Source organism: Heteronotia binoei, chromosome 8 (genome assembly GCF_032191835.1).
Source record: "Heteronotia binoei isolate CCM8104 ecotype False Entrance Well chromosome 8, APGP_CSIRO_Hbin_v1, whole genome shotgun sequence".
NCBI classification, from domain to species: domain Eukaryota; kingdom Metazoa; phylum Chordata; class Lepidosauria; order Squamata; family Gekkonidae; genus Heteronotia; species Heteronotia binoei.
The window spans coordinates 87740657-87812745 of NC_083230.1; the positions used below are offsets into that span (position 1 = coordinate 87740657).

Below are 72089 nucleotides of genomic sequence, written 5' to 3' on the forward strand. Positions count from 1 at the left end.
TTGTGAAAGTATCTAAATATCCACTAACTTAAGGGTTATGAGAAGTCCATACTCATATGAAGCAACATGGTTGGACACTGGTAACAGAAGAATCTCCTGTGCAATCCATTCCTTTTTTATTCCAGTTCTACTAGCAGACTTTCCAATATAATTTCAAGATTAGAGCATGTGCAGCTTACCACAGTGTTCAGTGCACTGATAAAACAGCACACCAAAAGGACCTTGACACAATCATACCAAAAGAAGAGACAGATTTAATGACCCAAATGAACTGAGAACTGCAGCACATGCCTTGTTCTGTACACAATTTGCAGTTAAAAGGAAATGGTGGAAGATTCCTACAGGAGCTCTTCCGCTACAGAAACAAGACCAGAAAATTTATTAGAGGCACATTATGGAAAATATATGTTGAGTCTGGTGTCTTCAGCCTGTCTTTGCTGTAATGGTCAAATGTGGGTTCTCCTAAATTCCCACATGTGCAAGACTCAGTTTGTGTCAGAACCATGGAGTGAATAGAAAAGGGGCTTCAGATTCTTCCTCATACCCAGGGCTTTTTTTGTAGCAGGAACTCCTTTGCATATTAGGCCACACACCCCTGATGTAAGCAATTCTCTAAGCGCTTACAGTAGGCCATGTAATAAGAGCCCTGTAAGCTCTTGAAAGATTGGTACATCGGTGAGGTGTAGCCCAATATGCAAAGGAGTTCCTGCTACAAAAAAGCCCTGCTCACACCATTTTCCCAACGTGACTCAGTCCAGAAAAAGAACTATTTGAGGAAACCCACTTGTTCCCTGAAGTACAAGTGAGTTTCCCCAACAGGCCAAATAGCACATCCTCAAGAACACTGGCAGCTTGGGGAGTGGGGATCATTGGATAAGGAGAAGCTGAAACCCCTTCTCCACACATGTCATGGTCTATATCTGACTGCTGCAAATGTGGGGATTAAAGAGAACCTATAGCAACTCATATCTAATTGTTACATCTGACACAGAATAGGAACCCTGGGGTTTGCAATATGTAATGTGTTACTTAGTCGAGGAAGAAATTTGAATTTCTGAAGATTCCTATTTCTGAAAGAATCATATCTAAGCCACATTTTCTTAGCTTAATGTGCTGCAACCTAGGAATGCATTTGAAGAGCACAACCTGAACAATGGATCAATTCTGATAGCTTTTCCTCAGCTTTCCTTCCAGAGTGACTTCTTTTCTTTTTTGTGGGATTTACTTCATCTGTTCATCAGTATTTAAAAGAAAAAAACCCCTAACAAAACAAAAAGCATTTTTCCGCCTCATAAATATTTTAATTGTTTAAAGAAATTTCATAACATCTTTTATCCAGTACCATTTTCTCCCTCTCTCTCTATTACAGTAATCTAGAAGCCATTACTTTGAATTATATAACTAAAACAACAAAAACTCTTGCTTCACGCTTCACAGAAATAAGGTTATTCAAAGGTTATATTCAGTTATATATTCCTTCCCTTAACTCCCCCCCCCCCTGCAAAACAAAACTGCTGTGAGAATAACCCAAGGAGAAAAAAAATTCAGCCTAGTTCACTTAAGCCATTTGGATCTCTGGAACAGCAGCACATTTCCTGTAGACTCCAGCAGCACGTGTGGTCCCGGCAACAGCTGCATCCTGACCGATAAAATCTCATCTCCTTAAGCCATCTTTGCAACAGTGGCATCCATCAGTTTTAGAGCTGTGTAAAGCCTCAGTTCATCCAAGTGACAGTGCAATGCAATATCCATTAGGTATATTATCCCCTAGAAGGTTATATTGTTCCAAGTGGAGCACACCACTCTATTACAGAACTGGTGGTGTCCTTCAAGGAAAGCAAGGCTTTGAAATTTGTGAATGATCATTTCTCATCTTGCCAAGCTGCAGCAGTCATCTTTCAAGGACAGTGAGTGGCTTGGTAGTCCTGTTTTAAGAGAGAATACAACCCCTCCCCCCATCATTGTTAGATTTGTACCCCCACCTTTCCCCAAGGAGCTCAAGGTCATATAGATGTTCTCTCTCCATTTATTTACAACTATCCAGTGAGGTTGATTTGTGTGTGAGAGTCACTTCCAATTTATGGGTAGTCTATGCACGAATGACCTCCAAAATGTCCTGTCATTGACTGCCTTGCTTAGGTCTTGCAGATGGAAGGCCATGGCTTCCCTGATTGAGTCAATCCCTCTCCTGTTGGATTTTCCTCTTTCCTACTGTCTTCAACTTTTCCAAGTCCTATTTGTTAGTTAGGTGTAGAATTAATAAGAGTCCCAAGGTCAACCAGAGAACTTCATGGCCAATTGGGGATCTCTGTCATCCACATACAGATTTTTAGCCACTGTGTCACATTTTCTCACTGATGATGATGTGTCTGCTTAGAAAACCACAGCATTGCCTCCAAGCATTTCATACTCCTCTATGTGAAATTGGCACAGATGTGGCTCCAGGCTTCCTTCAGGGGCAGAGAAGGGAGGGTGTATGGTGGGAGGCAGTCAAAGAGCAGATAAGGCTTAGAGGATGCTACAGGGTCCATGTGAACAGGTACCATGTTTGGTGGCCAGATAAACATAGAATGCCCTGAGCTTGATGTGTAATACCTCCCAGTGAAACGTGTATCAAATATGTTGCTGGGTATCAGGCAGGGATCCTGTAACAAGGGAAATGGGGGAAGAAGGAGGGGGGGAGGGAGGGAGAGAGAGAGAGAGAGAATGCAATGTGAGAAACTTCACTGCAGGCCTTTAGTTGGGCACAATTTATGAGCCACACAGGATGTGCCTTATCAATTTCTTCCAGTGTTTAGCAATAAAAACCAACAAAGATTCAGAGACTATTTCTAAATGGAGTCCCTAAAACATAGTGACAGGCAATCAGTAAGGGAGAAAAGAAAGCCTTTTCTCCTGGTGACTGCAAGGGAGACAGAACTCTTGTTTGCCAACCAAATCACACTTCCAGTTCCAGTTTTGTAACGTCAGGATTAAAACATGGTTAGGATTAGACTGGAGCAGAGAAAACAATTATATATTGATGAGTTTCATGAATATGAAAAACAGGTTCCTGCATAACCACAGACATACCAAACTCAAACTGTGGCTTCAGTATCTAGTATGCATCAATTCTGTAAGCTCTGCTTACTGATGAGGTGTCCACCCACTGCCTGACTGCTCAGGAAAAGTGGTCTAAAGACATAGCTAAAAAATTTTTTTTGGGGGGGTGGGGGGTGGGAATTAAGGGTCGGATGTTACTGCTTTTTAAAACAGTTGTTCTTTATTAATACTTCTGCAAAAGGGTTGTTTTCAAAGGCTATTTCTGTTTGTGTAGATGGCCATTGATACTCACGGTTATGTCTGACTTTGGGGCTGGAATAAAATCAACCTCAGTAACATGCTGAAGGCCACCAAAACTGCCAAACTTTTCATGTTTCCTCCACTTTGCCCGCTGGTTCTGGAACCAGATCTATGTGAAGGAAAAAAAGGAAAATGTAATATTAAATTGAGCAAAAGTTCTTTTGAGAGATGTTCACATCTACAAGAGGCTATATGAGAACAAAATGGATTAGAATTTGCTGTGGGAGAACTCATCTGAGCTTGACTTGGAATAGGACTCAGAAAAATTGAATTGTTTGCCAGAAAGTGGTACATTGCTATTGTCGAAGTTGAATGCTGAGTTCAGAATGCTTGGAAAGTTTCCCTGACATTGCCCATCTTCCCTGCCTTTGTTGTTCTCTTCAGCCACTCTTTTCTCTTTCCCAGGTTAGTGGTCACAGTGGTGTCTGACCAGCCAGTCATAACGCCAGCTGACGGGCTGGTGGGAAGAGAAACTATTAGTTCCACAGATACTGCTGTGGCACCAGAGAAGGCAAAGGAGGAAGGAGAAGGGAGGAAGGCAGTGATTGTTTTTTCCCTCTTTGGCAGCAATACAGTAAATTTGGGTGGAAGGGGGAGAGAGAAATCTTGACTTAGAGAAGAATTTGGAGATGTAATGCTCACCATATTTGAAGATGGATATTACAAAATGCTGAACACAGGGGATATATCTCATCTGATCATTTATTCGAGCAAAAATATGGATGCTGCTGAAAAGACAGGGACTGAAACCTATCAAAATGATTTTGTTTTCATACTGTCCCCATTAACTAGTGAATCATGCAATAAACTCTGGGCTAATGTGCTCTCAGACCCAGCATTAATTTGCTCTAGAGTCAGGATGAAAGCAGTTCCTTTTTCAGTGGGGAAAGCTGGCTGTTTTGTATTTAATAGATGATTCTTAAAAGAAAAACTAACCAGACTTTATGGCACAAGACAGTAAGAGCAAACCTGCTGTTTCAGGCCAATGGTCCTTCTTGTCCAGCATCCTATTCCCTACTAGGGAGACAGGAAGCCAGGGGGAGGGTTGAGGGGGCACATGATGTCAATTTACAATGTAAAACAGCAATAAAAACAACATAATAGGAGTAATATTAAAATATACAACAGCTCTAAAACATAAAACCTCTAAAGGCCAGAAGGACAATAAAACAAGCATTAACAAGTACAGAATTATATTAATCAGAAACAAATGATAAACAAGGAAAATTAACCAAATGCCTGGAGAAACATGCAAGTTGTCATCTGTTGCCTCAAAGTGGGCAAGCTTGGTCAATAGTGATAAGCTATGTGGAGGGTGTGCCAATATTGAGACACCATCACTAAAAATCCCATCCTGAGTGGGTACCAATCTCCAAACTGGTGGGGGGGCATAATGAAGATACACTGATCTGATGGACAAGTTCATGTGGTAGTCAGTGGTCCTTCAGACATCCTGGTTCTTGAACATTTCATATAAGCATGCTTCTATTCCTATACAGTGTACATTGTTTCGTAGTGTTTCTGCTACAGTATATACATGCATGAGTTTCATGCTTGATAGTGTATACCAGTGCATATTTCCCCCTGTACAAGTAATATACATGTATGGGGAAAACCTCACCTGTGAATTGGTTCTTGTTTGGTTTGTTTTGGTTTTAAAGTAAGGCAGAGAGATGTATCTTTTCATCTTATTTAAGTATATACTGTGCAATGACCATATAGACTCCTGGGAGAAGAAAGGTTGGGCTAACCTCTTCCAGACTTTAACACCTAACTTTTAATATAAAGAGCTTGGCAATTAAACATAGTCCTCTCATTCCCAGAAAATAAATTGAATTAAAATATATGACCGTAGCAATTGGGAAATCAATTTTTGGCATAATGAAGTTATTTTTCAATTCAACTGAGGTGGCAACAAAAATACAGTTTTTCTATGATATATTATGATTGTGTTGTACCTAGTTTGTCAAAGCAGTGGTGTACAGCTGCCATCATAATCTTTCCAGAGCACTCTAGAGATAATAAATAAAGGAAATATATCATACCTATAAGTACTATGTAATCAAGTGATCCTCAGGTTTCTAATTTTCTGAAAGCTTGTAGGTAATGGTAACTTAGCAACTTGTTGGTACAGGAATACATTAGCAGCAGAGAATCAAAGAATTTACCTGGATCCTGGCTTCTGGGAGGTTGATCTTTGCAGCCAGTTGGTTGCGGATGTGGACATCTGGATAGTGTGTAACTTGAAAGATTCTCTCGAGTTCTTGGAGTTGCTCTGTAGTGAATGTTGTCCTGATCCTGCGCTTCCCTTTCTTCACACCTGAACAAAACAGGGAAAAGTATATATTAGGAAAATATACTATTTAAGTAAGGGGCAAAAATTCTAAATGATCATCTGCATTGAGACAGGATCAAGAATATCTCAGGTATTTCTGACCTGTCACACTTGCCTCTCTTCCAGGGATTTAAGAGTGCCATAACAATCACAGAAGTCTGATTAAATACTTAAAATGAGAAACAGCAATCTGCAGAAGACTACTCAGTTAACAGCTGGCCAAGATTTGAATACAAGTTGTCAGGGCAGGGAAGCTGGAGAAGAGCAGGTGCAATTTTGGCAGGAAATTTAGTTGCAAACAGTTGAGCCATCAAGCTGGTCATGAAAATTTATGGTGGAATGACTTGTTAATTTTGAAGGTGTCATTGGACTCCTGTTTAATCAGGCTTGTTAGCAGATTAACAGAAAGTCTGAGATGTCGAACTCATTTGTTATGAGGGACGGATCTGACATAAATGAGACCTTGTTGGGGCTTGGCCATATGTGTCATAAAATGTAATGCCAGGAAGCGGAGAAATAAACTTAAGAGAGAATGGACAAACGCAACTGAAGATTATTTACTTAAAATAAAACATGCTTAATACATAAGCACACTTGCAATATTTTGTTTAACAGTTTCTGATAACTGACACCTGTTACTCCGAATTATTGCATCAAAATCTGAATGTCTGTAGTATATTGTTGAGTATACTGTTCAGGTGTGTATCTGTAAGTCACAAACCTACTTTTGAATTATTGACATTAATTACAGAAATCTCATGTTCAATGCTCTGTGCCCTAGGACCAAGGTGGGGAGGGGCCTCAGTCAATGGAAGAGCTTGGCTCTGTAGCTCTGCTGTTTGATTGAGAGCCTGGCACAGCTGAGCTATGGAGTCAAGCTCCTCTATTGGCTGAGGCTCCTCCTCCCTTGGAGAAGAGGGAGTGGGAAGAGGGAAAGAGCCAGAGGCTGGTTTGCTTGCTGCATAGCACTGAAGAAATACAAAAATGGTGACTGAAAAAAGAAGAGAGGGAGAAGGAAGCAGAGGACAGCCACTTACTGGCATGCCTGATTGGAGCCCTGTAGAGGTGAGATCAGGCCCATGGGCCACACATCTGACATCCCTGTTTGTGATCCATGATAGCTGTAATAGCACCCTCTGGCCACCAGCAGTGGTGGTGCTTTTGTGCAGCAGACAGCAGCTTCCTCCTCAGAATCACTGAAATAAAGTCCTGGGTCCCCAATAAAGAGTAAAGTGCTTGATGCCTGGTACTTTTCACCACCTGCACACTCCAAGTCTGAATCTTTAGCCACTATTGGCACAAACAACTGACAAATTCTTCTGCATAAGCATCACTGAAGTAAATGGGCATTGTCCAATGACATCTTCAAAATTAACAAAAGCTACTGGTCATCTAAAGCTTGAGATCTACTGAGCTCATATCTTCTGCTGTACTTCCAGTATACTGGTATTTCTTTTTAGAATAACAATATAGACAGGGACCATCCAGAATGAGCTCTACTGGCAGGGACTTTCCACATCAGATTACACATTCATGTCCATCCTTTGGCAGCTGCAGGACCGAACAATAATTGACCATATGAAACATTTACCTCAGATCGAGCACCATAGAAACACTTTTCATATTTTCTGTAGGATGGTTTCCCCCCCAATGAAAACAGTCAATATATTCAACTGTGAGTCCTTGACTGATGTACTAGCATGTGTGAATCAGCCTCCACCAGAAGCAGAGCTTCAAAAGTATCAGGCTGCATATAGGGTGGAGGTAAATAAGAAGACCTGTACAAACCATCTGCTTGGCACTGTTCAGAAAGGACTTTCAAAGTAGATCTGGTTAGGCAGGAATATGAGCATTAGTTATAATGAATGCTGTCATCAGAAGTTCATCTCAGAATCAAGGGTCAGATTGAATGAATGAATGAATGAAACTTGTGTACCAGGAAGTTCCATCTTGAACCCTTGAATCTTTGACTAAGACATAAAAGTAAACCTCATTAGATGTATCTCTGGCGGTCGCCTCAAGGAGCAAATCATACTGAATCATGCCAACACTGTTAGGCCAGCAATCAGAAATGAGCAACATTTCTTCACTTGTATGTTAAAGATAGGAGTCTTGGAAACTGTGATATTATAGAAACAGATTCTTTCACAATGGCCTTTAAAGATCAGAAGTGCTTAAGAGTTTCCATCATGGACAAGGATCTCAGAGTACTAGGCTGCTAACGTCATGAAGATTGTCCTCCTTGTCTATATTCTATTTATAACTGAAACGTATAAAAGATGTGCTGAGGTAAAATCATTTTCTTTTCTATGTAAGGGCAGAGTTGAACAGAAAAGTATACAGCCTTGTACCCCAAAGTAATGAATGAGTTTCCCTTGTTTTGTTTTTTTTTGTATATCACTATATGAAACCGTCAGTGGCTGGCTCCCAGATGGATAGGAAAATATGCTCAATGGGGTCAGCCACTGGGACAATATAGAGTTCAGCAAACCCAAATAATTTTGGAACACAACCCCTTCATGTGTTAGTGATGGTAAATATTTATGTGCACACATAACTCCCCCCCCCCAAGCAAAAACAGATTTGGAGCAGAATTTTGAGTTACCTTAGCAACTCAAAAAGTCATGTGAAAACGTGGTGTTGGAGGAAATTGGAGAGGTGAGTGGATGGGCACTGGCCAGGAGGAGGAAGGGTAGCTGAAGCAGGTGGTGGTGGGTGGCAAGCTAGCGATAACTTGACAAGGGGTGAGTGGGGGGAGGCAAGCCAGACTCATGAAGATCCAGAAGGAGGGGGTAGGTCTCCTCCATGATTCCTCATGTCCCCCAATTTTTTAGAAGTGTGTGTGTGTGTGTATATATACACACACACACACACACACACACATATACATTGAATGCTTTTTATTCTGTATTTTCACTGTTAGCTTTTAGATTAGTTTGTATCACGTATTCTTGTTCTTTATGTAATTCATATGGTATTTATGTATTCCATATATATTGCTTATGCATCTAACAGAATGTGTACTTCTGATTTATTGATGCATAAGTAATGGTGAAAAAAATTATACATCTTATGAGAAAAATTTGGTGGAAGCAAGTAAAACTGAGAGGGGGGGTGTTTTAAGCTATAACAGCAAGAATGAGAATCTATAGTCCTTCATACCAAATCAGACCAATGACTATGTGGACAAAGGGAACCCAATAGATGTTGTTTAACTTGACTTCCAGAAAGCTTTTGATAAAGTTCCTCATCAAAGGCTTCTATGTAAGCTCAAGAGCTATGGGGTAAAAGGACAAGTCCTCTTGTAGATCAAAAACTGGCTAATTAATAGAAAACAGAGATTGAGTATAAATGGGCAATTTTCTCAGTGGAGCATGGTAAGCAGTGGGGTGCCGCAGGGGTCAGTACTGGGTCTGATGCTTTTTAACTTGTTCATTAATGATTTAGAGTTGGAAGTAAGCAGTGAAGTGGCTAAATTTGCAGATGACACTAAATTGTTCAGGGTGGTGAGAAACAAAGAGAATTATGAGGCATTCCAAAGGGATCTGTTGAGGTGGGTGAGTGGTTGTCAACATGGCAAATGAGGTTCAGCGTGGCCAAGTGCAAGGTAATGCACATTGGGGCCAAAAATCCTAACTATAAATACAAGTTGATGGGGTGTGAACTGGAGGAGACTGACCAAGAGAGAGATCTTGGGGTCGTGGTAGAAAAGTTACTGAAAATGTTGAGGCAGTGTGCAACTGAATAAAAAAAAAGACTATGCTTGGAATTATTAGGAAGGGAATTAAAAACAAATGAGCCAGTATCATAATGCTTGTGTATAAATCGATGGTGCAGCCTCATTTAGAGTACTGTATACAATTCTGGTCACTGCACCTCAAAAAAGATACTATAGCATTGGAAAAAGTGCAGAAAAGGGCAAGTAGAATGATTAAAGGGTTGGAACACTTTCCCTATGAAGAAAGGTTAAACGCTTGGGGCTCTTTAGCTTGGAGAAACATCGACTGCGGGGTGATATGATAGAGGTTTACAAGATTATACATGGGATAGAGAAGGTAGAGAAAGAAATGCTTTCCTCCCTTTCTCACAATACAAGAACTCATGGACATTCAATGAAATTGCTGAGCAGTTGGGTTAGAATCGATAAATGGAAGTACTTCACCCAAAGGGTGATTAACACATGGAATTCACTGCCACAGGAGGTGGCGGCGGCTACAAGCATTGCCAGATTCAAGAGGGGATTGGATAATCGTATGGAGCTGAGGTCCATCAGTGGCTATTAGCCACAGCATATTGTTGGAACTCTCTGTCTGGGGCAAGTAATGCTCTGTATTCTTGGTGCTTGGGAGGGGCAACAGTGTGAGGACTTTTAGTGTCCTGGCCCCACTAATGGATCTCCTGATGGCACCTGTTTTGTTTTGGTCACTGTGTGACAGAGTGTTGGACTGGATGGGTCATTGGCCTGATCCAACATGGCTTCTCTTATATTCTTATGACCATTTAATTTAACAGTGTTCACATAGACTCCCAACATCTGTCCTGCCCCATTGGATTTGAGCCTGGGACTTAGAAGGTGCAAAGCACTTGTCCTACCACTAAACTACAACTTCTCCTACTGTTGATGGACAGAAAAAAGCCACAGCACAAATGTCACTTTCCCCCCTTTATAAGCAAACAGTTGTCTGCAGTAGGCATTGGTGGGGAAATCTAGTAGACTTGCCAAACAAAACAGGGATCCCAAGAAACGTATACAAGTGTTGCATGATCAAGAAGGCTTATAATGTGTGTTTCTCAAACCATTTTTGAAATGGAGTGGACTTCTAATAGTTTATAAGGGGACATGGGGGAGGTTGGAGACTCAGAGAAACACAAAGTTAAAAAAATTCTCACTATGTCCCTGGGTGTGCTTAAAGTAGTTCCTTGGATCCTGGCCATGTCCCACTTGGGGGGGGGGGGGGGTGAGGTGAAAATCAGAATGGGGCTATCTTCACCTAGTGCAATACAGGGGTGGGGGGATATCTAGTGAGGACTGAACACTGTAATTAGATCAGAGAGATTCAGCACCAGATCCCTGCTCAGGCATGAAGCTCTCTGGGTAATGCCTCCACTCTTGGTGTAACCTACCTTTAGAGTTTGATGTATGCACAAGCGAAGTAAGTAGAACTGTCAGATGGATGCCAGGAACCCACAGAAAAATAGGGGGTGAGGGAGAGACATAGGAAAAAGGATATCATTGAAGTATCAATGACATTTCCCGCTAAAACTCAGAAATTATAAAAGACTGGGATTTTGCTGATCTCTATAATAAAAACCATAGAGACCTACAGAATCCTAGACTGTCAGTTAATGTCACTTCCACGTTTTAGCTTGAAGTGACTCTAATGTGTCAATGACATCCTCCCACCATTCTCCCCTGGCATTTTTCTGAGCACTAGTGGAGAACATGGGCACTTTGGAGGGGGCCTACTGAAAATAGGCCAAATGGAACCTCTACAAATAAGCTCATATTTCAAGAGGTTTCGACATACTAAAAAATGGCAAACATTACTAAATTACTATTTGGGGGTAATGCTACAGGACATCTTAAACTTGACATAGTTCTTGGCTTCCCCATGTTTTAATCTGGCCCTGCCTCTCTCACCAATATGCTACTGAGTTCCTTGGAGGAAAGGTAGACTATAAATTGGATGAACAAACATGTGTTGATCTGCCCACTGTAAATGTGTTGTAACTCAGTGGGCTGCATACAAGCCATGGAGTTGAATCCAAAGCTGGTGTCTTTCTGCTTCCGGAAAAGGCACCTTTGAATCCAATACAACTTGTTTCAGTTAGGCATTGAGAAAAACTAATTGTCTTGAGGTGAGATTTGTTCATAGATTGGTCATTTGTATTACCTTGCAAAGCAATAAGAAAGTTAAGCACACACATGGCACACAGGTGTGGTAATACATGGTAGAATGTGAGGTAAATAAATTAAAAAAAAGAACATGAGGTAAAACTGCCTTCAAAGTGAACATGGGTGTTGTTTCTAAACTTATAAGCCTCATTATTCATTTTCAGATTCTATTTTCATCTGCAAAATGGAAACTATATAGAATATATGTAGACCAGACCTTCTGTTTTTATGACAATTAAGGAGATAAATAAACACTGTTACTTGCCTGGAGCCTTAATCGTGTAATTAAATGAAGCTGAATGCTTTGGTATTCTGAGTAATGCCAGGCAGTGAGTAGAAGAAAGTTCTTAATATATTCACGGCCAGATTAATATCAGTGAAGGCCACTGGCAACAATAATTTTAGGTGCCCTCCAGGGTGTAATGATCCCCTCCTTGCAGAACAGATAGCATGAGAAACCCACTTTTGTTTCCTAAGGCTATGCTACTGTAGCACCATTTAAATCTTTGAAGATGCATTTCTTGATGCTTCAGAACCATTAACATGCCTCAAAAACCTTCTTGAAAATGCATTACAGTACACTGAACAATACTGAAGTGCACTGTTTACCCATACCTTCAACTGTCAGCAGGTGGTGCTATTCCTTTAATTGAGTTGTGAGCAATCCTCTGATGAACAGGCTACTGGGAGGGCAAGCTTGATGTGGTCTCCTGTAATGGTGAAATTAACCTTTCAATCACTTGTCCATTTGTAAATTGGCCATGCTTTTCTTATCAGGGCATCTGGAGCTTGGGTGTCTAGGGCAGGGCTGGCAAATCTGCAGTTTGTGACCCCCAGCTTCTGAAACAGCTTTATCTACTCTTCACTGGCAGAAGGTGGTTAAAAAAGAATCTGCTCATAATTTTACCTGTCAGGAAGAGAAGCAATAATTTTCTATGTGTTTTACATATAAGCAATATCTTCATTATGTTGCATGCTAATTTGCTTTTTACTCTCTGCCTACCTCTATGGACTGTCAACTTCCATGTCAATATATCTGACGAAGTTTGAGCGCACACAAAAGCGCATACCTTGAATAAAACTTTGTTCTTCTTAAAGGTGCCACTGGACTAAAATGTAGTATCACTATCTGTTGTGCATTATGGAAAAGCTACCAGCTGGCCTCTCAAGGGCATCTTTCAGGAAACCTTTCCTCCTTGACCCCTTTCCTAACTGATGATTTCATTCCATCCCTGATGAAAAATTCATACCAGTTGTGCTAACACAGAGAACTTCAAGTGCCAGAACAGAGGGAGAGGCCAAGAAACCCATTCACATGCATCCCTTTTTGCTGTTATCAAGAACAGTATAATTCATAGAGGGGCGAGCCCTTTATTTTCTGTCATGTATTGATTTAGTGCCATTACCAACATGCCACTTTTGAGTTTGCTTGCTTCCTTGGTGTGCTAATGGAAAGGAAAGATATGAATCTAACAAAAATATGTTTTGATTTTTGGGGGATATTTTTTGTTGTGTATGTGTGTAAGTGTGTATGTGCGTGCGCACCCGGAAGTCATGGTGACCTCTGGTGACAGACCCCTACTGGAGGGCATTCAGAGAAGTGGCTGAATAAAGCCTGCCCCGCCCTCCTGTATTCCAAGTGGAACCAATTTCACACTCACCTTACACAATTCTCACGTTCGTCTTCTCAGTGCGGCTTTCTTCCGATTTCCTGCTATCTGCCCCTGGGCTGCAGCAAGGATTGTTGTTTTCATGCAGCAAACAGAAACTGCTAAAAACCAGTTTCTGTTTGCTGCACAAAAATGCCGATCCTTGCTGCAGCTGCAGGGCAGATAGTGGGAAATCGGAAGAAAGTGGTGCTGGGAGGACGATTGTGAGAGTGCCGTGAATGCAAAATCAATTGAGGTCTCCCATCCAAATACTTGCCAGAGTTAACCCTGCTTAGCTTCTGAGATCTGACAAGATTGGGCTTGCCTGAGCTATGCAGGTCAGGGGAAATCTGTTCTGATTTTGTGGAAGCCCTTAGACTTGAGTAATGCAAATATTTTTAGTATAGCCATAAAGGTGTTTGATTGTTCTGTCCTCCAGACTTCTTGTCTGAAGAACAGAGTGACCCCTGGGAATACAGAAGCTAGCCTCCCCAAGAGTCTAAAGTTAGACTTAACTGTTGGGCCCAAGAACTGAATAAAATGCAACATCTATCTGCAAAGATGGTGTGCTTGAAAACAAAAAGGGGAGGTGGAGCCAAAGGTGGTGGTTGGGGTGAGCTGAGCCCCAGTGACACTGCCAGCATCTCACTGATTCATCTTTGACTCCACTGGTAGCTGTGCAGAACTGGGAGGTGAAGGGGGCATGCCACTTCTGTCAGCTTCTCCAACACCACTGACCCCAGCCTCAGTTGCCTGGAAGGATATTGGGCCCTGAGTGCCAAGCCAAATGGCCTGTTGTTCCCAAGTCAGCAAGTGTACTGGGGACTGCCTATCCTTTATCTTAAAAAAAGCTGTTGATGGTCTGATCTCACTTCCCCTTTATTCAGATCCGTTTTTTAACATGTCTGTTGCATGGTTACTGTGATGGCATGCAAAGCTTTTGTATGCTTGCCCTACTGAGTGCTCTTTTCCAAAACTGGGACACCTCAGATTAAAAGCATAAAATGACCTAGGGACAACAGAGACGGAATTGACCAGCTCTGATTTCAGCTTCAAATGAAACAGCAGCCAAGATAGTTACAGATAGCTAATCAGGGACATGCCAGTAGGAAAGCAAGATAGTGCATTTTTTATTAAACTTAATCAGTTATTCTGTTTACGTTTCCAAAAAAGAGAGACTCCCCCCCCCCCAAAAAAAGAGACAAGCTTGTGTTAGCATTCACCCCCGCAAGGTGAACATTTCTTTGACTGCAGCTTCGAATATTTGCAAATGCCTTTGGGAGTTCAACTTAAGAGATCCCACAGCAAGCAATAGCATTCAAATTACAGTCTAATAAAGAATGTGGGAGGAAGATATGAGGCTGGAAAATGTTAAGCATAATGCCAGATTTACAAATTTGGCTCCAGGGTCTCAGGGGAAATATAACTACATTGCTTTCTTGAGATGTTTCGATATGCAAAAGTTTGAGATGTTCAAATGCATTTTTTTTTAAAGAAAACCATTCAGAATAAAAGCTGAAGTAATTTAGTAATACAGGTTCTTTCTTTTTTTAGTGGTCTTCAAAACACTGGTGAAAACCACCACATTCTCTTCATTTAACATGTAGCCACTTTCTCATACTTTGAGATGTTCAGTTGGCTCCCAGCACCTAACATAGGGACTCTCCTTGGAGCGCAAATAATTCTTGGAAGAGAAAGTACAAGAGCATCTCCTGCCTTAAATGACATCTTTAATTTTGACTTTAGGTTCTCCTTGCACATGTTGCTTTTACAATGTTAGCAGGAAGACAAATGCTGAAACAAGAATTACTTCCTTACAGAGGAATAATAGGGACACCAGCATCAAGATGGACCTGGAGTTCTAGAAATACAATTGATCTTCAGCCTACAAAGATTAGTTGCCCTGGGGGAAATGGCAGTTTTGGAAGATCAACTGCATGTTATACTATAGAGCAGGGTTGTCAAACATGAGGTTCGGGGGCTGAATCAGGCCCCAGGAGGGCTCCTATCAGACCCCTGAGCACATTGTTGTCATCTGCTTCTTTCTCCCTATATCTTGCTTCCTTCTGAAAAACAGTTTGCTTTGTAAGGCTTGCTCAGTTGCACAGGAGTTACAGAGTAAAGCCTCTATTTTCTTCATTGGGGAGGAAGGGGGGGTGGCAGAGCTTGCTTTGCCAGGCTCTCTCAATCACACAGCAGATCTACTGAGACAAGCCTCTCTTCCTTCTCTTGGCTGAGACCCCCCCCCCCGTCCCCTAGGGAAAGAAGGAAAGGGTCAGAGATTCCTTTGCTCAGTTCCCTAGATCCCATGGGAGAAATAAAAAAGAAAGCACCTTTAAGACCAACAAGTGCTAACATTTTAAGAATGTTTTAAGTTTTTAAAAAATATATATTTGTGTTTGTCTTTGTCCTTTATAAAGTTTATATTTCTGCTACCTAATCTTAAATAGGCACACATGGCCTGGCCTGACATGGCCCAGCCCAACCCAACATGGCCTAACCCAACAAGATCTCCATAAGATCTGACCTTGCTTGTCATGATGCTATATTATTTTATCTTAATCTATTGTTTCATCTTTGGGCCTACTGCTGTACTGATATATAGAATGCACCCAATGGGAATCACCGCCTTTGATATATGTCTGGGGTGGCCAACGATCACCAGCATGGCCAATGGCTGGGGCTGATGAGAGTTGTAGGCAAAAAACATCTGGAGAGCTACTGCTGGCCACCCCTGATATATGTGTTATCTGTTTTGTTGTATTTTATGGTTTTAGCTTATAGTTTTTAATTTTCTTAACTCTCGTTGTGATCCACTCTGAGCCTGCTTGTGGGAAAGGACAGAATACAAATTAACAAAAATAAAATAATATGAACAAATGAGTTTGACACCCCTGCTATGAAGACTAGGAGAAGTAAATGTCATAGACTGACATCACATCCTTGCTGAATTTCCCAAACTCTTCTGTCCCCATGTACCACCCGCAAATCACCAAGAATTTTTCTAGCAACACTAAGTACTGAGGTTCGTTCTACCATGTGGATTGCCCTCTATCTGAAAATGTGGCTCAGTGAAGCTTTGAGTTCTAATTCACACTACTAAATGCCTCCATATCACAAGATCTTGAAGTTTCCTTTGTATGTTGGTGAAATTATATCACAGTCCAGTTTCTCAAGGCACCAATTCAGATTTGGGGCAGGAGAGAAGAGAGTTTTCCTTTGCAGGGGAATAGCAATTTTCAGAGCAAGTCCACTCTTGGATGTGGTGAAGATTAAAATTACAAAAAAAGAAATTGCATTTTCAGATCAGTTGTTGTGGCTCCTTTAACACACCTTAATCCTTGTGGCAGATAGGAATCAAAGGCAAGTTATTACCCCTTCACATTTTTTAAAAAAGAGTGTTTATGCCTTGAACATAGGCTTCCCAATACCCCCCCACCGCCCTGCCGGGGGACCCCTGGATTATCAGCCTCCTCCCTCACTCTCCAAAAATGTGGAAGCGGGGTGGGGGTGGGGAAACGGCACGGTGTCTCTTTCCCTGCGTGCCTCCCTCCCTCGCAGGCTTTAGGCTTCCCCCTTCCTCTGGGTCACAAAGACCCGCCGGCCTGCTATTCGCTCCAGTCCGGCACTGTTTTTTGAGGTAGAGGCACCAAATTTTCATTATAGTATCTAGTGACTCTCCCCAAAGTATCCCCCAAGTTTCAAAACGATTGGACCCTGGGGTCCAATTCTATGAGCCCCAAAAGAAGGTGCCCCTATCCTTCATTATTTCCTATGGAAGGAAGACATTTAAAAAGGTGTGCAGTCCCTTTAAATGTGATGGCCAGAACTCCCTTGGAGTTCAATTATGCTTGTCACACCCTTGTTCCTGACTCCGCCCCAATGCCTCCTGGCTCCACCCCCAAAGTCCCCAGATATTTCTTGAATTGGACTTGGCAACCCTACTTGAACATGAATGGGTCCATTAAATTATTTATAACCATATTTACTCAGAATGCTGTTAGATGAAAACAATGGTTTGGGATCATGGGGTAAAGAGAAGGTTTAACCCTTCGCTCATGCATTTTCCTTAGCTAGTACTGCCCCCTTAAGCTAATAGTGTTGTTTGATGCGCTAGGAAAAAATATGGGCACTAGTATATATATTCCCAGCTGGCCAAATATCAGCTAGTTGGGGATTTAGATCAGGGCATGGTTAAAGCCCACCTTAGCACTTTTGCTCCAAGGAAAGAAGGAGATAAGAGGTTGCTTTTAAAATAAAACTCAAGGTCCAATAATCTTCCATACTTACTCTCTTTATGTCCTCTCTGTTTGGAACGGGGATTCAGAAATACAGGTGTTCCCCACAAAGAATAACCATACACAATCAGAAATGCTTACAGCAAATCCCCCCTCACTCTCTAAATGGTGGCAATTCCCCCCACCCCAGCTTTTTCTGCTCTTAGATGCAGTTTCCTGAAAAGAAAGGCCACAAAATGAAACTGGCTGCATCCTGTGTAAAATGGCTGCCTCATACTGTCTTCACTTTCTGAAGCTTTTAACCCTGCAGGCACAGGGACTGATCGCTTTACACATCAGGACATGCTGCACAGCCTACCTGTGCACAGCACTGTAGCTTTACAACTCAGCCAATTCATATTTACTTAGAAGTACATTTCACATTAAAGAGCCCCGTGGCAGAGAATGGTAAAGCTGCAGTACTGCAGTCCTAAGCTCTGCTCACGACCTGAGTTCGATCCTGGTGGAAGCTGGGTTCAGGTAGTCAGCTTGAGGTTGACTCAGCCTTCCATCCTTCGAAGATCGGTAAAATGAGTACCCATTTTGCTGGGGGGAAAGTGTAGATGACTGGAGAAGGCAATAGCAAACCATCCCGTAAAAAAGTCTGCCGTGAAAACATTGTGAAAGCAACGTCACCCCAGAGTTGGAAACGACTGGTGCTTGCACAGAGGGCTACCTTTACTTTTTAAAAAAATTCACATTATTCAATACAACTTTCATGCAGTTAAGAATACATAAGGATGCAGCTTAGATCTGGTCTGTAAATGCTGCAGTATGAGATGGCAGAATGGCCCATATGATGCCAGACGGCAAAAGCCTGACTGACATTTTGGATGCTCCTTGATATTAGAAAACAAAATAAAACACCCCTCTTTGCAAGAAGATAAGTGCAAGGGAGGGTCAAAGAGAAACCTGGATTTTCAGGGAGCCTAGAGCCTAGAGTGTAGTTAGTGAAGCCAGCCTGTTTAATAAAGTTCCATTTTGCTGTCTGCTGCAAGTGCTGTAGTCTTTGTAAACAAAGAGTGTCTAATTACCCATCTAACGACATGATACTAGTACAGCACTTAACAGTCTCTTATTTTCTCAGGATTTCTATAAGCAATTGTTATTAGGCTGGGTCATTTAAGTCATGGTCTGGATGGTGTCTGAATGGAGCACTGAGACTTTTTAAAGTGCAGGCCCTAGTCTCGAAGGGTAGGTCAGCCTCTTTATTGAAACAAAACCCCAAAACCGCATGTTGGCATGTTCTGCATCAATGAAGCAAACCAAATCTGCTTGTCTACATAAGGAGATTTCTTCTCTGGGGCTTCTCCTCCAAGCTAAAGAGCCCACTTGACAATTTAAAAGGGCACGAAGAGAGACTCTGAGGTGGGAGCGTGGTGCTGTGGTTAATTTTTATTAAAGTCTCTCCTCACCCCTTATTAAAAGGAACTAGCCTAGTCAGGGAGAATGGTTCTAATTGGATGCATACAAATTGCTCAGGGTAGAGCCTTCCACTACTGAACCTTTGCATTTAGCATCCTGCTGCTATCTGTTGAGGCACTGCAGAAATAGAGCAGCAGGATGCTGGGCTGTTGAAAGGCTCCATTTCATTCCTCGCAGTCCAAAACTTTCAGACAAAAGCTGCCTTCACCCAGATGCCAATCACAATTGCTAAAATTATTGGAGGGGCTGGGTAGAAAGAACTGTAAGTGGAAGACCACAAGCATTCGCAGGAAAGAAACTTTTTTTTAACTGGCAGATTGATGATATCTCTCAGTATGCATAATCACAAAGACTTGGATTTTGCCTCCCTCACCCACCATCCAAGGAGAGATTGTTACATCCATGCTGACTGGGTTCCGATTAGTTCCCTGCTATGCTGCCAATGTCATCAAACCCAATGCTATGCAAAGGAAACTACCTTAGAAGCCCAAAATAAATTGAGTCAATAGCCAGCAAGGATTTAGTGGCCAGTGATATGCAGGGCCGGCATGCTTATTAAGCAAACTTAGGCGGATGCCTATAATGAGGCCCGGGGGGGGGGGCGAATTGGGCATTCCCCATGTGACTCCCAGTGGCCACCACCATACTGGGGTAGAAGCTGGGAGGGTGGGGGCCACCCAGCATTGTCGCAAGAGTACTTGCTGCTGTGTCACTGCAGTTCTGGATTTGAAACTCAGAGATCAAATCCCTATTTCCAAACTAAGAAGCAAAGCAGCACTGAACAAACTGGGAAGTAGAGGCAGTGGGGGTCTGGGGGTCCAGTGGCAAGACGTTTTGGGGATGCCAGGCTGCCAAGGGTGATTGAGATGAGGCCACCAGCTGCCTGTCTGCCTGTCATGCTGGGGTGCACCCCTCTTGCTGCTGCTGCTGGGGGTGGAGGACAGGAGTGCTTGGCCAGGCTGGGTGGGAGGTTCCCCCCTGGTGAGAGAGAGATGCCTGGGCTGGGCTGGGCTGGTCTGACTGCTCCAGCCTGGCCAGAAGGCCAGGAGGGAGGTGGCCTGGGGCCAACAGGAGGGTGGGCACCCCTCCTTCCTCCCCCTCCTCCCACACCCTGTCAGAAGCGAGTTCCAGTTCTGGGAAAGGCCTCCACTTCCCAGGATTGGGTGCTTGCACCAGCAGCACCTCCCCCCCCCCCCCCGAGTCTCTCCAGCCAGGAGTCGACCAGGTTGCTGTTCCCTGGAGGAGGACAGCCGGGAGAGAAGTCACTTTAGGAACAATAATATAAACAACCAAAGGTTATAGTGACCAAATTACTATGTAATAATAGTGTGCATGTACAAATAAGCAAAATTGACAAAAGAATTGCAAAATTCATAAATAATCTTCCACAAAGGAGTCCCCATGTGCAGGTTGTCGACTTTAGAAGGTCCTGCTTCGATTAAAACTCTTCCAGCATAGGGTGCTCCATAAATCATAAATTCTTAAAGAAGATATCCCCGTTCAAAAAACGCTTACAGCAACACTTCTACTGCATTCCCCACTGCTTATCTACTATTTTTAATAATTATATGGGAATACAAATTCTCCAAAAACTTTAAACCGGCATCATGCTCACAAGCAGCTCAGGGAAATCAGTGGTGAAGGGGCCTTACCTAGGGTGCCAAAAGCCCTGATGCTGCCCCTGGTGATATGGTGAGAATTGATTTACCTCAAGAAAAGAAACAGCAGCTCTCATCCTGGAACAGACAGAGTGGACCTACAGGGAAGATGAAAACCTAAATAGTATTCCACTAGTTATGTTCTTAGAGCCAGTTTGGTGTAGTGCTTAAGTGCATGAACTCTTATCTGGGAGAACCGGGTTTGATTTCCCACTCCTCCACTTGCACCTGCTGGAATGGCCTTGGGTTAGCCATAGCTTTGGCAGAGGTTGTCCTTGAAAGGGCAGCTGCTGTGAGAACCCTCTCAGCCCCACCGACCTCACAGGGTGTCTATTGTGGGGGGAGAAGATAAAGGAGATTGTAAGCCACTCTGAGTCTCTGATTCAGAGTGAAGGGTGGGGTATAAATCTGCAATTCTTCTTCTTATAGGAATAAACCGCTTTAAAAGGGGTTAAGGTAGATTGAGAGAGAATATGTCTATCAATGGTTACTAGCCATGGTGACTGAGGGGAACCTCCACATTCAGAAACACTAAATTTCTGCATCCTAAAGTCAGTAGGCAATGTCATGGGAAGGTCTTGGCCTCTATGCCCTATTGTTGGTTGTCCAGAGCAACTGGTTGGCCACTGTTTGAGACAGGATGCTGGACTAGATGGACTACTGATCTGATCCAGCAAGGCTCTTCTTATGTTCTTATAGTCCAGCCAGTAAAACTGTTCTTTCATCCAGCAGCAATGCATGAAAAGCTATCGGATTTTGCTTGTAACCCAGCAAATTCCATAAACTGCCACCTATGCTGCAGAAGTCAACCCAGGCTGCTCTCTTGGCCTTAGGCAGCCAACTTTGCATTTCATCTTCACAATGATGCAAAAAAGCTAACAGGCAGAACTTGACCTAGAGATAAACACCCAGCCACTAGCTCCAGATCAAGCATGTTCCAATACAAAAATGTGTAGAAGATGGAATGCTAGCAGGCACACCTATTAAAATTCTCTCATCTTCACACTTATTAAAGGTTCAATACCTCTATGCTCTGCTGCATCTGGCCACCTTCTCTGCAGGAGATTGGATGTACTTGATCAAGGATAAGTGATTCCCAAAGACACATCCATCCTGAACTGAGTCTGCGACACTACTTTTCAGTGCAACAGAAGAGAGAAAAGAAGTGGATCTTAAAAATACTAGGCTGTGCGATGCCGGTAGTTTTCATCTTTTTAAGATTTCATCTGTTTAAGGAACCTGGAGTCCATCTGGATGAGCATCTGGTCAGCCTGCCTGCAGATGGGCTTGATAACTTCTGATTTCAGAAAAAAATATTTGGCCATCTAGGAGTGGCAGGTCAGAAGCAGGTCAGAGTGGCAGGTCAGAAGCAAATCTAAGAGTTAATCTATCAAGTAAGGACCAAGTGGAATCTGTAAGAGTACAGTAAAAGTGCAGTCCTTTGCAAATTGGCATCTACAGCAGCAACTTGATTTGCAGCTGTTAGAATACAGACTGCCTCTCTGGAGTAGCAGGGTACAAACTTTGATCCTATCTTTCTCTCCTAAGACTGGCCAAAGGGGCTGCTGCTGCTCTGATCCAGGGTTTAGTTTGAGCTAGGAGTTCTTTCAAATGCTGAAAATTATGGAATCTTCCTTAAGGAAGATATTTTTTACCATGCAACTCTTCTGAGCCAGAGGATGTGGCTTTTATGCAGGCTTGATTTCTTGCACCATTCTTCTGAGATATCTATCACTGTCATATCCTCCTCCTGCATGATTCAACTGAAATCCCATATGTATTAGGGATGCTCTAGTGCCCACCGGTTCAGCTTATGTCCTGTTCACTGCTTGAAAACAGAGGCCTGTTTTCTTCAGCTGTCCATGAGATAGTTTATCAATCTGTTTGCGGGTATTTGGCAGGTTGTTTCACTGTTCTTCTTACTAAACTTGCAGTATAGCACAATTGGCTTTTTGTGCATGTGTAGTCTCACACAGCTGGATTGAGTTCTACTATCACCCATCCTTTCTACATAAGTGTTCAACTCACCAGGCAATTGTTCAGATAGACAATTAAATCATTCACACATATACATCAGCCATCAATAAATATTATGTTTCAGTAAAGTCCTGTGCTTCATTGGAACAGAATGTCTAGAATGCTCTTCCCCCTGCCTACCTCCAGATTTCTCATTTATAAACAGTTATAATTGTGAATCTGAATGAGTGCATTAAAGAATTATGACTCCTAAGTTGACAAGGGAGAAATTCACCGCCTGCCGGGTGATTTGAAATTTCTCATCCTTGCTGTTTTAGACTCTAAAATCCCTTTCAATTTCACTTCAGCCTTGTACAAATTGACCCTGTGGTTGTTTAATAATTTCTAGAGTCCTGTGATAACTTAAAGTTTTAAAAAATGTTATTCCCGTAGAATAACTTGAAGAACTGGAACTAGTCCAAAAACACTTAAGCTGGAACAAAATCATGTTAGACTGTAAAATACCACAGAATTCCTATCATGTTTGCTGCATCAAACTAACATGGTTACTCACTGGAATTATTATTTTCTTTTTCCTGACTCTGATTCCCCCACCCCAGAAAAATGTACATTTTTCAATGTTACATGTGTGTCAGTGAATCTGTGTTATGTAGTGCCTCCCATTGGGGGAGGAATAATTTGAAAATCCCACCCCACCACTATAAAACCTCCCATCCAGGATTTTCTAAACTTTCAGAGGCTTGATCCAACTAATTCCCCCTTCCCCCTGATAGGCCAAAGACGTTTTACAAAGGGGGATAATCTGTCCATTCTAGAGTAGTTTCATTCCCCATCAAGGTATTTTAAAATGTTTTTTTTTCTTTTATTTTCCTTGTTTATTTACAGTGTATCATATTTTTCTGCAAAACTGGGGAGTCTAAAGAGAAGGCTGAATTAATAACACATCTGCACAGCTTTCATCTTCCACACAAGGGCCAACCAGTTTACTATAAAATATACAGTGTAATCCTAAACTGAGTTAACATCCTTCAAATCCATTGAAGTAAATGGCCTCTGTTGCCAGGTCTTCCCTGACCATTGGTGGCAGGGCTGACCCTAGGGTGCGTTGTGCTCCAAGCAGAGTTGCTGCATTGCACACCTCCCCCTCCTGCCTCCTCCCCTCCCTTCTTCTATTTGCGTGTGGAGTCGCATTGCGGCACTGTGCTCCAGTACCCGACCCCCCGGCATGCTCAGAGGAGCAATGCTAGCCTCCCCCTTACCCACTTGGACAAGGGCATTTCAATAAAGCATTCTCTTAAGAGAGCACAGGACGCATGCAATGAGGCTTCACTCCCCCACCTTCCAGTTCCAGAAACCTCGTTGCATTCTGTGGTCTCTTGAGAGAATGCTTTATTGAAATGCCCTCGTCCAAGCGGGCAAGGGGGAGGCTGGCGTCACTCCTCTGAGCATGCCAGGGGGGTGGAAAGTGGCCTTCCCACCACTGCCAACCTAGCACAGAAGAGTGATGCCAGCCTCCTCCTTACCCACTTGGATGAGGGCTTCTCAGTGAAGAGTTCTCTCAAGAGAGTGCAGAATGTGATGAGGTTTTGCTTCCCCCTCCTTTCTGGAACTGGAAGGGAGGGTGGGAGCAAAGCCTCATCACATCCTGAGCTCTCTTAAGAGCATGCTTTACTGAGAAGCCCTCATCCAAACAGGTAAAGAGGAGGCTGGCATCGCTCCTCTGAGCACATCGGGGTGTGTGTGTGAATTAGGCATCTGTCTGGGGTACCGGGAGGGAGGGAGGGAGCCAGCCCTGATAGGTGGGGTATGGGTGAGATAGGGTTGTTGGCTAGGCCAGCTCTGTGTTGGAAAATACCTGAAGACTTTGGGGGTGGATCTGGGAGAGGGCAGGGTTTGGAGAGGGGAGGGGCCTCTGCATGATCCAATGCCATAGAGTCCACCCTGCAAAGCAATCATTTTCTCCAAGGGAGCTGATCTCTGCCAGCTGGAGATCAGTTGCAAAAGCAGGAAATCTCCAGGCCCCACCTAGAGGCTGGCAACCCTATTAGGTTGGAAAACTCCTGGCGATTTAGGGGTGGAGCCTGAGGAGACCAGGGACCTCAGTGGGGTACAATGCCATAGAATCCACCCTCCAAAGCAGCCATTTTCTCCAGAGAACTGATCTTTGTAGTCTGAACATAAGTTGTAATTCTGGGGGATCTCCAGGTCCCACCTGGAGGCTGGCATCCCTAGAAATGCATTTCACATCTAAATGGTACATAAATTGTAAAGAGAAACTGTACAGCATGCATATACAAGACTTTGTAAAATTGCAGCTGTTTAGTGCAGCTGATGTTTCTGAATTGGTTATAGCCTTTTAATTGATTTTTCCCAGTGTTTACACTTTTGTTTTACATTGTATGTTTGTATGGCTTGTTTTAATTCATGATATTGTTCAGCTTCTAGTACTTGTGGTGGATAGTCTACAATTAGTTCAAATAAATAAAAAGATCAATAAAGAAATAAAATGAAGCTACCAAAACCAACACCAAAAATGGGGACAACAAATCTATTGTCAAAATACAAACACATATTTTAAAAAGAAGAGGAATTGGAAGCCTAAATGTGGCTTTTACTAGTACAGTATAATGATTGGGGGGGGGGGGGCGGTCCCTACCTGCTACAAAGGCTTTAGTAGCCGAGCTGCCTGGTCTCCTGCTGGGTAGGAATACTAGATCATCACACCAGTGCAGTGACATCACTTCCAGGTTTGCATTAGAAGTACCAGAAAAAGAGGCCATCAGTGTGATGCCAATTTCCTATGTTGCTGCCCCCACAGTCCTCCACTGGCTGCCAGCACTGGGGTAATGTTTACAGCTGCCAGTCTCCAAGCAGTAGCTGGAGATGTCCTGGAACTATTATAAGTGATCTCTGTTATATACTATATACTACAATTATAACTGCAGTGATGCTCTGTATTCTTGGTGCTTGGAGGGGAGAAGAGTGTGTGGGGGGGGCTTCTAGTGTGCTGGCCCCACTGGTGGGCCTCCTGATGGAACTTGGGTTTTTTTGGCCACTGTGTGACAGAGTGTTGAACTGGATGAGCCACTGGCCTGATCCGACATGGCTTCTCTTATGTTCTTATGTTCTCTTATCTCCAGGCAACAGAGATCAGCTGGAGAAATTGTTGCTTTGGAAGATGGGCTCCATGGCATTATGCCCCATTGAAGTCCCTTCCTTCCCCTCCCCTCCCTAAACCCCACCATCCTCAGATTCTACCCCCAAAATCTTCAGGAATTTCCCAACCTAGAACTAGCAACCCTAGTCAACATACCTAAGATCCACTTGCAGGATGGAGAGCATGTCATTGTATCCTTGATCCAAATTTGAAAGTATTACTCTGCTGCCGAGCTTCTACAGGCCTGTATTTTTGAAGGAGAGCTAGAGAAGGTAATTACACTTCTTGTAAGTTTTCCAGCAGACTGTTTACAAGCAGCCTGTTGTTATCTGTTACAACTCGGACCGACAAAGCTTTTGTCATCAATCAGGCACTCTTGCTTTTACATCTCTGTCTCAATCAAGCCTCCTGTCCTATTTTCCTTTCCTACAATGTAATTTTGTCATTATCTCTGTACACATGGCCTCTGCTCACTCCTGATACCAGATAAAATTCTTGTTAAAACAATAGATAAAAGGCATGGCCCCAATTTTCCATAAGAATAATAAAAAGGGAGATAGGTCCTTAGTCTGTAATGACAAGTTTGGGAAAAGCCAATAAAAGCACAAAAAAGATGTTAAAGTATTATTAATTTATAAATAGCTCCATGAGACAAGCTATTTTCAAGAGCTCTACAGGACTGATAATAACTTTACCTAAGTGCCTTATAAAATGTGACCAGTGTCTCTAAAATCCTAAGAGATGGGGTGTGGTGGGGGAGGGGGAGAGGAACAAACATACACAGGCATCTGAAGTTGTTTTCTCTGCAAATGCTTTTCTGCTGAGCAGTTACCCTCTGCCCTCTGCTTAGGAGACACTAGCAGTTTGGACTGTGAGGAATAATTGTGACTATTTGGCCAATGGGTGGGTCCAACTTTGGCTTTAGTCGAGACTTAGGGTTTCCGGCCCTGCTGGGTAACTTTTGGGGTGGTGCCTGGAGAGGGAGCACCTAGCAACTTGTGGGAGATTTGGGGATGGGGACATAGGAGTACCTAATGAGGGAACCTCAGAAGTGATGCAGGGTAGCTCTAGGAATCTCTGGGAACTCTATCATTTTACTCTATGGCAAAGACCATTGAATTAGGAAAAATTCCTAGAGTATCACCATTGATCCTCTCTCTTTTTCTCCCACTGCTAAAATTAGCAAATTAGCAAATTAGCAAAGGCAATGGACTGAGGCCAGGGGTGGGCTGTTGCCTGCTAACCTGCCAGGGTTCGTCAGTATTTTTATTTATTTATTTAACCCATTTATTAGCTGCCTTTCTCCCATGTGAAACTCAAGGCAGAAGTTTGCTTTTTAAAAGCCACAGCAGGGCCTAGTTATGGATACTTTGCATCTTGTATAGTTTAGCTCTGGAGGTCCCTTGTTCAACTGTTGCCGCAGTCTTTAATAGCAATAGTAATAATCAGGGCTTTTTTTTTTTAGCAGGAATGCACAGGAATGCAGTTCCAGCTGGCTTGTCATCAGCAGATGTGGCCTACTATGCAAATGAGTTCCTGCTGGGATTTTTCTACCAAAAAATCCCTGTGTGAAACAATGGTGATGTCAGGGTGTGTGGCCTAATATGCAAAAGAGTTCCCATTGAGCTTTTTCTACAAAAAAAAGCCCTGGTAATAATAATAATTTACACCTGCCTTTTTGCCCTCATCAAGGCTATGGAAGCGGCTAACAAATTAAAAAAAAAATATATATATATATATATATATATATATATATATATATATATATATACTGTATAATAAACCCTATCTTGAAAAATGAAACAAAAACACATCACCAAAACAATTAAAACCAAGCAAAAATGAATGTGTAAAGAGCCATCAAGCTGTAGCTGACTTGTGGTAATCCTGGTGGGGTTTTCAAGGCAAATGGTTAAGCAGAGATACTTTGCCATTGCCTTCCTCTGTAAAGTCCTCCTTGGTAGTCTCCAGTCCAACTGCTGTTTAACTTCTGTGATCTCATGAGATTGGACTGACTGTACAATGCTATTTCACACCCCCAAAATATACACACAAAAACGTGGACATAACAACTTAAAAACTGGGCAGGAAGGAGGGATCACCGAAGGGATGTCAGACTAAATTTTCAAAGTCTTTGCCTGCTGATGTAAGATGGCAACAGAAGGGGGCAGATAAGTCTGTCTGAGGAAAAAGTTCAGGAATTTTGATGCCACAACAAAGAAAGCCCTGTCTCTGGTTGCCATCTTAACCTGCATTAATGAGATAAAAATAATATCCTGCTTTATAGGGCTACTTTTACAATCTATATGTAATTGTAGTGCTAAACAAATGTAGTGCTGCTAATCATACCTGCAGGACTGCCTCTCTTGGTATGTCCCCTGGAGAGCACTGAGCTTAGGCGAACAACATCTGCAGGAAGTCCCTGGTCCAAAAAGTGTCTGGCTGTCCTCAACCAGAGCCAGGGCTTTCTCAGCCCTGGGCTCCAGTTTGGCAGAACTCTCTACTAAATGACGTCAAGGCCCTGCAGGACCTGTTACAGTTCCGGAGGGCCTGCAAGGCTGAGATGTTCCACCAAGCATATGGTTGAGGACAGGAATGGTTTGGCCAAACAGCTGCCTCTCCCCCTCTTCCCCCATCATCAGGAGTTGAAATTGTGAAGCCATTTAGGTGATGTGTTTAATATATGCTACCTGTTGTTGTTTTTTATTTCTGCATATCTGTATTTTGATTCATGGATTGTTTTATGCTCTAATGCAAATGTTGTGCTTGCTTTGCAGGGAGAATGGTATACAAGTTTACGAAGACTACTACTACTACTACTATCATCATCAACAACAACAACACTATGTAAATTACTATGTTTGATTTAAGTATTTTATTGTGGGTATTGTGCCTCTAGTTTGACCACCAATTTTGTATAGATGGATATTAATTATTATCTTTTTTGGCTCCTGTGACTTTAACAGGCAGAAACGAAACAAGGTAAGCTTTCTCCATTGCTTTATTCTGGGAAAAGCTTTTCAACTTAAATGTATGCTTGTCATGCCTGAACAAAAGATCTCCTGCTACTGTAAAACTGTCACCATGTTAAGCTCCTAGGACATGTCCTCTATTTACAATTGAGTTTTCTGACATACAAAGATACAAGTTTCTTCACTCATTTTCTGGCCACTTTCCCACATGACGTATAAAACATGAATGCGGAAATGTTAACTTGGTTCACAATCTTTAGAATATGCTGTCTGTGGAAGAGAGGAAAGAAAGGAAAGAGAAACACAGAATGTTACAGCGAGGGAAAAGAAGACATTTGAGCCAGCCTGACATTTTCTTTGGTAAATGTACAGTTTGACTTCCAGAAATGGTGACATTTTAGGCTGAGGGAAATGCCACTAATCTGCTGAGAAATGGTTTTCAGGTCTGCTTCAAACTGCATTTGCAAACCAAAGTGGAAAGATATAGATGGGATGGCAGAATTTGCTTCTGGAAACGTTGGTTGAAAGTAAAGAGGTGGAGGCCCTGACCTGGATTGTCCAGGCTAGCCCAGTCTCATCATATCTTGGAGACTAAGCAGGATCGGCCCTGGTTAGTCTCCAAGATATGCAAAGGCACCTCTGAATATCTCTTGCCTTGAAAATCCTACTGGGTCACCATAAGTCAGCTGTGACTTGAAGGCATTTTCTACTGTCAAAGAGCTGGGGATGGAGAGTTAATGCACAGAAAGACCATAGAACTGATGTTATTGGAATTTCATTTAGAAAACTAAAACACCTTCCTATTAAGTCTAAGGGACACTTCACACACTCCATCATGGGGCTCTGGGTAGTATACATAGAGTTTCTAGAAGGTCTTCCATTTGGACATTGTCTAAGCCCAGACCTGCTTAGGTGCAGCAAGGTACTGTGAAATGAAACCATTCCATGGGCTTTGCTTTAAGTATGTACACAAAATACCTTATACGTAGACCTAATAATGTAAAATATTAAGAGAGCCAGTTTGGTGTAGTGGTTAAGTGTGTGGACTCTTCTCTGGGAGAACTGGGTTTGATTCCCCATTCCTCCACTTACAGCTGCTGGAACAGCTTTGGGTTAGCCATAGCTATCACAGGAGTTGCCCTTGAAAGGGCAGCTGCTGTGAGAGCCTGCTCAGCCCCACCTACCTCATTTCACAGGGTGTCTGTTGTTGGGGGAGAAGATATAGGAGATTGTAAGTTAGGAGAGAGTTGGGGGAGAAGATATAGGAGATTGCAGTTTGATTCAGGGAGAAGGACGGTTTATAAATCTGCAGTCATTGTCGTCGTCTTCTTCAAAATATGAATGCAGATGTATTTGTCACAGAGCTAGCCTGGCTACAGGTGGCAGAGTTGGCAGGTGGGGATATGTGATATTGATGTTGCCAACATCACTGTGTCACTTATGGGTGCAACCTGGAAGTGACAATGGGCAGCTCTAGGAATCACTGTAAACTCTATGAAGTTATCCAGTGTCATTTCGGGTAGTACCTGGAAGTAATATACTGGCATAGAGCCAGCAAGTGTTTTTCCCCACACACGACTGCTCAGCCACCATGGAGTCCACATTTCCTTGTTGAATGCACAAACCAAACTATCAAGCCCCCAACAAGAAGCCATGTTTGGTTGGATGATGCATTTGTTTTGCTAAATCCCATGTTCCCCGGACCTATTTTTAGACCATAAAGAGTAATCTTCTAGTCTGCACACCCAGTAGTCCACCCAATCCAATACTGGCTAATCCACAAGGTGGGCAATCTTTTTGGGTCCAGCTGCTGAAAAGAAAATATATGCATCTATCTGTGATAGAGTTGCCAGGTCCAACTCAAGAAACATCTGGGGTCTTTGGGTGTGGAGCCAGGAGACTCAGGGGGTGGAGCCAGGGGCAAGGGTGTGGCAAACACAATTGAGCTCCAAAGAGAGTTCTGGCCATCACATTTAAAGGAACTGCACTCCTTTTAATTGCCTTCCTTAATTGGAAATTATAGAAGATAGGGGCACTTTCTTTTGGGGCTCATAGAATTGGATCCCCTGATCCAATCTATTTGAAACTTGGGAGGTTTTTTTGAGGAGAGGCACCAGATGCTATGCTGAAAATTTGGTGTCTGTACCTCAAAAAATAGCCTCCCCCAGAGCTCCAGAAACTCACTGATCAATTCTCCATTATACTATATGGGAACCGGTCTCCATAGGTTATAATGGAGTGCCCAGCAGACATTCCCCCCCCCCGCTTTCTGATAATCCTGAAGCGGGGGGGGGGGAGGACCTCCAAACTGGGGGATCCCCTGTCTCCAGCTGGGGATTGGCAACCCTGTGAAAATATTGGCATGATGGGAGGCAGACAGGGCTTGTACTTGGTGAGACGTGCTTGGAAAAAACGAAGTTCCAGAGGACCTGTCAGCAGCTCAGAAATTTGACTTCTGCAGGTCTGAGAGGTAAATGCTAGGCATAAGCCAGCCACATCTGTTGCCTTCTGCTGCACTCCTGGCCCCAGTATTGTTGCCAGTGCCCTGGTTGCCTGGGAGCCAAACAAAACAGTCTGATATGCTGCTGTTGGAACAAGTGCCATGGATTGGTTACCCCTTCTTCTAATCCATTGGTTTTAGACTTGATACTGGCTCTAACTTTTATACCTGCTGGTCATTCAACACAGGAAGCAGACAAAAAGCCTTAACATGATGCCTTGAAACATTTTCCTCCCCACCCTTATCTAGCCTGACAAAATGTCCTAGGGGAACACAAAAGGTTGTGTATCATTTTGTGTAATTTTGGCTGGACTCAATAAAAGGAATTGCATGACTTTTGTAATGGGAAGGCTTTAACTCATGACACATTGCATCCTGACCTAAGCTGGGTCACGGCACTGATAGAATTACCACTTTCATTTAATAAAAGTTTAATAGAAAGTGAAAGATAACAGCAGAAAGAGAGGTGGAAAAGAAGATCAGGGAAAATATTTATTAGACTCTTTGAGCAGGAGTGTTACCTAATGATCAAGGTCAATCCTACATATCTTTTTCCACTTCCAAAATTTCCTGTTGTTTCAAATTTCTAGGTTTTCTTTTAAAATCAGCATCTCTTAAAAATCTCTTTATTTTCAAGATACTGAAAAAGAATGTTTGTAATGAGCTCCCAGCGGGAGAAATTTCAACTGTTCATTGGTTTCACAATGTTGCAAGTGATTTGGAAATCGGGCTGGAAAGAAATATTGGTTGCATTGCATTTTTTATGATCAGCTTGAGTGCAAGTCTTACGCTCATATAAAAAGGATCTGATGTTGTCCTCAATTGCTCTGGCAATAATGTTTCTTTTGCACATGATAAAAGCAGAAAATCAATTGTTTTCTTCCAGGGGTTCAAAGATGCTTCACACATTGCTCTTTAACAGCCCGAGCTTTTACATAGCTGATGAAATTCCCTGAGCTCCTGTTTGTTTTCTTTAAACAAGAGAAAAGTAGCATTTATAGGCTATTTAGTCAAAAGAATGGGCCTCAACTTGGCTTAACAAGGCAGAGAAAAAAAAATACCTGTGATCTAACACTGAGGTGAAATTTAGGCTTAGGGATGATTTTTTTTTATTATTATTATTTCTCAACCCTGTTGATTTTCTCTAAAAGTCAGTGTTTTTATTTCACTTCTTGTTTGTGCTAATTGAACCTGTGATTATTTATGTTTGCATAATTTTCTGTTACCTTGCATTTGATTCCCCTTTCCCACAAAGGGTGTCTATGTTTTGACATTATTTGTGTGTTACTATCTCAGCATTATAACAACACAAACTGGGGTGCCAAGGGGGGGGGGAGAAAGCCTTTATAGAACAGGCCTTTGTTATTTATTTTGTTATTTAGCATATGTTACTCTCATTCTTTTGCATTTCATTTATTTGTTAATTTATATCTTCATTTTTATTACTTCTGCTCTGCTGTTTCCTTCTTTGTATGTTTCTAATTCTACCATCTTATCCACCTATACAGATTTGTCTCAGTGCTGGCTTTCAGTTGTTCATAGCTTGTTTTGTAATGTTGCTTTAGCATTGCTTCTGCTTTGTGAGGGCAGGGGTTGATTGTGTGCTCTGTTTTTGTACTTTGGACTGAAGGAGTAGTCTATTTTTTTTTTTAAAAAAATAACAACTAGTTAGACAGATAAATGCTTCCTTCCAGAATGACTTTTCCTGAAAAATTATCAGCTGTTTAATTACAGTGCTTCCTTCTCTTTTGGTCTTGTGGAAGAACTCTTCCTCTTTTGTTTATTTAAGTACAGTTGCCGTGACCTGTGGGCCCCAGGGTAGCCTGATCACGTCAGATCTTGGATGCTAAGCACAGGGCTGCATTCTGACTTTTGTGTATCCTAGGCACTTTTGCTTTCCTGGACCCTTCCCATCATAATAATATCCATATTAAAATTTTTAAATATAACTTTGATATTGCAGTCTTGAGGGGGGGGGGGCTGAAAGTGCTTTGGGAGCAAACTAACCACTACACAAGCGCAAATGGGACTTGTGCTGCTCTAAAACCATCCCCGCAGGTGCAAATGGGACTTGCACGCTCTACGCCCGCCTCAGCGCACACCCACCAATGGCTGCTAGCAGAATGGTGCCACTCCCAGCCAGCGACAGAACTGGGGTGCACACTGCTACTCCGGTGTACAAGTGGGCGGCCCCGGAGGCATGGCCACCATTAGTTGGCTCCCTAACACCTTCCAGCCCAGGAGTGTTCCCCGTGAGAGATGCAGAGTTATGACAAGGCAAATCCTGACGTATCCCATAGAGACCCATGGATCCCCAAAACAAGGTTTGCTGCCACTCCTGCCGCAGCCTCAAAATCCCTTTGGGAGCCGACTAAATGGTGCACCAATCCCCACACGCCCTGGATGGAACAAACCTCTTCTGCAGCACCCAATCACAGCCCCCCTCCTACAAAGCCTCCTGCTCCAGTCCAGCACAAATCTTTAGGTAGGGTAGGGAGCATGGCACGGGACTCTGCCACGAAGTTCCCTGCCGTGTGGACTGAGTGTGAGGGCGAAAGCACTTGGTGGAGGGAGCTGCACAGAGAAGGCATGTAGGCAGTACAGTGTGAGCTATTTGACTTGCGAGGAGGAGAGCAAAGTCTCTACTTCGTGGCTAACCTTTCTTGTTTCTGAGCCCCAACAGGTATCCCCCCCCCCTTCGGAGTGTTCACACATGGATGGGTAAGTGCAACTGTGCACCCCCAGTTTCCTCCTCCTCTCCTTGCTCAAGGCCAGGTGGTCTGCAAGTGTCTCTGGCAATTGAATCAGGCAGCAGGCTCAGGCAAGGGGCGGTTGCTGGCCCCCCTCCCCCATGCTGCTACCGGCCCCCTTTCCTTGGTCTGTCCTCTGCTGCGTTCCCACCCCTGGCTGGGCACGGGAGGGGGGTGTCTGGCAGCTGATCCAATGCTTGTGGGGAGGTGGGTCAGAGACTGTCCCTTTAAGAGAGTCCCCAGCTGAAACAACCTCCTGCTCCAGCTGCCGCCCCTTCAGGTGCTCTTGATATCTGTCTCTGTTTTGCAGATGGGAATCCAACACAGAGGCTTCCGCATGAGGCACTCCAACCCCCCCTCTACTTGCTCAGCTGTTCCTGCCCACCGCTCTGAGTGGAGCCTCGCCCCCTGCGAGACTGTCCACGTTGCACCTGGGATACCATTGCAGTCCATTCCAGCACAATAAAGTCTGAGCTGTGCCCTCCTTTGTCTCTCCTGCTTGGCGTCTGCTCCACGTTCTCTGTGCCCCTCTCCCCCCTGGCCACTCTGTCAATGGGCTCCCCGAGCGAATGCCTTGGAGGGCAGGCACACTTGGTTCTTGAGGAGGAGAGAGGACTATGAGCTGCCTCGCTGTCCCTGCATGGCTGGACAGGGGAGGGGGGTCTTCACCCACGCATTCAGTGGGAGGGAGGGTGGCCTTGCGCCAGTTGCTGCCCCTCAGCCTGGCTGGCCTGACAGCCTGCCTGACCTTATAGGGCTGTTGTGCTCATAGCACAACCTGGGGCAGGGTGTAATGGAGTGGATGCATGCCCATCACCTCGCACTCTGAGTTCTGCAGCCCCCGGGGGAGGAGTTCTGTGCATACAGCAGGGGGCATCAGGGTGGCACAGGGGGTATCTGAGTCTGTGTTGGGGGGCGGTTGCCTGTTGGACTTGGTGCCAGGTTGGGACTCTGTCTGCTCATTCCCATACACACATTCCGGCTGCTGTCTTTGAAAGTGACCTTCTGCACTTTGTACTTCCTGTTTGTTTGTGGCTAACCAGGGGGCATGTGCCTCTGCCTGTCTGCCTGCCATTGGCACAAGTCTCTGACAGTTGGAGGGTGCGGGGGGTTGCCAGCCTCTCAGGTGCAGGCTTTCCGCCGCCCCTCCTGGTCACATGCAATGGACTGGCCAATCCTGTGGTCCTGTGCTGCCTCTTCCCTCCCCGCCATTCTGCCTTGGCAGCAAGCCAAATTTCATTTTTCTTCCGATGTGAGAAAAAAAATTAAAACATGTTCTTCCTTCTGATTATATAAGAAATTAAAACATTTTCATGGGGCCCTAGACACTGTACCTACTTGATAAGTTGGCCCAGGATAAGCAGGGTTGGCTTTGGTTAGTACTTGGAAGGAAAACTATCAAGGAATACCAGGGATGGTACACAGAGACAGGCAATGGCAAACCACCTCTGTTCAAATCTTGTCTTGAAAATAAGGATGCCAGCCTCCAGGTGGGACCAGGGGATCTCCTGGAAGTACAGTTTAGCGTCATTTCTAAATTACAGAGATAATTCCCCTGGAGAAAATAGATGCTTTAGAGGGTTGACTCTGTGGCATTGTACCTCCAGTGAAGTCTCTGTCCTCCCCAGGCTTCATCCTTGAATCTCCAGCAGTTTCCCTACCTGGATCTGGTCACCAAGCCCCCTCACACTGGTTGCTAGGGGGCAATCTGGCAACCCTACTTGAAAACCCTACATGTTCACTTTCAGTCAGCTGCAGCTTGACAGAACTTCCCATTGCCACCCATTAAGTTACATGCATATATTGTATATACAATTCTGAACTGTTGTTTTGCTCCATGCAGATATCAATTTTAATATATATATATATATATATATATATATATATATATATATATATATATATATATATATATACACATATACACTCTGATCTAAGGAAATAAATACATTTTTTTGCCACTGGAGTTGAATTACCTGTAAACTGATGTTCTTAATATTCATCTTCCATAGTAAGTAAATATTAAAACTAGAAACAGCCCAATTCTTTATATAAGTCAACACAGGGTGACTGCACCAGGCATAAGCATTGTAAGAGGAATGCCACTTCTATTGTTTTCAGTAGGTCAACATGCTAAAATTCTCATACATCAGAGAAGGAATTCCAAAGCCATTTTCCACACCCTACAAATAAACCTTCTTAATGAAAATTTGTATCTGATACGATTGAAGCAAATTCCCAAGAAAAGGCATAAAACTCCATGAATATCACTTTGTTATAGTAAAAAGAAAAGAAAAGAAAAGAAAAGAAAAGAAAAAGTATACCTTTCATGTGCATTGTCATGTGTGACCAAAGCACAGATGTACATTTGCTGCTTGTATGTGGTGAGAAACTACCAGTGAAGTACTAAACAGAGTTGACGTTCTAAGACCGGGGACTTCAAAAGACTCTAACTCTGCTTAAGACTGCATTGTACAATTGGTGATAGATTCTGCCACAGACACACCAACCCTGTGAAGCGCATGTGCATACACACACACACACACACACATATATATACAGTATGTCACAGAAGTGAGTACACCCCTCACATTTTGTAAATATTTAAGTATTTCTTTTCATGTGACAACACTGAAGAAATGACACTTGGCTACAATGTAAAGTAGTGAGTCTACAGCTTGCATAACACTGTAAATTTGCTGTCTCTTCAGAATTACGCAACACACAGCCATTAATGTCTAAACTGCTGGCAACAAAAGTGAGTACACCCCTAAGTGATAATGTCCAAACGGGATCCCAAGTGTCAATATTTTGTGTGGCCACCATTATTTTCCAACACTGCCTTAACCCTCTTGGGCATAGAGTTCACCAGAGCTTCACAGGTTGCTACTGGAGTCCTCTTCCACTCCTCCATGATGACATCATGTAGCTGGTGGATGTTAGAGACCTTGTGCACCTCAACCTTCCATTTTAGGATGCCCCACAAATGCTCAATAGGGTTTAGGTCTGGAGACATGTTTGGCCAGTCCATCACCTTTACCCTCAGCTTCTTTAGCAAGGCAGTGGACGTTTTGGAGGTGTGTTTGGAGTTGTTATCATGTTGGAATATTGCCCTGTGGCCCACTCTCCGAAGGGAGGGGATCATGTTCTGCTTCAGTATGCCACAGTACATGTTGGCGTTCATGGTTCCCTCAATGAACTAGCTCCCCAGTGCTGGCAGCACTCATGCAGCCCCAGACCATGACATTCCCACCACCATGCTTGACTATAGGCAAGACACACTTGTCTTTGTACTCCTCACCTGGTTGCCGCCACACACACTTGACACCATCTGAACCAAATAAGTTTATCTTGGTCTCATCAGACCACAGGACATGGTTCCAGAAATCCATGTCCTTAGTCTGCTTGTCTGCAGCAAACCGTTTGCGGGCTTTCTTGTGCATCATCTTTAGAACAGGCTTCCTTCTGGGACAACAGCCCTGCAGATGGTTCAGATGGTATCAAGCGTGTGTGGTGGCACATTGTGCTGGGCTGCAGGGCAGTATTCCAACATAACACTGTTATGCAAGCTGTAGACTCACTACTTTACATTGTAACCAAGTGTCATTTCTTCAGTGTTGTCGCATGAAAAGATATACTTAAATATTTACAAAATGTGAGGGGGTGTGCTCACTTCTGTGACATACTGTATATTTTATATATATATATATATATATATATATATATATATATATATATATATATAATCTGTTATATGATACATATGCATTCTTTTCCTATAGCATACTAAGAAGTAGTAAGAAGCAGCTTAAATTAATTCACCCTAAATCATAAAGGCTTGGAAACGTTTGCCAAGAGCAAGCCATTCTGAAATGAATAGGAGTGTGCAAAAACATGACATGATTATACTCTGTTCTTTTCCTCTTGTTTCTGTAGCAGTTATTGCTTAATTTCCTCTCTAATACTATTGTACATAATACTATATGTACAATATGTACTATTGTACATATTAAGGAGATACGCACAATCCTAAAGTGAGATATTCCAGTCTGAGAACATTGATTTAGGCTGGAATAACTGTGCACAAGATTGCACAGAAAGTATATCTTCATATCACCAGAAATGATCCCACTCCTGGATATTTATCCATTATGTACTTACCCCCCCACCCCATCTTACAGGGAGCTTATGGGGGCATACATGTTACTCCTATCTTATTCTCACAAAATCCTTGTGCAATAGATTAGACTGAAATGACTGTTCCAAGGTCACCAAATCAGCTTCAGGGCTGAGGGGGATTTGAAACCAGGGTTCCTCACTCTTATCTTGACACATTAACCATTATACAACACTGTCTAAAGTCCCATATTCTCTAAATTCAGTGGCCGCTCTACTGTTTGTAATGGCTGTTGATCAAGAATGCGCAGCTACTATTCTAGATCCAAAGATATTTTGTTTTGTGGTTTCTGTATCCTACTGTGATGGACTGCACTTTTAAAAGCTTTGAAGTGCTGTGTAAACAGATAAAGGATTGTGAAGGGTTAATTCTTCACAGAGCCAGAGAACTCTTGAGTGCCAGGCTGCTTCATGAGATCTGATTGGTTAGCATGAGCTAAACAGAGATAGACTTCTGAACTGGATGCTAAAGATAATTCAGTCTTATTTCAGCCCTAGAATCGAAGAATCAGAAGAATTGAGTACTGACAATTTTGAAATTCAGCCCTAACTGAGAGGAGACAAGAGACATTGGGGGAAAGGTGGCTAGCCATTATCCTTACACTACAAATAGTGTAAAGCAAGGAAGTTTGGGAAGTAGGTGAAGACTCCCATTTGGGCCAAGAAAAGAGGATAGAACTTCTAGAGAGAGAAGAAAATTCCCTACCCAGTTAAACAGGGAGTTAGCTCTGAAGAGTGCAGAGGTTTCTGGTCTGGTGTGATTAGAAAGTGTCTTTAGAAACCTTAAACATCCATTAAAAACTCAATACAAGTACTGAGGTTTCAAGAGAAGGGTTTGGGTACTGGAAAGAGAATACCAACCTTCTGGAAATCAAAAGAGTTAGAGATTACTCAAAGAAAGGGTACTGAAGTGTGTTGGGGAAAACACTGGAACAACAAAAGACTTTCAACATGAAGATTTAAGTAACTGTGAATAGCTTAAGAAACTCTCATTAGCCTGAAACATAAGAACTAAACTCTGTACAGGTAATGCTTCTGCTTCAGAAATGACAGCTTCTGAAATGACAGCTTCTAACCTTTCCCCTCTATGTTAAATAAAATATTTTATTATTTTTGAATTTGAGTGCCATTTATGTTGTTTGATTTCAAGAGTGCTCCTGAGCCTTCCCTCAGGTTCCTGGGTTGAGCCAACAGCCAAAATATACTGTGACAGGGAGGGACCGTCACAACACATGACTGGAGCAGCTCAGTCAGTAAAGGGAAAGAAAAATGGAGGAAAAATCTTGCATTTGAGGGAGGGAAGTAGACAGGGTCTTCGTACCCACAAAAAGGCTTGAACTTAAAACTTCATTTGTTTGTTTGTAACATGTGGATATTATCCTGGATATTTCCTTCAATGCATACACATGTAGATCAAGTAAAATGTATCCTGATGATTATGAGAGTGAGATTCTGAAAATCTGGGGGGGGAGGGTGTCAGAGGGAGCAATAAAGGAGAGGGAGAGGCTGCAATGTAACCTCCATAAACAAAGGCTGTGTACATCACAATGCCACTGGCTTGGGGCTCATAGTGGAGGCAGCTGCACCCTCTGTGCAATATTTGTTTATTCTTCAAAAACATCTGGTTAGCAATTGCAAAAAACAGTATGCTGAACTAGATGGGTGCCAAGGTCATAGTTTGCTTAGGGCACCTGAAAACCTTGGGACAATCTCGGATGGGTCACCATGCCAAGTAAATTTGAACTTGTGGGTTGGGAACCGCTGCCTTAAGGACACCTTATACCTAATTTAACTAAATTTCTATACAGTAATAAGTTCACTGAAATTGGAAAAAAAAATGGCATGCTGGACACACAGGATATATTACAATATATTGTAATTGATGTATTACAAGCTGGCCTTCAATAAGAGATGAATGTTTCATCATAAAAAATAGTTTCTCTTTTAAAATAGGGTTCTAAAGTGTAAGGTCACTCAGTTCATAACTAATTTCAAGAAGGATCAATAGCAAGGATGCAACCTTTTGCCATCCCTGCATTTCCAGGCTGGGACAAGCACCACCTATTGAATTTCTGCCAGTCAAGCTGCTGTTAATGTACAATACCTATATTAAAACGTTGGAGATTGAGATACACTTTAATCTTCCCAAACATTGTATTATTGGGGATATTCATAACTCTAAATGCTCAGGTTTTAAGAATCATAAGGAACCATCAGAGAAATAAAGTGAGGCAGTCAAAAGCAGTCAAGCTCAGGGTCCTTGCAAGGGCACAAGAAGATCCAGGTTTGTGTAAATTTCATGAATGAGAAGAAACAGTGCTTACCCTTTGACATTTCCAAAAGGGGTTCTGATTCCAGGATTTGATCAGCCTCAGCATGGTTACTGCAGAGCGTTGTGCTGTGGAGACAGGCCTTAGCAGAGGGCTTCTTTAAGATCTCCTCAATCGAAAAAGACAAAATGGGTTTTCCCTGGCTGTCACATTCCTTTGAATTGTTCAACATTGCGAAGTTAGAAACTCAGCCTCCAATGTATTTTTAGCAATATATTATTGTCCGTGCTTTTCCTGCTGTTTGTTTATGCTGGAGAAATACAGGTAGCTGGTTATGTCTTCACCTTGCTGAAATTGACTCAGAATAATTCAAGGACCAAAGGAGAATTGAAGCTTTCCTTTTCTTTTGGATCCTTGAAACCAGTAATAAATCTAGAAGAACTGTTTGGAGTTTCTACCAAATAGAAACAGGTCATCCAACCATATCAAAATGATGTCCCCTTCACTGTTTAAAGTTTTAAAGATCCTTGCATTTTCACTGTAATCCCAGCTTGAACGTTCTTACCTGATCACAGAAGGTCCTGTGACAAAGTGGCTTGATAGAGGCACGCAGTGATGGCCAAGTGATTGCTATCTTTTATAAAACTTCCAATGAGATCTGGATGAAGTCATTAGCATTTCCTTCTTAAAACGGCAGAGCTTTATAATATATTTCGTGGTGGTTTGCAAAAGGCTTGGAAGTCTTGAGCACAAATGAAGAAGCTTCGTGGAATCATCAGTATCCTTTTTGAGCGGGTTTGGGGATTTCAGGTGAGTGTTCCCAAATCATTGTATGGTGAACAGGTTTTGACAAAATAGGCAGCAGCAAACAGAGCTTTTTGAAATTCCAGGGAGTGGGGAGAGGGGAAAAAAATCTTTCTTTTCCTTAATACTTCAACAGACCTTGTTGAAAAATATCTCAAAGGTTAGGTCCTCTACACCATATTAACTGTACAGTAAAATCCACAGGGAAGGTCTTCAGAGATTTGTCTCTTTCTCCCACTGCATCTGGTTCCTCTTGTTACTTTTTATTTCATGGAAGTTGTCCTGTAAAATTACCTTTCAAAGCACATCTTGCTAAATTCTCCAAAGATTTTCCCCTCACCTTTAAATGCTATCTTTCTGACTGTTTTTTTTTTGTTTTTTTGGCTTATTGCCCTTTGGAGTCTTTCACTATCTTTCTTCTGTAATTGTACTGGCAGACTGTTCCTTGTTTGTCCAATTACCTGACAACTGTTGAGCTGATATCCCATCATATGACCCTTTGTAAAGCTGAGCCTCACATTACTCTGTAACCAGATGGCAATAAAACATGCCTGATAAGATGAAAGACTTTTAGCTTTTTCCAAGGACCAGAGAAGAGTCTGGACAGGGAAAGGCAGAGTTTTAAAATATTAGAACCAATCACAACAGATTGTGTGTGTTTATCTGAATATAGTAACCATACATTGGTTTACAGTTGGAAAAGGCAATGGCAAACCACCCTGTAAAAGTCTGCCAAGAAATGGCTGAGTAATGTGATATCACCCCAAGGGCTGGTAACCACTTAGTGCTTGTACAGGGGACTACCGTTACCTTTACCTTATTAAGCTAATAACCAAAATGAGGCTGCATTTTCTGTTGGCACCACCCTGCAAATGGGTAAGATTGGCAGCTGCCTGTTCATGTGCATTCTCAGTGCCGACCTTGTAGAATGGCTTGTATGAATGTGGAATTGTCAAATGTGTTTACATGCTGCTGCTTCTTCCCATTTTAACAAGTTAAGAACAGAGGCCCCTGTGTGGATTATTCTGTGCACAGCTGTAACTACAATAGGACAAATTAAGGTAAAAGGATTGCTCTGGGGAAAGATATTCTGATAGGTTTGAGTTCTAAATGTTATCTATTTATTTAGATATTTGTCCCATCTTTCCCCAAAGAGCTCAGTGCAGCATACATAGTTCCTTCCCTCATTTTGCCTTCAAAGCAACGTTGTGAGTTAGAATAGGCTGAAAGGGAGTGACTGACCCAAGGTCACCCAGTGAACTTCAGGATGATTCAAACCTGTGATTCCTTAATCATAGTCTAACACTCTAGCATTACATCACCAGTGTTGTGATGGGTTTTTGGAAGGACCACAACTTTCACCATAGGGAAGTGCTAAAGGGTAAAATAGATTTAGTGCTTTTACCGGATGATCTGTCACCACCTTCTGACACCCTCCAGTAATTACAAGTCATGAACAACCACCTTCTGGTTTAGCTCATGTTCTTCTCACAGGACAATGCATGTGAACAGCATGTGAGCTGTTCACATGCATTGGAGTGGACTTGAATGCAACTAGCTAACTTAATTGCTGCACTTTTATACATTACACCACTTTGTTGCATCTAGGCCCCTTTTGTAGCTGGTCTGTTGCCTCTAAGGCACACAGTAAAAAAAAAAAAGTTCTGTTTGATATTTCTGAGAGAAGGAGAAATTGGATTTATATCCCACCCTCCACTCTGAATCTCAGAGTCTCAGAGCAGCTCACAATCTCTTTTACCTTCCTCCCCCACAACAAGCACCCTGTGAGGTCAGTGGGGCTGAGAGAGAGCTCTCACAGAAGCTGCCGTTTCAAGAACAAGTCCTGCAAGAGCTATGGGTGACCCAAGGCCATTCCAGCAGCTGCAAGTGGAGGAGTGGGGAATCAAACCCAGTGCCAAGTCCATATAAAACTCTGGTCAAGTAGGTGCCTATAGCTAACTTTGGTTCAGGCAAAGAGCATCCTGGGTAAAGCCAAACTGTACTCAGTTGCTGCTAGCTTAAACTATCCCCACCCCCCTCCTTCCCTTTGTTATGTAGTGTTGCTTTGAAATGGGAATATGTGAAAGTTTTTATCTGCGCCTTCTCAGGCTTTGCTCAGGGGGAGTCTGGAGCCAGCAACGCTCAAGGCCAAAGTAGGCCTGAGAACGAAATGGTAACATCAATGTGCGAATGTGCCCTGCATAGTCCCCCCTCCCTAAAGAATCCCTTTGAAGTGTACCTATATGATTGCATTCTACTGTATGATCTTTAGTCTTTCAATCTTAGCCTAGCCGAGAACAACAGTATGAATAAACTACCATAGTTATTTTGTTTCAACAACGACTTGTTATTGAATCTGCCAACTTGACACCCAGTTCTCCCAGATAAGAGTCTGCATACTTAACCACTACACCAAACTGGCTCTCTAACACTCTACCATTACATCATCAGTGTCATGTGATGGGTTGTTGGAAGGATCACATCTTCCACCATGGGGAAGTGCTAAAGTGCAAAATAGATTTAGTGCTTTTACCAGATGATCTGTCACCAGCTTCTGACATCTGATTGATTAGGTGTCCTACATGCTTTCAGTGGCTGCCCATGAATCTAGTTACTCTTGCAGTAAGTTCTTGTGATCACTTCTCAGATAAAGGTTGCTGATTGTTCAGGTAACGTAGTCTAGCATTCATCATTTAAATGATGCACAAGTGGGGATGAACTGCAAGTGATTCCATGATTTACACTAGAATTCAGTCAATCTAATGATTCAACTATGACCTTGGGGAATGTGTGCCTCTTCTCTGGTAACTGAAGCAACTAGGTTCTTGGACTGGGCAAAAGTATCGACAGATTGCCACTTGGCCCTGTACTACAAGCAATTGTTGTGCAAGGTTAAGGCTACTTGGTGGTGTGGCATGCTGAAGATAAACTTTACCTGGAAAACCAAGGCAAGCTGGTCAGGAATTCAGCTCACACATAATTGAGGGAGTTTGAACTAGGTAAATTCACCTGGTGATCACAATTCATAACGCACCTCATAAAGGCATCACATCCTCATTCCAGTTCAGTGGTGCTCAGTAGCAACAGCTTGAACCCTCTCAGCAATGTTCTATGTGAGATGTTGCTATATGACACACCTCAGCTCAAAATCTTGTTCTTTGCAGAAGCAGATAATTCTGTCACTGACCAAGGTTTTTGATTTAATTGGTTTTAACTAAGGCGCTAGGGAGCCCCGTGGCACAGAGTGGTAAAGCTGCAGTACTGGAGTCCAAGCTCTCTGCTCACGACCTGAGTTCAGTCCCAGAGGAAGCTGGGTTCAGGTAGTTGGCTCAAGGTTGACTCAGCCTTCCATCCTTCTGAGGTCAGGAAAATGAGTACCCAGCTTACTGGGGGGAAAGTGTCGATGACTGGGGAAGGCAATGGCAAACAACCCCATAAAAAGTCTGCCATAAAAACGTCATGATGCAACGTCATCCCAGAGTCAGAAACGACTGGTGCTTGCACAGGGGACTACCTTTACCTTTTTAACTAAGGCACTGGAGAATCTCTCTCCCTCCTCCTTTATTCAAAGTAGCTGTATTTTCATTAAGAAAAATTTGGAAATATAGAAGGATTGGGAAGAGATAATCTCTACACCCACCCATACATGTAGCGGCATGCTCTATCCCTTGAAGAATGTGTTTGCTGTTTCCTTTTATGATTCTTGAGTTGTTTCAAAGGCCAAGGAAAAGGATCCTGGCCCTAAGCTTCTTTGTTGATCCCTATCAGGGTCTCATTTGATGTCTCCTGTGCCGTCTTTATCTCAGCTCTTTGGGAGACAAAACAACTAATCCCGAGAAAGCTGAAAATGGCTAGAAAGGAATTTTTTTATTCTATCATGTGACTCCATCAGTGTACTGTGACTGCTGGAGATGAGAACGCAGCATAGGGTAGGGTTTCTACTGAATTCTAAATTGGAATACAAAGCAACATACCAGGCCTCTTTTTAAGGAAAAATGTCTAAGGGATTTCCTAGGAAACCATTTATTTTAAAAAGCCCTGCTGGGTGATCGTACCATTGAAAAGAAGGTCATTCTAACCTCTGTTGTTGTCTAGAGTGGACTGCAGATGGCTTGGGTAGCTTGCTCCACAACCATCCCTATAATGACATCAGCAAGGCATGGTCAGTCTGGCAACAGCTGGATGTAAATGTGTGGTTAAAAGCTCACTATTCCATCATTGCCAAAAATGTACTCTCCCCCTTTATATTTCCACTCCACTCTGCTTCTGTTCTGTATCTTGTCTTTTTGGTCTGCAAATGCAAAGACAAGCCCCAGCATCTTATTTTCATTTATGTACAGAATCTGTCAACAGCCCTAAGCCCTGAATGCTAACTACCTTGGGGGACATCCCCCCCCCAAAAAAAAGTGGGATCAAAATATAATAGTTTTTTTTTATAAGACAGAGTAGAAACCAGGAACTGAGAGATAGAACCATTTCAAAATCTACCTCCTTTCCCCCCTTCAGGATTTCAAAAAGACCATGCAAATCTTCCTCTTCCTTTTAACAGAATCTCTGCTGCTCTCAACACTTGATGCCTCTTGGAACATATTCATTCCACAAGAGCCATTTTCCCCATTTTTCTTTTGGCTAATTTGCAAAGTTATATCCTTCTACATAGCTGGGGAACCTCCTAAGTATGTAGAAATTCCTGGCTTGTCTGTGGTGCATCCATTTTGAAGCTTCTGTAACTAATTAGTCAGGTTAGAATGGATAAAAGAAAGTACTTCTTCATCCAAAGGGTGATTAACACATGGAATTCACTGCCACAGGAGGTGGTGGCAGCTACAAGCATAGACAGCTTCAAGAGGGGATTGGATAAACATATGGAGCAGAGGTCTATCAGTAACTATTAGCCACAGCGTATTGGAACTTGGAACTATATGTCTGAGGCAGTAATGCTCTGTATTTTTGGTGCTTGTGGGAGGGGGCAACAGTGAGAGGGCTTCTAGTGTCCTGGCCCCACTGATGGACCTCCTCATGGCATCTGTTTGTTTGTTTTTGCCACTTTATAACACAGAGTGTTGGCCTGATCCAACATGGCTTCTCTTATGTTCTTATGATACTTGTCTATGAAAATGTACTTTTAATGCCTTGACATTTCTCAGGGATGAGCTTTCTATACTATTGTTTTATAAACCACATTGCAGATCTGAATGCTGCAAAAGTAGGGCATAAATATTTTAATGGAATTGCCAAGCAAATAAACCCTCAAACAAGGATGAAATATTTTCTAGTGATAGCCATGTGATATGAATCTGGAGACATAGCATCCACAGTACTTCAAGCAGGAGTAGAAACCTTGTACCTTGGTTCTTTGTGTATTTGCTCAGGAATAAGTCCCATTCGCTTATTCTCAATGGGTTTTATTCCCTAATAAGAGTTAATGGAATAAAGGGTTGCCACATGAAGTGGGCAACCCCTTGTTGGTGCTCAGCTAGGACCCAGAAGTGACATCACCATGTAGTATGATACTCTAGGAATGTTTTTGATCACTGTTACCATAAAGATGGAGCGAAATTTAGAGCACTGGGCAATGCAGTGATGTCACTTCTGGGTTCCTAGCCAGAAGTGATGTTGTGGCATCATGCAACTCTGTTTTGCCATTCTTTGCCCCCTTCCAAATGCTGTTGACACCAGGGCTGGCATTTGAGAATACACCACATATATTATGGGATTCCATTTATGAGCACATGACTTTAGTGGTCTGTATCCTATCACTCTGCTCAACAAAAGCTGAAGCCATCCTCCTGCAACTTAAGCTGCTCTTCCTTTAGATTTTCCTGCCTTTAGGACTCTCTTTCCAATAATTTGATTTGCAAATACTGGGAGAAAAAAGCGGAAATGGGGACTTGTGGAACTAGGGTTGCCAGCTCAGGGTTGGGAAATATGTAGAGATTTGGAGATTGGACCTGGAGGAGGAGAGATTGGATTTATACCTGCCCTTCACTTGGAGTCTCAGAGTGGTTTACAATCTGCTTCCCTTCCTCTTCTCACAAGAGACACCCTGTGAAGTAGGTGGGGCTGAGAGAGCTCTTTGAGAACTGCTCTTGAGAGAACAGCTCTAAGAGAACTGTGACTGACCCAAGGTCAAAGCAGGAGGACAAGGGTTGGGGTAGGGAAGAACTTCAATGGGGTATAATACCAAAGAGTCCACCTTCCAAAGCAGCTATCTTCTCTAAGGGAACTGATTTTTGTCACCTGGAGATCAGTTGTAATAATGAGAGATCTTCACCAACCACCTGGAGGTTGGCAAGCCTATCTAGAACACAGCCTAAGGTGATTTTTAAAAAGATGCCTTAAACTATGAGTCCCAAATAGAATAGTTTCTGTTCTTCATTACCTTTGTTATCTGTATAAAACTGTAACTATTTGTGCAGTCTGCTCTAAGGATATGTAATGGCAGTACATCAAGGAGTAGCCATATATTGATGTCCCCTGCTAAAGGAATGATCTGCGATTATTTTCCCCACCTGCTTATCCCTGCTATCACAGTTAACTGCTGCTATCCCTTGTCATGGAATACATTTTACCTGAAACCTCAGCTGAGGACCTGACTTTGGAAAGCAAGAGTTGTCCACTTTGGCTGTTGGTCTGCAGGAAAGCTGTTGAATTCCTATATTTCTGTGGTTTTATGGAAATTTAGGATGATCCCCCAAAATTCACAAAGTACTGATCTCAGTGACATATAATACAAAGGGCCCCCAGAGACCCTAACTGCAACAACTCCAGCAGCCATCTTAAAACAACAACTTTGTTTCTTCTTCCAAGAAACCAACAATGTCCTCTGTCATTTTTTCTTAGCAGCAGTGATATTTTCTTAGCAGTCCAGTGATATTTTCGTGCTCAGTTACAAATTCCAACCTTAAGGAATAGTAATGGTTCTCATTGTTTGAAATATTTTTCTTGTATATACATTTGTGGAAATTACTCAGGGGGTCAGATTCAAAGGTGACTTTGTAAGCTGAATAAGGAAAAGGAATTGAACTGGGAAAATAGTTATGTGGATCTTTATACTCTGAAATTCATATTGTCGAAGAAATATGGCTGGGGTTTGAGGGGCAAGAGCACTTCCTACTTCCCGGCTCCATCCTCAAGCTAATTTCCATAGGGATCCAGAACTTCTCAACATAGCTGTTTCTGAAGGGGGAAAGAGAAAGGTGGATCCCTTAAACTTTGGAATTCTCAAATTTGTTATTTTCTAAGCAAGAAAAAAAAAGATACAGACTAAATATTTGTTAGTGGACAAAATTTCAAAGGTTTTAGAACTTGAAAAGTATGATTGACCAGATAGTAGATCTTGTTTAAGCTGTGCTATCACACATGTAACAACAAATTAGAAACATGTGAACACCTGCTGAATCAGCTGAAATCCTGCTTGCTAGTTGCAAGCCACCAGCCAATTGTTTGGACGAGTGCTCAACAACATCTGAACAACATAAGAACATAAGAGAAGCCATGTTGGATCAGGCCAATGGCCCGTCCAGTCCAACACTCTGTGTCACACAGTGGCCAAAATAACCTGGCGCCATCAGGAGGTCCAAACTGGCTGCATCCTTTTCATGCTGCTTTCTCACACATATTGGATTCAGAAAGTACAGGGCTAATTGCCAACCTCTGTCTGAACTCCTTGCCATGGTGATTTTTTAAAAAAGTATTTGAAATTGGTACTGTTACACCATTACACTGTTCCTGCCATTAAGCAATATTCCTGGTGTTGTGGCCTAATGCCACTCACTGGCTCAAACTCGGGGTGGGGGGTACAAAAATATATTTTGCTGATTTAAAAAGTATTTCACCTCATTTATTGTCCACCTTCTTCAGTGAGACTTGTGGCAGATTATGAAATTATAAAACACTGTAGTAAAGACCAGTAAACAATACAATAAACAATGCAATAAAACCGGATTACACAGAGAATACAGGAATAAAAGTGGTATGATATGTCCAATAAAATGGATTATGCAATTAGAGAACAATGAAGCAAAGACCATTTAATGCATCAATTGAACAGTGTTGTGGTGGTGGAGTCTGCTTAAAATTGCCACTGACAATTAAAATGACAACCCTATGGCCTTTATACAAAGTATCCTCCTGCCCAATTCAGTTTTACCACTTCCCTATTTCCTTTTTAGAAATGCCTTCTTTATAAGGTTGCCAGCTCTAGGCTGGGAAATTCCTAGAGATCTGAGGGTGGATCCTGGGCAGGGTGAGGTTTGGAGAGGGGAAGTAGCTCAGAGTAAATGTGATGCTGCAGAGTCTACCCTCCAAAGGTGTCATTTTCTCCAGGTAACTGACCGCTGTAATTTGGAAATCAGTTGTCATTCTGGAAAATCTCCAGGACCCACTTGGAGGTTGGCAACCCTGCCTTTTGAACACTTCCACTTTACATGTTTTGCAAACTGATAGGAGTGTGGTCACCTTGGGCTTCTTCACAAGAGAGAATGCTGGTGTGCAGACAAAGGTTGATTTTACTCTTTTGCCAGGTGGCAGCTTCAGAAGGCTTTGCCCAATGACTGAAGCTGCCTCAGCAGACTATACTGCGCTTGAGAGCCAGATTAGTGTAGTGGTTAAGAGCTCACACTCTAATCTGGGAGTACTGGGTTTTATTCCCCAACCCTCCATATGTAGCTGCTGGGTGACCTTGAGTCAGTCATAGTTCTCTCAGAGCTGTTCCATCAAGAACAGTTCTCAAAAGAGCTTTTCCAGCCCAACCTACCTCACAGGGATGGGAAAGCAGATTGTAAGCCTCTCTGACTGAAGGGCAGGGTATAAATCTAATCCTTCTCGTCCTCCTTTACTTATTTACTCTTGTAGATAAGTTGGTCCCAGGCTATGAAGGCTTTGTGAGGAAAAAAACAGCCCTTGAACTGAATAGTAAGTAAACAGAAGGAAAAGGCTATTAGGCCACTGATTACAGTTCTTTTTCACAGTAGCCCCCCCCCCCCCCACCCTTCCAACTACAATTTTAAAACACAGGTTGCTAAATGAGAAACATTTAGTTTGAAGTTGTTTCTATAAGTGGCCCCGTGGCGCAGAGTGGTAAAGCAGCAGTACTGCAGTACTGTGATCTGAACTCTCTGCTCATGACCTGAGTTCGATTTCGGCAGAAGCTGGATTCAGGTAGCCGGCCCAAGGTCGACTCAGCCTTCCATCCTTCCGAGGTCGGTAAAATGAGTACCCAGCTTGCTGGAGGAAAAGTGTAAAAGACTGGGGAAAGCAATGGCAAACCACCCCGGAAAAAGTCTGCTGTGAAAACGTTGTGAAAGCAACATCACCCCAGAGTCAGAAACAACTGGTGCTTGCACAGCGGACCTTTCCTTTCCTATAAGGGAAAGTATCATAGCACATTGCAACATTTAATGTATGTCCATTTGATGTATTCCACTTTGTAACCATCTATTCAATATGGCATTGTTGATCCTTAAAGAGTTTTGTTGTTTTAGACTGTTCCTTTCTTACATTGACTGGCTGGTTGGATGAGGAAGGGGTTTTTTTGTCTTGTTTTGTTCTCCAGTTCTTCAGTCCAAACCCCACTTCATTGCCTTGTTTATCAGAAATCTTTGCTGCTTGTTGTTGATTGAATTATTTTAATCATATTTTATAATCTGCTTTGAGTCTCAGTGAGAAAGGTAGGCTATAAGCAACAATTAACAACAATATTTAGGTGTCAGCTTATTATGATCCTGAATCTGCTCCCCTCTCTATTTACTGATGTTTCCTTTTGTCCAGCTGTGCTGCTAATGCCTTGGCTGCTTTGGTGGAGCTCTGATCCAGGGTGCTCAACAAAAGGGCATGGTGTGCCACTACTGGCACTGAGGTCAGGAGTTTCTTGGATAGCCCATTGCTTTTGCCTTGAGAATACAGTATCCTTCTATTTTATTTCAGGTTCCAGCTTCCAGTTCAAGCCACTGACCTCAGAGCTGAGATTTGAAAGGTTGAGATGCTTGCCTTGGACAGCTTCAAACTTGCTTAGTGGGGTGGTAAGATCCACTATAGGAGTCCCATGGTGCAGAGTGGTAAGCTTCAGTACTGCACTCCAAGCTCTGCTCATGACCTGAGTTCCATCCCAGCAGAAGCTGGGTTCAGGTAGCTGGTTCAAGGCTGACTCAGCCTTCCATCCTTCCAAGGTTGGTAAATGAGAACCCAGCTTGCTGGGGGTAAAGTGTAGATGACTGGGAAGGCAATGGCAAACTCCCTGTAACAAAAAGTCTTCCAAGAAAGCATTGTGATGTGATGTCATGCCATGGGTCAATAATGACTTGGTGTTTGCACAGGATACTACCGTTACCTTTAGAATCCACTAGGAATGAGCACAAACCAGGAAAACACATGGTTCAGTTTGTGGTCTGGGGTGTGCCTGGTTTGCAAACCACAGATTGTCATGAACTTTTCAAGTTCATTATGTGGTAGAATAGCCCACTTGCAGTGTGCTAGAGACACCAAACTTGCAGGGGGTATCTGGCTGACTTTCCTCTACCTGCCTGCCAACTTTGGTGAGGATTGGATAGGAGATCTGAGTTACAAACCCCCTCTCCAAAGGTGCCCCAAAGAAAGTGCTTTAAGGGGAAATGACAGGTGCTGGTTCAGGACATTCAAGAATGTATAGAATGAACTGTCTTCCAATTTATGCGCAGATTAAATTTATGGGGTCCAAGTTACGACTCCCCAAAGAGGGGGAGAGGAGTTCACAAGCAAAATGTGGGTCCTGAGCTGAGGCACCCATTAGCTAAGCCCCTCTGCTTGGCATGAGCAGAGAGATAAGGTGGCTCAGAGCTCTGAGTCCACCAAACACCCAAACCCCTGCAGGGGAGAGCAGTTTACAATCAGGAGGGAATAAAGGAATGCACTCTGCTAGTTTACTTTTAATAAGTTCTCCTCTCTGTGTAACTGCCAATAGCCAACAGAGGAGAGGGTGTGGACCTGAGTTGAGCATATATATATAGAAGGGGTGGCCAAATTTGCTTAACATAAGTCATATAGAATAAATGTCAGATGTCTGAGAGCTGCAAGACATGAACAAATATTACACACGTTTTTACTGAAAAATATGCAAACTTTAAATGAGACTGCCAAAAATTAAAAAAAACCAAAACGGAGTAAAAACAGCTATTGCTAATGATATTTATTCATGCCATTTTGCGGCTGGCCTCACTCTGGCCCACCAGCTCCCAAGACGCAGACCATGCCCCCATCTGATTCTCAGCTGCAGTTTAATTGAAATGCCAAAAAGAGTTCAGTCAACATATTTCCAAGAGCCACACAATATGTGTGAAAGAGCCACATGCAGCTCCCGAGCTGTAGTTTGGCCTTTCCTGACACATAGAGCCAGGGCTGCTGCTTCTTTTTTTTGAGCAGGAATGCACAGGAATGCAGTTCCAGATGGCTTGGTGTCAGGGGGTGTGGCCTAATATGCAAATGAATTCCTGCTGGGCTTTTTCTACAACAAAAGCCCTGCATAGAGCATTCTGATCCCACAGAGCAGAATGAGAACTCTGTTATTGGCAGTCAGCAATGCCTGTTAAGCTTTGGAGGGCTCCTGCTGGTGTTTCCAAGGCTGGAGAATTCAGCCCCCTGGAATTTTGTAAACAGTTTAATTGAGCGGAGACAGCCTATCTGAACGTGTATCTATTCATGAACCCCCATGAACTGCCACAAACAGCAGCAACATTTGTGGAATATTTGTGCCAGTTGCCCTTCCACAAACATGAGCCACAGACTGGCCAAAATTTGTGACAGACTTTATTTTGTGAGCTGGTTTGTGCCCATCCCTAGGAGTCACCTTGCCCTGAGCTGGATGGCCTGGGCTACCCTCATCTCATCAGATACTTGACACTAAGCATTGTGAGTCCTGGTTAGTATTTGGATGGGAGACCTCCAAGAAAGTCCAGGGTATCTATGCAGAGGAAGGCAATTGCAAACCTCTTCTGTTAGTCCCTTGCCTTGAAAACTCTGTGGGGTTGCCATAGGTCAGTTGTGATTTTACGGCACTTTACACATACACAGGATCCACCCCAACAGAAGGAGAAAAGTGCCTCCAATAGCAGGTGCCTGTGCTTCAATTTGCTTAGCATGACCCATCACATCTTGACAACTCTGTTCTAACCGCATGCCCAGGGGCAGCTATGTTGACCTTTCCTAAATTTAACAGTCAGTAATCTCCTAGGCAGCTGATTCAGCCTTCCTTTGGGATTTATTGCCTTAGTTGTCTCTTCCCAATGAGTCTGTAAATTAGAAATATTAATAAAATGGCACTGTGGGTTTAAACCAATAACATTTATTATGCTTTTTATGGCATAATTGTTATCAATTGACATTTAAGACAGTCTTGTAATCCATCAAGGTGAAATGGCCTTAGAAAGCTATTACTTCAAGATAAAATAATAACAATAATAATTACCATCGGTTAGGAAGTGAGAAAGAATGGGAAGGAGAAAAAGTTAAATGGTTTGAACCTTGGTCATTGATTATACAATATTGATAATGGGCTTTAGCAGCTCCAGTTGTTGATAGGTTAGAGTTTTAATTTATGCTCACAATTGGTGAGGTTTTTGTCCCCACCCCCCAGCCCCGTCGGAATGAAGAGGCTGACACAGTGTGTTGAATAAACCAGGCCACTTTATTGAATATAACTTGAACGAACTAGAATGGCAAGGGATATAGGCCTAACAGGACAAACCCTGGGGTCAGCCCCAGGATCCCGCCTTGTCCTGGGAGGGTGAGCCCAATATTCTGGCTGGTGCTGAGCAGCCAGACCCAAACTCCACCTCCACCTAGGCCAGCATCAATCCCTCTGGAAAGATCCGCCCCCGTGAGGCTTTGTCGTGATCTGCACTCCCAGCATTGACCCGTAAAGCCCATCTGCAGTTCATACAGACCACTTGCACCAACTGGTGCTGAGCCATAGGTGCTCCCCTTAAAACACTGTAGCCCATACCTCATCCTGCCACTGCCAATGCCAAGCCTCTGCATAGGCATTAGCGCCCACCAGGTGGCCCAGAGCCAACCGCAGTCCCTGCCTTAGCTCGTCCAAAAAGGCCCAGTTGCCCAAATCTGAAAAATGAACCCCATCCAGCCTATATAGTCGGCATTCTAGACCTGTATGGGGAAGGAATATGCCTAAACCCCCCTCCACGGCCTTCTGCAAGGCCCAGTTGGCCTTGTGTCTGGCGCGTTCTATCCCCCTGGGGTACAGAGCCAACCGCCAGACGCCGCGTGGCAAAATTGCTGACCACACCAAAAGAACTCCTGGCCATCTCTGCTTAATGGCCTGCAGATCCTCCTGCACCTGCAACAAAAGGGCCTTCCCTTTCATAAATCCAAGGTCATTACCACCAAGGTGGATAACCAGGATGCGCGGAGGAGGCGCTGTCCTCCCACGGAACAACAGTGGTATGATCCCCGGCCAACGCAGGCCATGGCGACCCAGCCACTCCACCGTTGCCCACTCGCTGAGACCCAGCTGGGTGCCAACTGGTGATCTCCTGGCCTGGTGGGCAGCCCAGAACACCATACTCTGCCCGCAAATGAGGATCCGACACCTCTCCCTACGAGCCGCAGCACCTGAAAAACAGAAAACAGTCACAACCCAGAAAATACATGCCAACGGGCAACAAAACTGCTAACCTGCCCCCACGCACTCATTAAAAGACCAACGTGCGCACATATGACTTGTAGGCAGCTGACCACCACCAGCCCATGTATAGCAGGAGGGGTGTAGCCCATTGCTGCCACCGTGGATGCGGCTCCAATTTAAAATGAATGTGTTCCAAATTTGACACCCCCTAACCCCAACTCCACCAGTGCCTTACCTGTCACCGCCCAAAATTGATATTTTGTAAGGAGGGAACCCTCACTATGACAAAACAAGGGGCCATCGCCCTCCCCCCTAAGCAGTATATACTGCTCCAGGGCCTTGACAGGGCACCACTCTGGCGATACACATTGGCCGATCGTAATGACTGTGCCCTTCTGATGCTGGTCCATTTTGGACCGCCGTACCGTCAGCCGAACCTGGCCCCCTATAAATTTAACATCACTGCCGCACAGTGCCAGGTCAGTATTGTCCTTTTTCGACTGCACCACCAACTCGCTGATCCGAAGTGCACCGAAAAAGGCAACCAAAGAGGCCACATGAAAAAGAAAGGCCTCAAAGGAAGATGAACATATGTCAGGTCAAATCCTATAAAGCCCCTTCAGCACTGAAGAAGATATGGGCTGCCGGGCATCCGCCAGCAGCCCACGTTCTCTTGCCCAACCCTCCAACATCTTCCTAACTCTAAAATTGCCAGTGCCCTCAGAAAGGCCCTGTGCTTTACTAATAAAGGAAAGTGCTGCCAATTGACCCTTAATTGACTTAAGCTCTAACCCTCTGTCTTTCTGGTGAATGCAAAATTGTATAATGTGTGCCACAGGGACCGGCAAGCTATCCAGAAGCCCAGCAGCGCTCCTAAAAACCCAAAACTGCAGGTCTGCCCTTTCATAGGCTTTTCAAGTACTCGGTGTCAATGCTAATCGAATTGCCCTACCGGCTTCAGCCTCCCAAGCTGCCAAAGTTTCTGTGGCATTCGTGCTGGCCGCGGGTCCACTTCCAGAGCAAGCTGGCAAAAGCGCTTGATCTGTTGGCGAGATAGAGCATCCACCACCCCATTGCACACTCCCAGAACATGCCTTGCAAGAAATAGAATGTTCAACCGGAGGGATCACAATGTAAATGCTCACACCAAATTCAAAACCAATGCTGATTTGGATGACAAGGAGTTGATAACATGTACGACAGCCATTTTATCACACCAGAAATGGACTGTTTGATTGGCCAGCTGCCCCCCCCTCCAAAGTCAAATGGCTACTACAATGGGAAAGAACTCCAGAAAGGTGAGGTCACGACAGAACCCACTGGCCAACCACGCTGCGGGCCACTGCTCCGTGCACCAGTGTCCCTGAAAATATACTCCAAATCCGGTGGTGTCCACCGCATTCAAAGATATCTGGAGCTCAGCTTCGATCTTTAAGTCATCCCGCCAAAATGAAATTCCATTGAAGGATTTCAAAAATTCCTCCCACACCTCTAGATCCCTCCACATGCCAGCAGTCATTCAAAATCTATGGTGAGGGAGATGCAGGGGCCCCATGGCATCACATAGCCGCCTCAAGAAGGCCCTCCCCGGAGCCACAACTTTGCACACAAAGTTGAGATGCCCCACCAACTGCTGGAGCTCAAGCAGCGACACCTTGCGCTGCCTCTTAAGGGAAGCTAATCAAACTCTAAGACCCCCACTTTATCTGCAGGCAGCCATGAAGCTTGCTCCGTGGTATCCAGCTCAATGCCTAAAAATGTAAGCACCCAGCTGGGGACCTCTGTCTTTTCATGTGCCAATGGCACCCCGAGCTCCCACGCCAGGCCCTCAAATGACCGCAATAACCTGGCACATTTCCCGGACCCCACAGGGCCAACGAAAAGGTAGTCATCCAGGTATGGAACCATATCACTTAACCCCAACCTGGCATGAAGCCTCCATTCCATAAAGCAACTAAACCACTCAAAAGCGGCACAGGACACTGAGCATCCCTGTCCATATAATACTTCCCTTCAAAGGTAAAGCCCAGCAGATCAAAGTCCTCTGGGTGTACTGGCAAAAGGTGAAATGCTGACTTAATGTCACATTTTGCCATTTCAGCCCCCACACCACAACCCTGAACCACTTTGACCGCTTGGTCAAATGAAGTGTACCTGACCGAACAGAGAACGTCAGGAATGAAATCATTCACTGATCCACCCCTTGGGTAGGACAAATGGTGTATCAAACGGTATTCCCCTGGCACTTTTTTAGGCACCACCCCCAAGGGGGATACTCTTAAAGTGGATGCTGGCGGAGCCTCAAAGGGGCCAAGGACCCTTCCCTCTGCACACTCCTTGGCTATTTTCGTCCTCACCACATGTTCCATCCCTACTACTGAACATAGGTTAGGGGCCAAACAGGGCACTCTAGGTCCCTGGTACAGAATCCAAAATCCATAGGTAAAGCCTTCCAGTAAATAGGCCCTATCGGCCTCCAGGGGATAATTGCCCAGCAACTGCCTAAGTACCTTTAGTCGTATGGGACTGGGTCCCTTTTCCAGGTGGTTGCTGGTTGGTTCCCCCCCCCCTCCCCGGGGTGTTTGGCACCCACCTTGGTTTTAGATTTACTGCAGGCTGAAAAGGCGCATAGCGGGCACTCATGCTTAAATTTACAGGCCTTTCTGGAACACATGCCCTTGGATGTGAATTCCCAGCGTAACAGCCAGGGTTGAACCGACTGGCCCGCCACACTGCAGGCACCTACACCAATCTGTTGTTTATGTACCAGATGCCCACTATCCGCCCTATCACCTGTATTAGGCTTCACTGGGGACATCAACTGCTGATTAATATGATCCCAAGGAAGCCCTGGGTTGACTGCGGTCCTCATCCTGAAAGCCTCATCATATTGCAACCAAGCTGCACCAACAAAATCAGTATATGCGCGGTACACTATGTCGCAATACTGAAAAACCGCTGCCACCCGAGAAGACTGTGCCCTTGCAATAACCCCCGCATAAATCAAGAAGCCTGGCAGACAATTGGACCAGGTCCTGTCTACCTTTCTCCGCTTTAGCTTTTCCTTCTCCTTGTTGTTTAGGTCCTCTTTATCCTTCTTTTCCAGTTCTCTAAAGAGGAGACTGAAGACGTCCACTTATTCACCCCTCAAAATCTTATCCCATGTAGCCACCAACAGGTGATCACCCAATGGCAGTGCAGTGTCACCATACAGAAGCACTTGAAAAGGTATGGACCTGTAAGAATTTGGGGGATAGCTCCACATACCCCACGGATAACCCAGCCACCTCCCGTGCTGTGGCAACTGTCACTGCCTGTGAAGCAGAGGCACTTTGTGAAACCACAGAAGCAGCTGCCTGCAAAGAATCCTGTGCAGTGGAACCTGCACAACTCTGGCCTTGCGGTGATACAAAAGGAGCACCCCAAACCTATGACGGCCCCGCCAGACACTGATGTCCCAAAGACCCAGACTGCCCTGGCATTACTGCTGCCCCACCCGATGTACTTGGGGGCACCATCGTTTGTGAGTGGCCCCAAGGACCCCAAGGCCACTCCTGAGGCTGGTGTTGCAATAGGGGCTTACCAATATCCCCAAGGGGGTGACCACCACTGCCACAGACAGAGCCAGCTGCCCGACTTCCTCCATTGCTCCATGGGTCACAGGCTCCCCACTGGGCAACTCTCCTGTGTCAGCGCCGTCCTCCTGGTCCAATTCCTGCCTCATGTCCGCACCAACAGCTCCGCCCTGTAACACAGAAAGACAGGCCAGAACCTCCTTCTCAAAAGTCAACCTGGATGACAGTCCCATTGCCCTGCAGCGCCCTTCCCATATAGGAGCTCCTACAGCACCCCTCTGCTGCTCTAAAACCTCTAACTGTCCCATAATGGCCTGCCTTAGCCGGGCCTCCTGAGCCGCTTCACCTGAGGGGCTGGGTTGCTGGCCCCGCTTCCTTGTGGGCCTGGTGGGCTGCTTCCCCTTCGAGGGACCCTGACCCTTCTTGGGAGTCATATCCATCCCCCAGTCCCTGTTCTGTCGGCGGCTAGCCCACAGACCCCATTATATGGTGGCCCCCTTCCTTAAAAGGACCCGGGGGTTACCCAGGCCTGCCTCTCTCTTCCCCTAACTGCCTAAAATCACGGTGGGTGTAGGGAGGGGGGGTGGCAGCCCCACAACAACCCCCCTGCACACCTATCAATTGGGGGGGGACACAATCCCCAATCCACCCGCCCCAGACATTACCGAGAAACTGGAATGGGGGCTATCCGGCCAAGCCCCACGACCTGCGTCCTCCTCCCTGCCTCCTCACCTGTCAAGTGACCCTGCCTTCGCACTCCCAGCTGCCCTAGAACAGATGGCCTCAATTGCAGGCCGCTTCAAGCAGCCGCTGCGTGCGCAACAAGTCTCCAGCCGAGCCCTGTGATCGCCTTGAGCCGCCTAGCAGGCTGCCCAGGGTATACCGCTCGCCCGCACCGACCACCGCTGCATCCCCGCGCCTAAGGCTCTGGCCCAGTCCAGGAGACTCCTCAAATGCGGCTCTCCTCTCCAAGAGCCGCAAAAGAACTGTGCAGTGCTAGGCAGGGATGGGGCTTTTATAACCCTGACACCATGCCCCCTCAGCAGTTTCCTGGATGCCCAGGACGACGGAGCCAGCCTTCCCTCCTTCTGGGATGGTAACAGCGGCCCCCAGCCTATTGCTGGTGTTGCCAGCCCAGCTGGGAGGGGCTGACTTCCCAGCATTTATTGCTTTGAAAGGGCTGGCAAACAGAAAAGCTAATTAACTTGATGGAGGGGGGGCATTCTGGCGGGGGAGGGCGGGATATAAGAATAAAATTTACTTTACTTACTTTACATTGCTTGACTCCTGCTTTTCAAGGTAAGTCCTCTTTCTAAAGGCCTCCTCTCATCTTAATGAAGGTTGTTCTTTGGTAATCTGTATTTGTTCAGCTCACATGATACATGTTAATTTGTGACCATGTCAGACTCCATGTTTCCTGCAAAAGAAGGCATTTTTTTACAGAGATGAATACTCTCTTGAATGTGTTTTGCATTGGCATTTGCACATAAAATATTGAAGACCTTTAGATTAATTTCCAGAATAAGGATTGTCCATATCTTGTGAGTGACAGTTTACAATGAAAAGGAGTGTGTAATGTTTTTTGCTGAATTATGGGGCCCCTTGTCCCTGTAAAAGCACCTTTCTGTAGTGTTCTGACATGATGTGTGTTATCCAGCCTCCTTATCTTCTTAGGGTTTCCTTTTATTTTCATTGTCACCAAAGCCTTAGGATTCTTAGTTGGACCCAAAGGACAGAATGGTTAAGTTAAATTTAGTAGAATGACAGAATGGTCAGCATGTGGGGGTGTAAAAGTAAAAGGCAATCTTTTACTCTAAATAGTTGTTCTCATAAACATATGGTTAACAGTTTCTGTGTGGTTCATAAGCAAAATCATTTCTGATAGGTACTTAAGCATAATGGTCTCAGATAGGTATTGTTCTTTCCCTAAAGATTTTCAAACCTAGTCACAAAGACTTGGGTTTTTTTTCACTTGGCACTTAGGCTGATAACTTCCACAAAGCTCAACTTCCTAACTTTTCACTTAGGCTAATAAATTCCACAACAACAGCCACATTTCTCTCACAGCACTTCAATTTAAGCTCACTGAGCTGTCTTATGCACTCACACAATGCTTCTCTGAATATACCAGTCAACTCTGCCCTCTAAAGTACAACTACCATCCAATCATAACACACTTCTATCACCTATCTCCCCCTCTTTCTTCCTCTATAGTCCTGCCTTTTTAAAATGACAGCAACATATATAAAAATATACATATTAAACCACAGAAATAAAACAAACAATATTTACATATCCAAACACCACAGTACATTACATCTCTTAATATACGGGTTGTGTATCCTAAGTGTAAGTTCTTGGACAGGTCGATAGGATTGTGATTGAACTGTCACAGAAAAATGATCTGTGTATTCTCCACTGGACTGGTTACTTACCTACTTCCTTATTTTATTCTCCTAAGAACCTTGCAAGAAGGGTTAAGTTGACAGAAATGAGCTTAATCAAAGCTACCTAACAAGCATGGCTGAGGACAGATTTGAACCAGCATCTTTTGCTCCTAATGTGAACACTGTAAGCACTGTACCATGCTGATTTTTTCTAAACTGTAAGAAGAAAATGTACAGTTTCAAAACAAGGAACGGGGTGCATGCTCAGGAACCATAGCTAACTGTGTTTTCTCAATGAAGATCTATTACAATAGTATTCCATGCACTAGTGTAAACATAGAAATCATACTTGCTGTAGTGAACTGGCCATAATATTATTTAGCAGAAGAACTGAGATTGCCAAGTCTGAAAGTAGACCTGTTGTTCTATTTCTCTGTACCAGATATAATTTTCTTCCCTTCTTCCATACATAGAGTGGATGGTGTATGGAGAAAACAGAGTTGCACTTGCTGCTTCAGCCCCAGGACTTGGTTCAGGTCCAGTGCTAATGCCATGGAGCTGTCAAGGTCAATCTTATATGTTGTAAGTTCTGTCTTGGACTGGAATACTTGTGTGCTCCAAGGACTGGCCTCCAAGAGTTCGTATATTCTGACAAATTTAAACACACAATTTATATTCCCACTCTAAGTGTCCAAGGACTGCAATTTCTTCCCATGCATAAGCAGTGTACAAAGAAAGAATAAACAAGATCACACTTTTAGCAATTTCAGTAATTGACCTTATGGAAGTAGGAATTTTTAAAAAGAGTCCTTTCCAAACCTAGACAATGCATCAGTATTTCCAGTCTGCACCAGGCAATGTTGTGTCAAGCTGACAGTGCAAGAAAGCGATATGTTGACATTTGGCAAAACCTGCATGAGAATTTTGTGTCTCCAGGCCTGAATCAAATAAAGGCAGCTCATCAGAAAGACAAGCCACAAAGAAGGAAGAAGAAACTCTTGTCACATACAAGTTTGTCTCCCATCTGTCCCCCCTGCTGTGAGGAATATACTACATTAAACTCCTGTTTTGAAGCTGCCCTCCCCCACCTCTTCCCTGCTGTGCTTGGATCTTGTGGAATTCTCTGTGGGAATGTTCAAGGTATTTGATGAAGAATGCAATATTCCTAGACTATTGGTGCTTTTTTTAAAATATGGGGTGCAGCTGGACCTTCTGCTTAATTCATTCTAGAGAAAGTTTTTAATGCTTTCTTTTAAATGCTTCTTTCTGCAGGAGGCAGGTCATGAATTATTTGTCTGACTAGTTCCTCATTCCTGTTATCCCTCTGGGGCCTATTAAGCAACTTCCTTTCCTTTTCTCTCCAAAGACCACCTGAATGCTGAAACTGAAACTCAGCAGAAGAACAGGGACCACTGCTGTTCAGGGAATCTTAAGGATGCTGAAGGTAAATGCTGAGACCCCATACTAAGGGACAGAGATAAACAAAGATGCTCCAGATGGAAGAAACATGCTGAAGATTTGCTATGAATTGTTTTGCTTCAGCCTGCTAAGAAACATAGTTTTGCATAAAACGCAAGCTGCAGTTTAGTGAATTGGATCAAGCTTGTCAAGTCCTATGGGCTGTGTCTTTCCAAAGTCTCAGGTAGCACTTTTCCTGGTTCTAACTAATCCTAACAGCTTTCAATTGATGATGGTAAAAAATGAATTGAGGTCTTACATTTTTTTAGCATGTGTAATTTTTGAATGGTAGCCATGAGAGCCACTTTGGTGTTGTAGTTAAGAATGGCGGACTCTAATTTGAGGAACCGGGTTTGATTCCCCAATCCTCCACATGCAGCTGCTGTTGACCTTAGACCAGTCACAATTCTCTCAAAGCTGTTTTCTCAAGAGCAGTTCTCAAAGACTTATCTCAGCCTCACCTACCTCACAGGGTATATTGTGGGGAGAGGAAGGGAAGGAGATTGTAAACCACTCTGAGACACCGAATGAAGGGCAGGATATAAATCCAATCTCCTCTTCTTCTCCTCCATTCATGGGATCCCACATTTGCCTAGTAGTCCATTTTGATATGTGAGAGAGATGCTCATATTTCCTCTGGTTAAACATCCTAACTGTGCCCAGTCTCTCTTACTTCATAAGGTTTCATTTAAGGATCATTTGTTGATCATTGAAAAATTCAAGGAATTAAAAATAGTCTCCAGTTTTTACCATCTCCACTCATTGTTAGACTTTTATGGCAGCCCTGTCCAGTTCCCTCACTCAGATGCAATATTTCCCCTTTATTTTTCTTTCCCTTTCTGACTGAGAAGCCCTAGTGGTCTGTTTTCTTTTCCTGAAGTACTCTGGCCATTCCACCCTGTCTCAGTATGATATTTTACTGCTGGCTTGGCCAAGAAATCTGAGGGAAAGGTCAGGATAATGCTTTAACTTAAACCACTGAAAATGTTACTTGAGACATTTTGAAATTTAAAATTAACAAAATATTTTATTCAATATAAAGGGAAAAGATAAGGTGAAATCAAGGCTTGAAAGTCCTGTGATAACTCAATATACATAACTCTGAGGTAAAACCAGTACATACACAGACTTTAGTTCTTATGTTTCAGGCTAATGGGAATGTTTAAAGCTATTCACAGTTACTTAAACTTTTATGTTGAGAGGCTTTTGTCCCAGCATTTTCCAAACACTCCAGTACACTTTTGTTGACTCATTTAGTTTCCAGAAGGCTGGTACACTCTTGAATTTTTAATTGACACTTAGGCTAGTTCCAGACAGGCGGTTTAACGCAAGGATGGCAGGTGAGTGGACAAAAAAAGTGTGTCCAAACGTGCACATCTTCCTGCTGTCCAGCCCCCGCCTTCAACCCATCCCTATCTGAACATAAGAGAAGCCATGTTGGATCAGGCCAATGGCCCATCCAGTCCAACACTCTGTGTCACACAGTGACCAAAAAAACCCAGGTGCCATCAGGAGATCCATCAGTGGGGCCAGGACACTAGAAGCCCTCCCACTATTGCCCCTCCCAAGCACCAAGAATACAGATCATCACTGCTCCAGACAGAGAATTCCAACAATATGCTGTGGCTAATAGCCACTGATGGACCTCTGTTCCATATGTCTATCCAATCCCCTCTTAAAGCTGGCTATGCTTGTAGTCACCATCACCTCCTGTGGCAGTGAATTCACTTTTGGGTGAAGAAGTACTTCCTTTATCTGTTGTAACCCAACTGCTCAGCAAAACGTACAGCCAGATCAAAAAGGTACCGCTTCCAAAGTGGTACCTAATAGCTGAGGCACCTCTGAGGCAACTCCCTGGCTGTTTGGACAGCCAGGAAGTGCCCAGGGAGTGACAGATGGGCACATGAGTGCTCTGAAAGCTCCTCCAGGGCACCCACGACACATCCCTCTTCTGGGGGTGAGCTGTGTGCTGTCTGGATGCTCCAGGGTGCTCCTGTTTGTGCTGGCTCACTTCCTGGTCAGCATTCTGCTGCCCTGAGCCGGCAGTGGAATCAGCTTTAAAGTCTCTAAAGCCAGTTTCTAACCACACCAGACCAGGGATCTTTCCATTTTTTAGAGCAATCTCCCAGTTTGATTGGATAGGGAAATCCTCCTCTCACTAGAAGAGTGAGAGAAGGATTTATCCTCTATCCCTTTTCTTTGGCCTGAATGGAAGTCTTCACCTCCCAAACTTTCTGGACAACTTTCCCCCAGGTCTCTGTCTATGCAAAACGTCTCTCAGCTAAAGCTGAAATCAGACTTAACTCAGTCAAGGAAGAAATCTGACTGAATCTCTCCTCAGCATGCAGCTCTCAAGCCTTTCTCTGCTCAGCTGATGCTAACCAATCAGATTGCTTGGCGCAGCCTGTTACTCAAGGCTCTCTGTTACTTCACAGTTCTTCAGCTGTTTGTCCAGCACTTCTAAGCCTTTAAAAAGTGCAGTCCATCACAACTGTCTTTGGAATTTGATCTATGGCCACAGAAACAAATTCTGAATCCATCTTTGCCTACCACCCCATCTTTGCTTCTGGTTATAGTAGGTCTGGGCTTCTCCACACCAGCACAGAACTGAAAAGTATATGGAGGGCCACCTGAATTACCCAGAGATAATTCATTGAGAATGACATACTGGCATACCATAGGAGCCATGTATGACTTGAAAGCATGACAAGCAGCCTGGTTCAGTTGTAATCACATTCAATGGGAACTGCAACAAGACAACTTTGACTGGGTTTACAACAGCTGCATGTAAACACTTCCACAGAAGAACATGTGGCTTACAGTTTTAGTAATTGCCTTTCTCAACAGCTAAGTCAGTTCCAAGCAGGAGCACACCTCTATGCCCAGTTTTTTAAAAAGAGATGCAATGACTGAAATTATTTCCAACCACACAGCAGCCACCTCAGCATCTGCTGAGTCTCCTGTCACAGATCTGGAGCTACATAGGCTAAAACAATATTTTCTCCCACAGTCTGACAGAACAAAAAGCAACAAGGCTTTGTTTATGTCCCCAGCCATGCTTCTCCCAATGATGTTCTGTGCATTTGACACAAGATATTCCAGGAAAAAAGCCTTCTGCAAATATCCACATTAAAGTGCTGTGACACATAGCAGTGCTGAGCCCTAAAGAGTGTGACGTGCTCAAATTAATTCATCTTGTGTGATAAAGTCTCCCATTATGCAGTCATAATCTGGCAGGTATTGTGGCTGGTCACCCAGCCAGGTTAAATGTGGAAAATGGGAGACAGACAGACAATGAACTGCCTCTCTTTCACTCTCCAGACAGAAAAGGAACTATAAGACACTGTTACTTTCTTTTAGTTAACAGCCCTATATGTTTTATCCACACAAAGGACAGTATTTGGGCTAGATTAAATGTTGTGTGTATTCAGAATGTAAATAATCAAAATCTAGCCATTAATCTTGGAAGAGTAACTAATTTGAAATTGTTTTCCTTCAGTTTTTAGGCCTGAATCAGTTAAGCAGGAAAGCTTAGTTCTGATTTCACTTTCCATTGCCCTATACAGTCTTTGCATTTCTGTTTCCCAGGAAGGAGCCTGAGGATCCCCTGGAATTACAGCTCATCTCCAGACTACAGAGACAGTTTCCTTGGAGAAAATGGATGCTTTGGAGGGTGGACTCTATGGCACTGTACCCCGCTGAGGTCCCTGTCCTGCCCAGGCTCCATCTCCAAATCTCCAGGAGTTTTCCAACCCAGATCTGGCAGTCCTACCCCCCATCCCTCACTGTTGGCCAGTGGGCACCTGGTGAAGAGAGGACTAGTGAGGAGAGAAAATGACTCTACAAATATGTGTTTTACAGGAATGTCATCCATCCAGAATATGTGGGGCCATCCCACTTTGTTGTTTTTGTGCCCAGCCTCCCTCCGTCCCCAGTCATACTGGTAGTTCATAAGCAGCTCACTTGCTTTGAAGAATGAAAGCTGGGGCATCTATCATCTCAACAATAAAAAAAAATAAAGACACTCCTCATAGAGTAAATGGATAGAAGAATAATCTTTCCTCTCCTAAATGTAGACCGGCTTTTATGGACTCAATTATGCACAAATCAATCTGTTTATGTGTAAATGGGGAGGGGGTCTGTTATCCAAAGAGGCAATCTCATATTTAAGTGGGGGAATTAGCATAAAGGAGAAAATGTGAGAGGGGGTAACTGGGATTCTCCACCTGTGTATATGAGAATATTTCAACCCTTAGGGGACTCTCAAAATAAAACAGTGTGATGTTCAATTGAAAGGGTTTTATTCAAATAGGAATAAAAGGGCAAAACACAGATATACAAACACACAGAAAACACACAAGCCATCTAAGAAGAAATCAGGGAGGAGGTGGGAGAAACTTATTTTGGGGGAGATAGTAGTTACCAGTCTCAAAGAGCAAGGTCCACAGAGGCAGCAACTCATGGAAAGAGAAGGTCCACACATGTTGGGGTGTGAGGTATGGTGCCAAGAACACCAAGGCTTTTTTGGTAGAAAAAACTCAGGAGGAACTCATTTGCATCCTAGGCCACACTCCATGATGTCACCATTGTTTCACATAGGGCTTTTTTGTAGAAAAAGCCCAGCAGGAATTCATTTGCATATTAGGCCACACACCCTGATGCCAAGCCAGCTGGAACTGCATTCCTGTGCGTTCCTGCTCAGAAAAAGCCCTGAAGAACACACACAAATTGCTATGAAGCAGAGTGCTACAGTCAGGGCTTTTTTGTGGGGAAAAAAAATATTAGGTCACACACCCTGATGCCTAGCCAGCCAGAACTGTGTTCCTGTGCGTTCCTGCTCAAAAAAAGCCTTGGCTACAGTTATAGGGAGAAATGCTCCATGGGGCAGTATGACATGTTTATCCCCGAAACAATGACCTTATGGATTTTTTTGGAGGAGAACAGTAGGGTTGCCAAGTCCAACTCCAGAAATATCTGGGGACTTTGGGGGTGGAGCCAGGAGACTTTGGGGGTGGAGCCAGGAGACACTGGGGTGGAGCTAGGGGGAGGGGGGGAAATGGCGCCGGGGAGCGTGGCGAGCCGCCCCGTCTCGGAGCGGGCGATGCCGCTGCCACCTCTTCTCCGCTCGCCGTGGCTGCTCCTCCGAGATGGGCTCAGGCTGGGCCCATCTCGGAGGAGCAGCTGCGGTGGAATCGGAGGGGGTGTGTGGAGGCGGGCCGGGGGCATGGCGAGCCGCGAGTTCGGGTCCCGCGAGTCCATTCCCCGGCACTGTTTCCTCCCTCCCCCCCGCTTCCGTTTTTTGGGGGAGCGGGGGAAGAGGGTGGAAATCCTGGGGTCCCCCGCCAGGGCGGGAGGGTTGGGAAGCCTAGCGAACAGTGATTTTGGGAGAAGCCTGATTACTTTACCTGAGATGGCCTTTAAGTGCTAATGGTCCCTGATGACTGTTTAATTAGTGGACAGGAAAACTACCAGGTTTTGTGAATAGTGTTAAATGATGCATAATTAGGGTCAATGTGTGAAGGGAAACGAGGCTGAATTTTGATGAGATTATTCCAAGGTGAAGAGATTTGTCTTGGGAGACTGATTGTCCTAAACTATGCACCTCTTTAGGGTGGGAAAAAGGTCCTTAGCTAGCCACTCCCACATGGTATTTATGATCTTTCTTGTTTTCTAGCTATAAAATGCCCCTTAATGAGAGGAGGGGTCTGACTGCTAACAGGTCCTTGTCTTTTGGAAGAACACAGGTGAGGCAAAGACTATCTAATGTTTGTGTCATATCTTCTTTTGCTGCTTCAGTCCTCAGAAATCAGTCTGGGCATATCTTTGTGCTATTAAGCTTTCTTTGGGAGAACCTTAAATTCCCCTCTCCACATTTGCAGCCCATTGTCTTATGGAGCAGATGGAAAACTGGGATGGCAGGAAGTAGAAGCAAGGAAGGGTCCTTCACAAGAGACAACTGTTGTCTTTCAGCATTGTAAGATGGAAGCAGAAGTGCCCTCGGGATCCTTGAGGTTCATTGTCAGCTGCAACTCATTTCAGCATCCCTCCCTCCGCATTCCACTGTGACTCATTTACTGCTCAATCCGTGATTAATTAAAACAGAATTTAAATAAATATGCTGATGCTAATTTGTTTAATCTAGCCTCTCTGATCCAGCCTTGGAGAAGAGAGTTATGGTTAGATGTGTGCTATTTCTAAAGCCACAAAGAGCCGCCAGAGGGGGCTGTGTGCATGATCTCTGGCACACCAAACAAAAGGACTGTTGATAGAAGCCACAGGAAAGCACAAAGGGGAGTCCAAATTAAGTGTGTGTGTGTGTGTATGCTCTAAGGAACCACAATTAGAAGTAAATAAATCATTACTGGCTAAGCTTGTTGTTGTTGTTAGCCAGAAAAGCAGAATATGCAATTTAAATTATAAACACGAGTCCCTACTCAACTTGAAGCATCTAGTGCATTTGAGCCCTGGTTGTACAGTGCAAGGAAAGCTTCTGTCAGAAAGATCTGCATTCCAGCCCTGTTCTGAACTTATTGGGAAGGCAACCTAGGGATCTTTGGTGTTGATTTGGGGGCTTTCTTATTAGGTGGTTATTTCTCCTTGATTACTGGGGTAATTGTGGGTCAGTCACACACTCTCAGTCTAACCTGCCTCCCAAACTTCTTGTTTTGAGGATAAGGTAGGGGATGGAGTGGGAGAACAGTGGGAAACATCACGTTGGGTCCTGATCAGGGAGAAAAAAATAAGCCACACTGGGTCTTATATATCCCCTCAGGTATTTCAGGCACCAACAAAGCATATTTGTTTATTTATTTACTTGCTTGCTGGGACTCAAGGCGGGTAATACAGAGTCAACCAGAAATATAAAAAGAGAACTGAAGAAAAGCAAATTGTTAGCATGACACATTAAATTAAGCAACATTATTTTAAAGGATCCAACTAATAGCAAACTATAGCAAGAAGAGGAGGAGGAGGACTTGGATTTATACCCACCCTTCACTTAGAGTGGCTTACAATCTCCTTCTCTTCCTCTCCTCACAACAGAAACCCTGTGAGGCAGGTGGGGCTGTGAGAGCTTTTTTGAGAACTGCTCTGAGAGAAAACTGTGGTTGACTGAAGGTCACTCAGCAGCTGCATGTGAAGGAGTGGGGAATTAAACCCTGTTTTCCAGTTTGAGTGCACTGCTCTGAACCACTACACCAAACTGACTCTCTCAATAGTATAGGCCACAGGCCCTAATGATCTATCCAAGTAACTTTATGAAATATTTTGTACAGTCCTACTCTTTTACCTGTGTAGGAAAGCCCTCTTCAATAATTCAGTTTTGCATGGTTTGCAGGAAGCCAGGAGACTCCTTGGGCAGGCCATTCCACAAAATGTGGGCCACAATGGACAAGGCATGTATATGGGCCCATTTGCAGGTTGGCGCTTGCAGAAGGCCTTGCTCAGATGAGTGAAGTTGACTTGGTAGAGCATAGGGTGAGGAATTGCAGGTCTTGAAGATCTGAAGGTCCAAGGCTGTGAAGGACTTTGTATGTGGTAGCCAATTCGTTAAATTGAGCTTGATATAAGATGGGTTTACTGTTTGGTGTAGTGGTTAAGTGTGCGGATTCTTATCTGGGAGAACCGGGTTTGATTCCCCACTCTTCCACATGCACCTGCTGGAATGGCCTTGGGTCAGCCATAGCTCTCGCAGGAGTTGTCCTTGAAAGGGCAGCTTCTGGGAGAGGTCTCTCAGCCCCACCCACTTCACAGGGAGTTTGTTGTGGGGGAAGGAGATAAAGGAGATTGTAAGCTGCTCTGAGTCTCTGATTCAGAGAGAAGGGCGGGATATAAATCTGCAATTCTTTTTCTTTCAGTTATAATTCTCTTTTTTAACCCCCCCTGCAATTGAGCAGAACATAAAGGGATCATATATTAGGTTGCATTCACATTTGATGGGGTTGTTAAAAAAAACCTGACAGAACCCACTTCAGAGTGGGAAGAGCAGGTGAGTTGCCTCAGCACAAGGTTCACAGGCCATGGCTTCAGGAATCAGTATAAATAATCATACTATCAGTATAAATAACCAGTACTCTCAACCTGGCATTCTGTAAGCTTCACACACACAAAAAAACCCTGACTGACATTTTGAGTTGTGATTGCTTGTTAATATGCAAATGGAGCCCTGCACTAGGTTACTTTGATGTTTTTGCTCCAAGATTGAATTGGATGCCATATTGAACCACTTTCTTCCTTCACCATTTGTGGCAGATCTGGTAGCCTCTAGAAGCCTTCCTGAAGCTATGTATGCTACAGGCTCATAGGGTTGGGGTTGTGTCTGGGAGTAAATATGCTACATGTCCCTTCTTCCTGACCAATGTTTAAATTGCTGGATTTTAAAAAAATGTTTTGTATGTATTTTAACTTTGTTGTTTAATTGTTTTAATGTTTGCATGGAGGGTTGATTTTAATGTGGTCATATTGAACATAAGAACATATGAAGCTGCCTTATACTGAATCAGACCCTTGGTCCATCAAAGTCAGTATTGTCTACTCAGACTGGCAGTGGCTCTCCAGGTTCTCAAGCTGAGGTTTTTCACACCTACTTGCTTGGACCCTTTTTTAGTTGGAGATGCCGGGGATTGAACCTGGAACCTTCTGCTTCCCAAACAGATGCTCTACCACTGAGCCACCGTCCCTCCCCTGCATCTTAAATTATATTACATACATATTATGTATGTTTTAAATTATTAGCTGCCTTGGTGGCCCTTGTAGGGCAGACAGGCAGTACACCAATTTTGCAAATAAATAAATACAATTTGTAGCACATGTATTTCAGCTTGTGGTATATTTTATGCCTAAATAGTTGTGGAAGAGGACTTTTGGATCATTGGTAAAGGTATAAAGACCCCAGGGTCATATTTGAGTCATGAAAGTGACCAGATTTATGACTGAACTATTCAGTTATAACCTGACATGGATGGCTTAGGCTAGCCCAATCTCATCAGATCTCAGAAGCTAAGCAGAGATGGCCTTGGCTAGTAGGTGGAGGGAAGACCACCTAGGAAGTCCAGGGTTGCTATGCAGAGGAAGGCAATGGCCAACCACCTCTGTTCATCTCTTACCTTGAAAAGCATACGGGGTTGTCATAAGTCGGCTGCAGTTTGATGACACTTGTCATAATGTGGCTGCAGCTTGATGACACTTTCCACCACTGTGCAGGCATGATGGGCGAAGAATACAGAGATAACTAAAGCCACACAGCTCTCAAACACGTCTTTTGGTAGTCGCATGGGGCTACAGCTGTAGGATTTGGGAGGAACTACCATTCCCTTGAGGCAGTGTGGGAATGCCTGTGTGTGAATTGTACAAGATTAGGAGAGTTCCCCTGTCTTTGTCACTAAGAAACACCAAGTCAGTGAACAGATGGAGACATCTCACATCTATAAGACACTAACTGTGAATGTAAATGTTTAAAGAATATAGTGACCAGAATATGGGGAGGGGGATATGGAGACAAATGGGAAGGAAGAACCATGGGAAAGAAGAATGGCTATGCAAATGTTTTGCAAATGTTTTGGCAGAAGCAAGCATCTGTGAAGCATTTAACTTAAAATGAAGAGTGGGTGTTTGACTGTGCTGAGTGTGACTTGTGATCACAATTTGAGCTAAAGGGTGATCGAGCATCCCACTTGGTAATATTGATCATCTGCTCAGGGTTACATAAGTGACAGGACGTGTGCATGCAATCACAGCAGTGGGCATAATATCCATCTGCATGCACCTGCATTTCCATGTGCCTTCTGATCCCGCCAGACTCCATGAGTATCCCAACACTAAAGCTATCAGCTTCATGTCCCTTTAACTGTCATGGCTTGCCTGGAAAG

At 43.8% G+C, this 72089-nt stretch overlaps 1 protein-coding gene across 1 annotated transcript; it reads right to left on the reverse strand.

Annotated features, from left to right (window-relative positions):
• Window positions 1-2310: 2310 nt before the first annotated feature.
• ISX (intestine specific homeobox) lies at window positions 2311-33496 on the reverse strand. Its single transcript, XM_060244436.1, has 4 exons — window positions 33295-33496; window positions 5511-5662; window positions 3335-3451; window positions 2311-2645 (listed from the first exon to the last, which is right to left on the reverse strand). Exons 1-4 carry the CDS (start codon window positions 33494-33496, stop codon window positions 2415-2417), a joined length of 702 nt encoding a protein of 233 aa, XP_060100419.1. The 3' UTR covers window positions 2311-2414.
• Window positions 33497-72089: the final 38593 nt, after the last annotated feature.

Bases quoted from the DNA above. Each gene is read 5' to 3' on its own strand.
- ISX (XM_060244436.1), bottom strand. From the start codon at position 33,496: ATGGGTCTCTATGGGATACGTCAGGATTTGCCTTGTCATAACTCTGCA. The intron at 5,663-33,294 runs GTGGGTGTGCGC...TGTTTTGTTCAG, and splicing joins CATTCTGCTAGCAGCCATTG to GTGTGAAGAAAGGGAAGCGC. The intron at 2,646-3,334 runs GTGAGTATCAAT...CCCTTGTTACAG, and splicing joins CCCCAAAGTCAGACATAACC to GATCCCTGCCTGATACCCAG.